Source organism: Cannabis sativa, chromosome 6 (genome assembly GCF_029168945.1).
Source record: "Cannabis sativa cultivar Pink pepper isolate KNU-18-1 chromosome 6, ASM2916894v1, whole genome shotgun sequence".
NCBI classification, from domain to species: domain Eukaryota; kingdom Viridiplantae; phylum Streptophyta; class Magnoliopsida; order Rosales; family Cannabaceae; genus Cannabis; species Cannabis sativa.
The window spans coordinates 27,912,596-27,984,684 of NC_083606.1; the positions used below are offsets into that span (position 1 = coordinate 27,912,596).

The 72,089-nt window shown below is 33.9% G+C and overlaps 3 protein-coding genes and 1 long non-coding RNA gene across 4 annotated transcripts; 1 reads left to right on the plus strand and 3 right to left on the minus strand.

The window, feature by feature from the left end:
* The first annotated feature begins 18,262 nt into the window (after positions 1-18,262).
* On the plus strand, positions 18,263-23,091 carry LOC115725140 (indole-3-acetate O-methyltransferase 1). The gene is made up of 4 exons (XM_030654569.2): positions 18,263-18,552; positions 18,763-19,185; positions 21,054-21,329; positions 22,275-23,091. Exons 1-4 carry the CDS (start codon positions 18,439-18,441, stop codon positions 22,626-22,628), a joined length of 1,167 nt encoding a protein of 388 aa, XP_030510429.1. The 5' UTR covers positions 18,263-18,438; the 3' UTR covers positions 22,629-23,091.
* Positions 23,092-23,377: 286 nt separating this feature from the next.
* LOC115725141 (uncharacterized) lies at positions 23,378-24,807 on the minus strand. Its single transcript, XM_030654570.2, has 2 exons — positions 24,250-24,807; positions 23,378-24,123 (listed from the first exon to the last, which is right to left on the minus strand). Exons 1-2 carry the CDS (start codon positions 24,414-24,416, stop codon positions 23,607-23,609), a joined length of 684 nt encoding a protein of 227 aa, XP_030510430.1. The 5' UTR covers positions 24,417-24,807; the 3' UTR covers positions 23,378-23,606.
* Positions 24,808-24,938: 131 nt separating this feature from the next.
* LOC115725139 (protein HOMOLOG OF MAMMALIAN LYST-INTERACTING PROTEIN 5) lies at positions 24,939-28,227 on the minus strand. Its single transcript, XM_030654568.2, has 6 exons — positions 27,956-28,227; positions 27,736-27,836; positions 27,135-27,244; positions 26,603-26,678; positions 26,298-26,438; positions 24,939-25,980 (listed from the first exon to the last, which is right to left on the minus strand). The coding sequence occupies exons 1-6, from the start codon at positions 28,047-28,049 to the stop codon at positions 25,156-25,158; spliced, it is 1,347 nt and encodes a 448-aa protein (XP_030510428.1). The 5' UTR covers positions 28,050-28,227; the 3' UTR covers positions 24,939-25,155.
* Positions 28,228-61,243: 33,016 nt separating this feature from the next.
* On the minus strand, positions 61,244-64,445 carry LOC133038828 (uncharacterized). Its single transcript, XR_009688338.1, has 3 exons — positions 63,786-64,445; positions 63,610-63,670; positions 61,244-61,540 (listed from the first exon to the last, which is right to left on the minus strand). It is a non-coding gene; the product is annotated as an uncharacterized LOC133038828 (long non-coding RNA).
* Between the last annotated feature and the right edge of the window lie 7,644 nt (positions 64,446-72,089).

The window sequence follows — 72,089 nt, forward strand, 5'->3', positions numbered from 1 at the left end:
AATTAGTAGTGGTGGTCCAAGATAGAATTACTCATAATATTTGGTATAAATTTAAGTCTTTGACTTTAATTTTAGATTCCAAACAGAAATTTTCTTATATTTCTAATTCCAGAATACAATACAGTTACACTTTCTCAAGTGTTTAATGTCCATCTTCTATTAATGGATTCAAACTGTATGGAATATGAGTTTAGTATTCTGTGACCAGGATCCACTTGCAGTATTCTAAGAACTCTTTGATGTAACAAAACCTAAGTCATCAAAACGACACAACCACATTTTTTTAATCTATGGCATTTGTATCTTGTTCATAGTGGTTTTCACAAGATCAATCTCTGCAATGAGTTAATATGCCTATATCCACTGAAAGTAATTCATCTTATTCACAGATGGATGTACATTCAGGGGTGGATATGAGTTTTTCGTTGTATTCTTAAAACGATCACTCTAGATTACACCTTATGCAAAGAAATTTGAAATGTTTACAAAATTTCATTAATTTCTACCAATGGTTAAAACCATTAAGGTAAGTGGTTAAAGATCTTGCAAACTGATAGGGGTGGAGAAATAGTTAGTAGATATGCAGTTCAAAGATCATTAAATTGATTTTTGAATTATATCCAAACTTACCTCCCCAAAAATTTTGAGTTGTATATTGATGATTAGTTACTAGTCGTTGCCTAAATCCTTCTATGGTAATACAATTTCAGAATGATGTAATGGTTGTATACTTAAAGTAAATCATTACTAGATTCATGGATGGCCTAATCAAAATCTTAAGAAAAGCTAGAACTGTTAACCATGTTTTGTTAGCTATTCTAAGTGATTAGGGGTGGACCATCCCATAGTCAATAGATAAGAAAGTGTTTGTTCAAACAAATACTACTTTTCTAAGATAATGACTAAGTCTGAAAATAAAGTACCAAATAACGGAGATATTTATTTCTTGATTCCAAAAGTGTTCTATCATCTTATTTGACATATGATGATCCCACTGCCTCTGTTGTCTTGTCACAACCGAAGAGATCAATACCATTTAGTTTTCTTAGACATAATTCATGGTACCTTGTCGTAGTGGTAGAGTTTCTAGGAACTTACCTTCTTATGACTTGGGAGACACTAGTGATTTAAAATCCATTGTGAGTTTAAACAAGTAATGGATTTTCAAGATAAGAAACTAAGAAGAAAATGTTGGAATTTATTTTACCAGGATCTTAGATCTACTCACAAGTATGTTTATTAACATCCTAAATAAGAACTTTCTAAAACGATAAATTAAACACATATAAAGTTTAAGAAACCTTACATTGGGTGCAGCGGAATTATAATGACTCCTTCCGTTCAGATATCTAGCCCTTGATTCCTTTCTGTAGCAGAGCATTATCAATATCTGAACCTGGATCTCTTTCTCTGAATCTTTGATGCTGAATCTCCTTTGCTGATGATCTTTCTTCACGATCTTCCTCACTATGATTGAGGTATCACTTGATGTGTGTGGGCACTACTCATACACTAAGGATTTCGAAATTATCAAGGAAGAAGAGAGAGAGTGGTCAGCTAAAGATAGGGAGAGAGAAGGCTCAGTTTTTTCTGAATAGAAAAAGTCAGAAGAAAAGTGTGTTATTTTCCTGAAGCCTTCACTATCTATTTATAGCATTCCACTAGGGTTTGATTTGAATTATATGGCATTAAAATAATGAAAAAATCATTTAAAAAAGATGACATAAGTGGCCGGCCCTAGGCTAGGTGGACTGGGCCTTGATTTTTGCAATTTTGCAATTTTACCACTTTTTGTATCTGATTTTCTCAAAAATGCCAATTTCCTAATTCAATCATTTAAATGCCAATTCTAACTATTTAATAACTATAAATAATTATTAAATAATATTGTCATTTATCATATTTATTAATTGCACCATACAAAGTATCATAATTAACAAATATGCCCCTGTTAACTCTTTCTTTACAATTTCGCCCTTACTTAGTGAAAATTTCACAAATAGACATAGTCTAATTCGTGAATTATAATTGATTAATCAAAACCAATTACATGAGTCTTACAAGCAATATTATCTCAACTAGTGGGGGGACCATGGGTCTATATAACCGAGCTTCCAATAAGTAGATCAAGAATTTAGCACTAAAATTCACTAACTTATTAATTCTTCGTTGAATCCACGCATAGAACTCAGAATTGCACTCTCAGTATATAGAATGCTCTATATGTTCCACCATATAGACACATCATTAGTTATCCATTGTTATAATCCTAATGTGATCAATGATCCTCTATATGAATGATCTACACTGTAAAGGGATTAAATTACCGTTACACCCTACAATGTATTTATTCCTTAAAACACTTGACCCCGTATAAATGATATTTCAGCTAATGTGAAATGAGTACTCCACCATTTATGTTCGTTTGGTCAAGCTCGAAGGAGATCATCCTTTGCTTACTATTCGCCAGATAGAAGCTATAGATTCCATGTTTATGCTAGCGCTCCCACTCAATTGCACTACCGTGTTCCCAAAATGTACGTATCACCCTGACCTAAAAGTAGGCTTAACTAACAAATCAAAGAACACGAATAGCCTCTCGAGATTGAGCCTAATCATATTAGGATTAAGATCATTTGATCTAGGATCAACTAGGCGATATTAACTTGAATAGATATTACGGTAGGTTTAATAAATCTAAGTCAAAGTTCAATATCGGTCCCTTCCGATGCATACTCCATGCATCCAACCTGAGCTTTACTTTAACCAATGTTCTGGAAAGAACATAGTATTTCTCCAAATACAAGTAAACTCTTGTTGTAGATTATCATATCAGTAAAACCCTATGTCTGATAAATCTAGGAAACTTTATTCACATAGTCATGTTTACTTTCCAATGTGTTGACGACACAATAAACAGGATCAAGCATGTGAAAAGGGTTTCAGATGAATTTATACATTATGTACATATAATCATGAAATAAATCATGTGAACCATGCAACATTAAATGTTATTTCTGATCTATATTAATAAGTAAATCTGATTATATTGAAATGAGTTTTATTTAGGGCATAAAACCCAACAAACTCCCACTTGCACTAATATAAAACAAAAAGTGCGTTTCAAATAATCTCAACACCTTGATATACAAATCAAGTGTAGTAGTAGTAAACTCCTCGTAATAGGATCTGAAAGGCTGAATTAAACACAACCTTTTCTCCACCATTACTCTTCCTTAATCACAAAATCATTGATAATGTGAAATTCCTCTCTATATGTCTACTCTCTTGGGATACTGGATTCTATACCTTTGGCAACTACTTTTGGTTAATCAGGAAATTAACACTAGTAGTTTAAGGCAATTTGGAATGGTGCCAAAGATGTATAGAACTTTCCTTAGACTGAATAAGTAACTTTCCTGCAGCTTTAACATTCAGTCCCTTTCTGGTAGACCTAGAGACTTTAGATAGGTTTTTACACTTCTCCAAAATCACTATTCCACCCCCAGAGTAACCACCATCTTATCAGAAAGATTTACTAGCACATAGGCAAATTTCGAAATCTGATATGGTGTAGTCTAAGAGTTTTAAACACACCCTTATAGACTAACATATAGTTCCTCTTCTTTATCTTAAGATTTACTTGATTGTCTTCCAATGTTCTTCTCCTGGATTAATCTGATACCTACTCATTACTCCCACTCAACAGCAGGTGTCTGGTCTAAGGCATACAAAAGCATATCTAAGACCTCTCACTGTTGATATAAGAAATTTTTCCATGGCTTTATCTTTTCTGGAATAGTTGAGACTTTTCCTTAGATAAATAAAATCTATGCCTAAGAAGTTGTGAAGCTTCTATAGATTGCCATTAGAAAGAAAATGCTTCAGCATCTTACTAAAGTAAGTTGCTTGCATTAGAGTAAGTAATTACCAGGTATACCACAAGCCATAGGTTTAGATAAACTCAAATCTATAATACTAGGAACAGGAAGTTTTGTTAAGTCAATTGAATAGACTTATAAACGAAAATTTCCTTTTATGTCCTTGTAATAGAAAACTTTAGGTTATTCCATGTGAATGGATTAAACCATAGTTCTATAGGCTTTCTTCTTAGTTTCTTATCTTGACAATCCATTACTTGTTTAAACTCACAATGGATTTTAATCACTAGTGTCTCCCAAGTCATAAGAAGGTGAGTTCCTAGAAACTCTCCCACTACGACAAGGTACCGCGAATTATGTCGAAGAAAAATAAATGGTATTAACCTCTTTGGTTGTGACAAGACAACAGAGGCAGTGGGATCATCATATGTCATATAAGATGATAGAACACTTTTGGAATCAAGAATTAAATATCTCCTTTATTTGCTACTTGTTTTCAGACTTAGTCATTTTCTTAGAAAAGTAGTATTTGTTTGAACAAACACTTTCTTATCTATTGACAATGGGATGGTCCACCCCTAATCACTTAGAAAAGCTAACAAACCATGGTTAACAGTTCTAGCCTTTCTTAAGATTTTGATTAGGTCATCCATGAATCTAGTAATGATTTACATTAAGTATACAACCATTACATCATTCTGAAATTGTATTACCATAGAAGGACTTAGGCAACGACTAGTAACTAATCATCAATATGCAAATCGAAATTTCTGGGGAGGTAAGTTTGGATATAATTCAAAAATCAATGTAATGATCTTTGAACTGCATATCTACTAACTATTTCTCCACCCCTATCAGTTCGCAAGATCTTTAACCACATACCTTAATGGTGTTTAACCATTGCTAGAAATTGATGAAATTTTTCAAACATTTCAAATTTCTTTGCATAAGGTATAATCTAGAGTTATCGTTTTAAGAATACAACGAAAAACTCATATCCACCCCTGAATGTACATCCATCTGCGAATGAGATGAACTACTTTCAGTGGATATAGGCATATTAACTCTTTGCAGAGATTGATCTTGTCAAAACCACTATGAACAAGATACAAATGCCATAGATTAAGAAAATGTGGTAGTGTCTATGATGACATAGGTTTAGTTACATCAAAGAGTTCTTAGAATACTTCAAGTGGATCCTGGTCACAGAATACCTAACTCACATTCCATACGCTTTAATCCATTAATAAAAGATGGATATTAAACACTTGAGAAAGTGTAACTGTATTGTATTCTGGAATTAGAAATTTAAGAAAATTTCTATTTGGAATCTAAAATTAAAGTCAAAGACTTAAATTTATACCAAATATAATGAGTAATTCTATCTTGGACCAGCACTACTAATACAAACTCTAAGTAGATTTGCCCATACAAGTAGGAAATTTCTAAGATTGAGGATTTATATCAATTGGGAATAGAATTTCGGGATTATAATCATATGCGTCATATAAAATGACATGAAATGATTTATAGACCATTCATCCAATGATATGTTTTTAAAGCTAATTCGAAATGAATAAGCTAAGAGGAATTAGGATAATTTCGTTTAAAATAAGAATCCAACGATGCTTCGATTAGCGAAAGTCAAAGTAATCTTATTTATATAATCTTCTTGTTTTATATCGTAAAAATACTAGTCTAAGGTGTCATCAATTGATGAACAGCTAGATGTCGCATATACAATATTTATCTTTCGAGATCTAACACTATTATGTATGTCTAATGGTGAAAATCCACTAGGGATTTATCTCATTAGATAAACAAGCCAAGTTAGACCAACAATGAAGATTCGAAATTAAACTACAACTTAATAACAGAAAATAACATGGTTCAATATAAATTCATACACAATTCAGAAATTATAAACATATAGTAAGTAGGAATGACAAGTGAAAATACTAAAACTTACAATCCTAAATAATTTCCAAGGTTTTCAACAAACTGATATCAGTGTCCCGTTTAGGCGAGAGTCAAAGCTACCATTCATTGAATAGAGTTGTCAGCTCGTCTAAAATGTTAAACATTCTAGCAACCTTTTATTCGATCAAGATTGGAATTCAGCGTTGTCCCGTTTAGGCGAGAGTCAAGGCAATTCTATCTTATGAGCTTCCACCATTGTTTCATAATTTGCAAGTCAAGTATGGTCGCCACCATTAGGGTGATCCATACCATACAAAACACTTACAAACTACTTATCATGCGAGGTTAAACGGTGCGAAATTGCTAATGAACGTTCCTCCATTAGGGAGGATTACTCACTAAAACAAACGCGGTGTAAAACCCACAATGGAGATCGAATGTCTCTTGATAATAAAGCTCATTATTTAAAAAGAGTTGTATTTTCTTTTATTCTCTTTATTTATTCTATTTATTTTAAATATATATTTATTTATTTAAAATTTCCAATTTAGAATGAAAAATTCTAAATATAAATTTTAATTTAATATTTATAAATTTTACTTAGATGGATATGAAAATAACATGAATTATTTCCATCTTAGTAATAATTTCCAATAAATATTTAGAAAAAAATATTTAAGTTGTTACAAAATTAATTTAAATTAATTTACAACTCAAATTTAATTTTCTATAAATATATATTGCATTTCGAAAAATTAAAGTATATAAGAATACAATTTTCGAAAAATGCATATTAAAATAAAAAATAAATCCTGGAAAAATTTTTCTAATTTAATGTTGGCCCAAAATTAATTAATAAAATTAATTTACAACAAAAAAATATAATTTTCCTATTTAATTAAATATATAAGAAAAATTACAAATATTTAAGTATGATGATGAAAATCAACTTAAATATTAATTTTCTATTTAATTAAATACACTAGAAAAATACTTCAAGCAAAAATATCACCTATCTAGATTTTCCTTTGACTAATTAATTCTATTTCTAATAATATACTTTAATTCAATTTATTTTAAATTAATCAATAAATGAAAAAATCATTGATTTAAGTTGATCCAAGAATTAATTAAAATAATTAATTTACAACTTAATCTATTTTTCAAGATAAAATTCGAAATTCTAGCATTTAAGAAATGCAATTTCGAAAATTGATTAATAAAATAAAGAAAAAATATATTTTGAAAATTATTTAAATTTAGTTGAAAAATTAAATTTCAACTAAAAATAATTTTCTATTTAATTAAATGTCATGAAAAAGAAATATTTAAGTATGATGATAAAAATCAACTTAGATATTTAATTTTCAAATTAATTAAATGTATTAAATTCAAGAAATAAATAATTAAGTGTAGAGAAGGCTTAATTATTAATTTCTAGTTTAATACTAGGAAAAAATATACTTAAAATAAATTGTACCAAAATTAATTATTTAAATAATTAATTTCACAATGTATAATATTTTCCTATTTTACTATTAGAAATAATAAGTAGTCTAGAAATAACTATCTAGAAAATATCTTATTTGACTAAGTATCTTTTCCACAAAATTTGAAAAAATATCTAATTTAGGTTGTATTAGAAAAAATCTAGAACCTAAATAGTTTTCAAATTTAAATTTAATTAAATATCAAAAATTAAGTTATAACCACTTAATTTGAAAATATTCCATTTTAAGTTAATATTTGAAAAGATATTAACTTAAAAAATATCTAAAGAATCTTAATAACCAATGCCTAAAATTCCTCAACTTAATTTTGAAATTTGAAATTCAAAAGATATTCAGATTTAAGTTGGTTAGTTGTAGATAACTAAATATCAACTTAAATAAGAATATTTAATGAAAAATTTAAATTAAGTTCCAGAAAGAATCTAGATGGTTATAATTCTATATTTAATTAAATACAAGAAAATACATATAGTTTAGCTTAGAATAAAAAAAATTCTTTAAACTATAATTTTCTTAAATTAATTTCAAAATAAATGAAATTAATTATGTTGCTAATCAATTTTATTAGGTTAAACTAGTTTAATTAACCTAGTACAGTCATTCAAATCAGGCAAATGGGCCTTCACAATTGGGGTGGTTTGTGTGAGGGGTCGGGTTCAGTATGTCGTACCCACTTCTATGGCTCCCAACTCTCACACAAGGCCCAAAAGAGAGGAATTTAACCTTAATAAGAACAACTGTTATTAATTGAATAAGCCCAAAACTAAATGGGCCTAAATAAAATCTATCAATGACTATGACATTTTATTTAGCAACATTAACCTATATGCATCTATAATAAAATTAAACACATAGGCTCACACAGGCACACTTTGGATGGGTCCTATCATGTTGCTAGGTCATACACAGATGAAAGAAGATTGTAAATATACCTGTTACAAATTATTATCTTGACCAAGGGAGCCATCAGATCATTAGATCTGGCAAAAAGTAACCATGGCTATTTGCAATCAAGTAATAATAGGTTTTAAAAACTTACACATAAGCTAAAACACATACTCCTGCAACAAGGTTAGTTGGATAGTTGGATGTAGGATTTATTTAATTTTAAATTAAATATTTAATTTCGAAAATAATTAATTAAATAAAAAAATAATTTTTCGAAAAATTTAAAAAAAATTTGAAAAATTCGAAATTTTTAAAAAATTTAAATTTAAAATTAAACCTACAATTTTTGAAAAATTAGGTTTCAACCAACCTAAATATCATTTCAAAAAAAAAATTGCTAACTACTTTTAAATTTTAAATGTTATTTTATAAATAAAAATTAAATAAAAAATTAGAAAAGATAAATAAATATCTTTTTCAAATTTTAAATGTAATTTAAATAAATAAAATAACAAAATTTAAAAAAAAAATTAGCAAAATATCTTATATCATTTAAAAATTACATGATTATTAATATCTTATTTTTAAATTTAAAATAAGATAAGATATAATCAAATTTTAAAATAAGATAGATTTTTAAGCAAAAAGATAAATACTAATTCTATTCAAATTCAAATTACACTAATATCTTGAATTAAATTAAAAAAAATTAAATTAATTCAAAATGATAATTAGAATTGAATTAGGAATAGTAATAGTATATATACAAAACCATACAAAAAATTGGAAGTTAATTCCATGAAAAAGTATGAAAAATTGAAGAAAAAGGAAAAAATCCGAAACTGTACGGACAGTTCTGCGATCGTGAAACTATCAAGACAAATTTCCGATTTTGTCAAATCTTCAAAAAATCATAACTAATTCAAATAAAATCCAAATTGAGTTCTGTAAAAGGCTAACTTGCTTAATTTTTTCCATACTATCCAATAAAAATAATTCCAGAAACGAAATCACAATTATTTTTCACGAAAATTTCACAAACATCAATCAATCATCAAATAACACTCAATACAACATGATACCATCCAAAAAACATACAATCAATCGTTTTAAAGTCCAAATTACATGTAAGTAAATCAATTACCATGGCTCTGAGGCCAGTTGTTGGAATTTATTTTACCAGGATCTTAGATCTACTCACAAGTATGTTTATTAACATCCTAAATAAGAACTTTCTAAAACGATAAATTAAACACATATAAAGTTTAAGAAACCTTACATTGGGTGCAGCGGAATTATAATGACTCCTTCCGTTCAGATATCTAGCCCTTGATTCCTTTCTGTAGCAGAGCATTATCAATATCTGAACCTGGATCTCTTTCTCTGAATCTTTGATGCTGAATCTCCTTTGCTGATGATCTTTCTTCACGATCTTCCTCACTATGATTGAGGTATCACTTGATGTGTGTGGGCACTACTCATACACTAAGGATTTCGAAATTATCAAGGAAGAAGAGAGAGAGTGGTCAGCTAAAGATAGGGAGAGAGAAGGCTCAGTTTTTTCTGAATAGAAAAAGTCAGAAGAAAAGTGTGTTATTTTCCTGAAGCCTTCACTATCTATTTATAGCATTCCACTAGGGTTTGATTTGAATTATATGGCATTAAAATAATGAAAAAATCATTTAAAAAAGATGACATAAGTGGCCGGCCCTAGGCTAGGTGGACTGGGCCTTGATTTTTGCAATTTTGCAATTTTACCACTTTTTGTATCTGATTTTCTCAAAAATGCCAATTTCCTAATTCAATCATTTAAATGCCAATTCTAACTATTTAATAACTATAAATAATTATTAAATAATATTGTCATTTATCATATTTATTAATTGCACCATACAAAGTATCATAATTAACAAATATGCCCCTGTTAACTCTTTCTTTACAATTTCGCCCTTACTTAGTGAAAATTTCACAAATAGACATAGTCTAATTCGTGAATTATAATTGATTAATCAAAACCAATTACATGAGTCTTACAAGCAATATTATCTCAACTAGTGGGGGGACCATGGGTCTATATAACCGAGCTTCCAATAAGTAGATCAAGAATTTAGCACTAAAATTCACTAACTTATTAATTCTTCGTTGAATCCACGCATAGAACTCAGAATTGCACTCTCAGTATATAGAATGCTCTATATGTTCCACCATATAGACACATCATTAGTTATCCATTGTTATAATCCTAATGTGATCAATGATCCTCTATATGAATGATCTACACTGTAAAGGGATTAAATTACCGTTACACCCTACAATGTATTTATTCCTTAAAACACTTGACCCCGTATAAATGATATTTCAGCTAATGTGAAATGAGTACTCCACCATTTATGTTCGTTTGGTCAAGCTCGAAGGAGATCATCCTTTGCTTACTATTCGCCAGATAGAAGCTATAGATTCCATGTTTATGCTAGCGCTCCCACTCAATTGCACTACCGTGTTCCCAAAATGTACGTATCACCCTGACCTAAAAGTAGGCTTAACTAACAAATCAAAGAACACGAATAGCCTCTCGAGATTGAGCCTAATCATATTAGGATTAAGATCATTTGATCTAGGATCAACTAGGCGATATTAACTTGAATAGATATTACGGTAGGTTTAATAAATCTAAGTCAAAGTTCAATATCGGTCCCTTCCGATGCATACTCCATGCATCCAACCTGAGCTTTACTTTAACCAATGTTCTGGAAAGAACATAGTATTTCTCCAAATACAAGTAAACTCTTGTTGTAGATTATCATATCAGTAAAACCCTATGTCTGATAAATCTAGGAAACTTTATTCACATAGTCATGTTTACTTTCCAATGTGTTGACGACACAATAAACAGGATCAAGCATGTGAAAAGGGTTTCAGATGAATTTATACATTATGTACATATAATCATGAAATAAATCATGTGAACCATGCAACATTAAATGTTATTTCTGATCTATATTAATAAGTAAATCTGATTATATTGAAATGAGTTTTATTTAGGGCATAAAACCCAACAGAAAAGCCAATAGAACTATGGTTTAATCCATTCACATGGAGTAACCTAAATTTTTATATTACAAGGACATAAAAGGAAATTTTGTTAATATGTCTATTCAATGGACTTAACAAAACTTCCTGTTCCTAGTATTATAGGTTTGAGTTTATCTAAACCTATGGCTTGTGGTATACCTAGTAATTACTTACTCTAATGCAAGCAACTTACTTTAGTAAGATGCTGAAGCATTTTCTTTCTAATGGCAATCTATAGAAGCTTCTCGACTTCTAGGCATAGATTTTATTTATCTAAGGAAAAGTCTCAACTATTCCAGAAAAGATAAAGCCATGAAAGAATTTCTTAAATCAATAGTGAGAGGTCTTAGATATGCTTTTGTATGCCTTAGACCAGACACCTGCTGTTGAGTGGGAGTAATGAGTAGGTATCAGATTAATCCAGGAGAAGAACATTGGAAGACAATCAAGTAAATCTTAAGATAAAGAAGAGGAACTATATGTTAGTCTATAAGGGTGTGTTTAAAACTCTTAGACTACACCACATCAGATTTCTAAATTTGCCTTTGTGCTAGAAAATCTTTCTGATAAGATGGTGATTACTCTTGGGGTGGAATAGTGATTTTGGAGAAGTATAAAAACCAATCTGAAGTCTCTAGGTCTACTAGAAGGGGACTGAATGTTAAAGTTACAGGAAAGGTACTTATTCAGTCTAAGGAAAGTTCTATACATTTTTAGCACCATTCCAAATTGCCTTAACTACTAATGTTACTTCCTGAATAACCAAGAAGTAGTTGCCAAAGGTATAGAATCTAGTATCCCAAGAGAGTAGACATATAGAGAGGAATTTCACATTATTAATGATTTTGTGATTAAAGGAAGAGTAATAGTGGAGAAAAAGTTGTGGTTAAATTCAACCTTTCAGATCCTATTACGAGGAGTTTACTACTACTACACTTGATTTGTATATTAAGGTGTTGAGATTATTTGAAATGCACATTTTGTTTTATATTAGTGCAAGTGGGAGTTTGTTGGGTTTTATGCCCTAAATAAAACTCATTTCAATATAATCAGATTTACTTATTAACATAGATCAGAAATAACATTTAATGTTGCATGGTTCACATGATTTATTTCATGATTATATGTGCATAATGTATAAATTCATCTGAAACCCTTTTCACATACTTGATCCTGTTTATTGTGCTGTCAACACATTGGAAAGTAAACATGACTATGTGAATAAAGTTTCCTAGATTTAGCAGACATAGGATTTTACTGATATGATAATCTACAGCAGAGTTTACTTGCATTTGGAGAAATGCTATGTTCTTTCCAGAGCATTGGTTAAAGTAAAGCTCAGGTTGGATGCATGGAGTATGCATCGGAAGGGACCGATATTGAACTTTGACTTAGATTTATTAAACTTACCGTAATATCTATTCAAGTCAATATCGCCTAGTTGATCCTAGATCAAATGATCTTAATCCTGTTATGATTAGGCTCAATCTCAGGAGGCTATTCGTGTTCTTTGATTTGTTAGTTAAGCCTACTTTTAGGTTAGGGTGATACGTACATTTTGGGAACACGGTAGTGCAATTGAGAGGGAGCGCTAACATAAACATGGAATCTATAGCTTCTATCTGGCGAATAGTAAGTAAAGGATGATCTCCTTCGAGCTTGACCAAACGAAAATAAATGGTGGAGATCTCATTTCACATAAGCTGAAATATCATTTATACGGGGTTAAGCGTTTTAAGGATTAAATACATTGTAGGGTGTAACGGTAATTTAATCCCTTTACAGTGTAGATCATTCATATAGAGGATTATTGATCAAATTAGGATTATAACAATGGATAACTAATGATGTGTCTATATGGTGGAACATATAGAGCATTCTATATACCGAGAGTGCAATTCTAAGTTCTATGCGTGGATTCAACAAAGAATTAATAAGTCAGTGAATTTAGGTGATAAATTCTTTATCTGCTTATTGGAAGCTCGGTTATATAGACCCATGGTCCCCGCACTAGTTGAGATAATATTGCTTGTAAGACTCATATAATTGGTTTTGATTAATCAATTATAATTCTCAAATTAGACTATGTCTATTTGTGAATTTTTCAATAAGTAAGGGCGAAATTGTAAAGAAAGAGCTTTAGGGGCATATTTCTTAATTATGATACTTTGTATGGTTCAATTAATAAATATGATAAATGACAATGTTATTTAACAATTATTTATAGTTATTAAATAGTTAGAATTGGCATTTAAATGGTTGAATTAGAAAATTGGCGTTTTTGAGAAAATCAGATGCAGAAAAGATAAAACTGCAAAATTGCAAAAAGTGAGGCCCAAATCCACATGTATAGGGCCGGCCACTTTTATAGGAATTTACCTCTGATATTTTCATTATGTTAATGCCAAATAATTCAAACCTAACCCTAGTGGAATGCTATAAATAGATAGTGAAGGCTTCAGGAAAAAAACACTTTTCTTCTGACTTTTCATTCAGAAAAAACTGAGCCTCTCTCTCTCCCTATCTTTGGCCGACCCCACTCTCTCTCTCTTCTTCCTTGAATTTCGAAATTCTTAGTGTTAGAGTAGTGCCCACACTATACCTCAACCATAGTGAGGAAGATCGTGAAGAAAGACTTTCAGCAAGAAGGAGTTTCAGCACAAAAGAATCAGAGAAAGAGATCCAGGTTCAGATATTGATAATGCTCTGCTACAGAAAGGAATCAAGGGCTAGATATCTGAACGGAAGGAGTCATATTATTCCGCTGCACCCAATGTAAGGTTTACTAAACTTTATATGTGTTTATTTCATCGTTTTAGAAAGTTCATATTTAGGGTGTTAATCAACATACGTGTGGGTAAATCTGTTAAAATAATTTCCAACAGTTCTTCCTTATTAGGAATTTGATCTCCCTCTTAAAATTTTGATACTCATTGGTGTCATGGCCGAAGTCAGTATGAAACTGATAAAACTTTGACATATCCCTCTTGCTCAACTCCCTTTTGATGGGAGGGGCCTTATTCAGGACTGGTCCTAACGTATATGGGGCCTAAGGGGAAATCAAATTTTGGGGCCCCTATATATAATTTAACTATTATAAAAATGATAGTTCTAGTGCTTAGTGTAATGGTAAATTTTTAAAAATTCTTAAGAAGTCAAAGGTTCAATCCCTCATAACCACACATTAAATATTTTTTAAAAAAATTAAAAAGTAGAGGTTAGGAATTGATCCCATGACCTCTTACTTTACAATAAGACCTTTTACCACTACACCAAATAATTTTTTATTATATTTTCTTCTAATTTAACACTTTATCTATATATTAATATTTTTTTTCACAAATTCGAGGCCCTGGGCGTTCGGGGGCCCGAGGCGCACGCCTAGTCTGCCTACCCTCAAGGCCGGCCTTGGCCTTATTGTATGGGACTGTTCCCTGAGTGACCATGAAGATGGCCTCAGGTTTCTCCATTAAGAGGGTGAAGCAAGTGTACTTCTCCTCCTTGTCTTTCTGGTTTTGTGGCGTGGGAGAAGTGTTTCACTTCCCCTTTTTGCCACTATTTCTTCTAGAGCTATTATTATTGCGCTTGTCCCTAGTGTTTTTGCCACTAGAGGTTTAGGCAAAGTTTCTAGTGCCAGCCTCTACACTTGACAAGTCGTGGGGTGGCAAGATGCTCGCGACTGCCTATTGTCGACTTGCCCTGTCTAGGCTTATCGGACAGCTTCCTCCAGCATGATAAAGCCATCATCTCTGTCGAGTAACTCCTTCATGTTGTTGGTCGAGATCCTCCAAATATGTTTCCAAAAGTCACTCAATGGAAGGATGCCCCCTAGTATGTTCATTGTCTTTCTTCTGTTAGGCCTTTGACCTTGGTGGCCTCGACCATGAATCTTTGGATGTAATCCTTTAAAGGTTTTCCTTATCATTATTTGACTTTGACAAGATCTTTCAGCGGTAATGGTATCATCCTCGAGAATGAGAACTATGTGTAGAACTCTCGGAAAAACTCTTTCCATGAATTGAATCTTCTTGGGGCCAGCTTGAAGTACTATTGTGGAGTTTTTTTTGACAAAGTTATCGAGAATATGCGACACCGCACATCACCAGTAATTTTTTTGAGATCAAGTTGCATCTCGAAATACTTGATGTGTGCTAGTGGGTCTTCTCGTCCGGTATACATCTTTCATACTCACATCTTGAACTTTGGCAAGGATAAGGTATTTATGTATGCTGAGAATGGTGATGCCCTTGACCTGTCTAGTTCAAGGTCCGAAGGTTTTGGACCCGCTAGGCCCTTGATCATATCCCTTATTTGGTCCAACTGTGCTTGCATAAAAGGATCCATTGCTGCAGGGACTTGGCTGACTGGCCCTTCTTGAATAGGCTACAACCCTGAATGTGTCAAGGTCTGGTTGGTCATACTCTGGGAGAGGGTATGGTGGAGGCCAGCAAGCTTTTAGCTCTATTTCTCTCCTTGGCCGGCCGCTCTTAGATAGGGTGACTGGCCTTGGCTAGCCAATTCTATGCTAGGTAGGGCCTAGCCACTCGTATCCCTCGATTGCTGGTACATCTGGTGTATTAAGAGTGGGTAGATCGCATAAGTTGTTGGACTTAGCTGGATCTAGATATCAGAAGTGACTAGACTCACTTCTCAAGTTGTTGTTTTGGGTGTTTCCACCCATTCCTGGACCCAGACAGTTGAAGATCAGCCTTTGGGCTACTTTCTCCCAAAGGCCCCGGATCAGGAGTTCACCCTGCTGGCCAACCAGGGGTGTACCACCAAAAGGCTGGCCGGCCAGAGGTTGTCCAAGTGGGGGTGTTGTAGAGCCTGAGATCCCTGGTCGGGCCCCTAGATTGTTGGTTGCCGAGATCTAGCTATTCTCACCATCAGGCCTTCATGGCAAGGCTTTTCCTCCTTTGGGTAGGGGAAGGTCTATCCTAGTTCCTTAGGAACCTGGTTGGACAGTCTATTGGTAGACCCTCCCCGATTTGTTGACTAGTATCCCTAAGAGTGGATCTTTGATTAGATCCTGACCTCTCCAAACAGTTCTTTCATTTAACCGCCTTATCAAGTCGCTAGCTTATGGATTGCGACGGTCTAGCTTCGCCTAGTGAGATTGAAGGATGTACTTCTAGTCATCCATCCATCCTAGAAATTCAAGTCTCTATTGTGCACATACATCATAGTTAATAGCGCGTGGTTCTTCAGTCTAGCTGACTTGGCAGACAGCCTCTCTAAGTCTAGCTAACTTGAGATCTTTTCCCAAGTATATATGGGGCTCGCCGATTCCTAGCCCCGTCTCTCCAGCATAATACTGGGGACAAGGTCTGGTTGTTTTGTTTGGGGGCCGCTCCACGTGGGTCCTTCCTTCAATGGGAGGCACCAATGAAGGGTCCTCCATAGGAGGCATGGACCGATTATTTAGATCCACTAGAATAGTTGTGTCAACCTAGCCAGGTGTGGTGGCCAGATTGGTGGTGCCTGCTGAGATGGCAAGAGTGGCCATATGTGGTGTTCGTGGAGATTCCAGTTGTAACTGAAATACAAATATCAGGATATGTAATCATAGGGTCTTAAGAAACCTGATGAGGTAGATGTTGTAGCCAAAGTTCTCCTCGTGTTAACCATGACGTTTGATCAGATAAATTATCAATTTCCTCTCAATGAAAGCACCAAACTGTTGACCTCAAATTTGGCCAACTGACAGCAGAGTCGAATTTAATGTTGATGCTTGCCACGTGTTACACAATTAGAAGAATAAAGTAGATAGACATAGAATTTTATAGAGCTTTGACCCTCTTAGTTAGCGGGTAAATACCTACTTCCCTTTTAGCTGTATTGATACCGAGAGATAATACTACTCAGATCACTATAGTGATGGGATCTGAAGTAGCTCTCTAAAGGTTACAATGTAGGAATCAGAGTTGAGAAATCTCAAGTTAGAGAAGAGCAATGGGCGTGTGAGAGAAAGATATGAGTTATAAGACTTATAGCTTTGAGTTTGAGACTTAATGACTTACGGTTTTAGGGTTTGACTAAGGCTCTTTATATAAGAGAGCTTACACCTTTCAAATCCTTTTAGAAATAGGTAAAATAAACTATTATTTACATATTAAATTAATAAAATACAAATGACTAAAATGCCCCTCAAAAATAAATATTTTCCCTGTATTTTTGTGGGTAGTTAAGGCCCAATTTGTGATCTTGTTTGTTGTCCACGTATGAAAGCTGCGCACCGAAATCCTGTCAGGCCAAAGGCTGGCCGGCCATGGGATGTTCAGAAGTTGGGCAGCCTATGCTGGCAATAGGGTCGGCTAGGGGTGGCCGCCCAGCCCCCTTGAGGTGGCTGGTTCGTCACTCTGTCGTCCTGCTTGAGTACTCGGACCCCTATCGTTGGTTAAAGTGTTGAGTAGATGACTTGACTTTCTTATTAGCGAGATGTATTGGCACGTGACATTGATGTTGGCCACCTAAACATGTCACGTTAGGTGGACAAAAATAAAAATACAATAAAATAATCTATGAATAAATAAAAAAAACTCAATTTCTAGTGTAATAAGCTCTTTTGTTATATAGTTAGATTTAGTATAACATACAAACACCTCAAAATAATATAAATGGGGTCACTTTTGATCGGTTTGTCATTTGTGTCTTTGAGATATAGGCTAATTAATTCTACATTAATTCCTTGATTTAGATATATCATAATAATTTATATAAAAAAGCGAGTCGAAAAAGATGGAGCAAATTAGAAGACTTTAGTTTTGTGTCCACTTTTTGTTTATTTTTTATTTTTTTCGAAAAAAAGAAAAGAGATAGAAATAGTAGCACCACATGGCTGACCCTAGCCTAAAGAAATTTGAGAAAAGGAAGCACCCCTAACTAGCTAGTCCCCCACCACTCCAAGAGATGCAATTTATAATAATTCATGTCCTCAATATTGAATACACAGTATATAACTTCTTTCAACCCACTGCCTGCAAACAATAAATAATTAAAATAAAAATCTCTCTTTCGTACACACTCTCTCTCTCACTCTATATCTCTATAAATATTCAGCATTGGCTAGTCATTTTTTCAAACTGCTCAGTCACATAACTCTCTTTCTCTCTATAAAATACATCTTATAATTTTTTTAAAAAAAAGAAAGAAAAAGAAAAACAAGGATGGCTCCCAATAAGGGTGATAATGTTGTTGTTTCTAATATGAAGCTTGAGAGAATGTTAAGCATGAAAGGTGGCAAAGGAGAAGCCAGCTACGCCAACAATTCCCAAGCCCAGGTATATATATATATAAATAGTTATATAGTTATTATTAATGGTGTGATTCTCTCATGGTATGTTTTCTTCAAGCTAACCGCGGGTTGAGAAGTTTTAGAGAGTTTAATTTGTTTGAATTCTAGAAGGAGATAATAATTTTTCAAAAATATAATAAAAAATGAAGAAAATATCAATAACAAGAAGAAATTAAATATGTATGTATGTATGCAGGCACTGCATGCTAAATCAATGCTCCACCTGCTTGAAGAAACCCTAGATGGAGTTCAACTAAACTCAGCAGAGGTACCATTTGTGGTGGCAGACCTAGGATGCTCGTGTGGGAACAACACCATCTACATCGTTGATGTGATCATAAAGCACATGATCAAACGTTATGAGGCGTTGGATCATCATCATCCACCACCAGAGTTTTCGGCTTTCTTCTCTGATCTTCCAAGCAACGATTTCAACACCCTCTTTCAGCTTCTTCCTCCTTTAGCCAACGACGGTGGTAGCATGGAGGAGTGCCTCGCCGCTGATACCCACCGCTCCTACTTCGCAGCCGGTGTTCCTGGCTCTTTTTACAAAAGACTCTTTCCAGCCAAATCCATTGACGTTTTCTACTCGGCTTTTTCCTTGCATTGGCTCTCACAGGTATATATGTACCTAATTAATATTTAATTATTTCTTCTTTTAATTTTTATGTGTCCTTAGTTATACTACAAATTAATTAATAATATTACTTGTTTGTTTATATATATTATATATACAGTATATACATAGACGTTTGTTGCCAATGACCATATAAATATTAGGCCACCTCATAAAAAAAAAAATATGCTAGGTTATAGTAGTGTTAAAAATAAAATGTTAATATGCAACAAAAATGAAATGTTAAAAATTAATAAATTTTTCATTACTTGCCGGTTACGCGAGGGTCAAAATGTTAATGCAAGAAAATATTGTTGGTCGTCAGTCTTAAGAGGAAACAATTTATATAAGACAAAACATATATAGGCTATGACTATATTAAATAACATTAATTTCTTGTTAATTTTACTATGGCTCGTATCATCTACGTGTGTCTCTAATTTTAAACTAGCTGACGTGTATATCATAATTATGTATGTGCGTGGCCATATATAACATATACCTATATTCTGTTAAGAAAATAACATATAGCTATTTTGTTTGTTTTTGTTTGTTTTTTTTTTTTTTTTCTGTTGTTTAATAAAGAAATATATATTTATTGTTTTTTTTTAAAGTTGAATGAAGTGGTTAATGTGTATTGTTCATCATCAATACTTATCCCAAAGCTAATACAAAACTAATAAGTTTGATTATCTATTCATTAACATATTTTGTGTTTTAGTCTTACGTACTTCACCTTAATAGGTGGCTTTTGTATTAATAATATATGTATACTTAATTAATAATACTTAGTAATAATAATTTAATAATAGTCGAATTAATTTGATCTAGTGATGGTAGGTAGATAAAAAGTAGAGAACAATTATGATATAGTGTCTTAAACAAAAGTATGCTGTAGAGAGAAGAGTCTTAATTTTATATAAGAGTTAGAAAGCTATAGATTACAAATGATCAATGATTCCATATAATATATGTAATATAATTAAGTAGCTCAATCGTATTTTGAAAGGTGATGATCATCAATTAAGCTTTCTAATTAATTTCTATTTGTTAAAGCCCCCAGCTTGACATTTTTTTCCCTTTTTTTCTTTTCTTTTTTTTTTTAAAGGTTACTATAGTATTAAAAGTCCAAAAAGTTATTTAAACTTTCTCATTGATCACCTTTATTTTATAAGTTGGAATCGGTAATAAATAATCATATATATAAGCCATTCTTTCAACTAAATCAACTACTTGATAGTTACATTGTATATATATAATCTCCGCCAAAGAATCCACAAAAAAACTAAAAAATTTATAGAGCATAATCTGCACGAGGATTCCTCTTAGTAACATCTTTTTATATATTAATTTTTATATACTTAATTTTTTTTTTTTTAATTTCTTTAAATTTAATCTTTTTGCAAATTTAAAATATTACTTAAATATTATCTAATTCTAACTAAATTAATCAATTTACTTTGAAATTTTACTATTATATATATGGTATATATAATGATTATATAATTAATATTTAACAGTAATATTTAATTAGTGTATTAAATTTAAAAAAAAAATAAACTTCAAACAAATTTTACCACAAAAGGAAATAAAAAAATTAAATATATAAAATTAAAACATACAAAAATTTCGCTCAATCTGCACCGCCCAACTTTTTGGTCAAAAGACATTGAAATTTGATACTCATTTTAAAGCAGTACTTGCTTATATATACATAAACAAAATAAAAGCTATCATGACCAAAAACACTTTTTTTTAATTGTTCATGGGAAAATCAAAATTAAATTCCCAAATTTGTGAGTCCAATGTTTTCTTTTTGTCATAATAAGATTCAATGCTGAAAACGTGATGAGAGTTTGGGTTGGGTGTAGGTGCCAGAATGTGTGTTAGACAAGAGATCAGCAGCCTATAACAAAGGCAGAGTGTTCATCCATGGAGCTAATGAGATCACAGCAAAAGCATATAAAAAACAGTTTCAAATGGACTTGGCTGGGTTCCTCACATCAAGATCAAAGGAGATGAAGAGAGGTGGGTCCATGTTCCTTGTCTGCTTAGGGAGGACCTCACTGGACCCCACAGACCAAGGTGGGGCTGGCCTACTTTTTGGGACCCACTTTCAGGATGCTTGGGATGATCTTATCCAAGAGGTAATTATTATATCGAAAACATTCTGATTGTATCATTGTGTGTCAACAGTGTCTTATTACCATTTTCTCTTCTGGCAGACCAAAAACCTATAATATGTATAACAAAACTGATGAAAAAATAAAAGCAAGAGAAAAAAGGGGAGGGGGAGGGGGGGAAAATGATTAGGTGTTGTTGGTTTTACAAAAACTTATTATGAAATTCTACTGGTCATGATTGAACTTGATTAATTCTAGCCATTAGATACACTCTCCAAAATGAATCTAGCCCTTCATTTGTTCCTCACTGTGTCGGCAAAATAATGACTATGGCAGCTGGTGGGTGGTCCATATGTATGTGTTCCTTCCTGACCATAGTAATGGAATTTCATATATACAATGTGATTTGATTATAGGCACAACACCATCATGTCTTGTGTTTCAAGACAAGGAGAACATTTTTGATCAAACTGATCATTGTTTTGATCAGATTATGATAAAAAAAAAACAGAAACGACTTTTATTTGTATAATGTGTGAGTACATATATAAAGCTATAATCCGTCTACTGATCAATCAATAAATAGCTTATTCTTATCCTTGTGGTACATGGATTATCATTAGCTTTTCATGGTTTTGGTGAGAGTCTCAGTGAGTTCACATTACTATTAGTTTCTCTCAATTCAAAGAATAGGCTATAGAGATATACTGTAATCAAAGTACTTGAGAACTACATGCCTTTTCAATTTTCCATATGTAAAGAAGAATACAAAAATGAATTCTTCAGCAGTAACTTTAACTTCATCTTGTTATATACCCTGCTAGATTGTCAGTGTCATCATATCATAATCCACCAATGTTAAACTCCTGAGTAATTTTTTAGTAATTTAATCTTTTATCAATTTCAATCCCACTAATATGTTACTTTATTAGCTTATCATCATATTAAGAAACATGTTAATAATGACAGGGACTAATTAGCAGTGAAAAAAGGGACAATTTTAACATTCCAGTGTATGCACCAAGTTTACAAGACTTCAAGGAAGTAGTAGAAGCAGTTGGGTCATTTTCCATCAACAAGCTTGAGGTTTTCAAAGGAGGAAGCCCACTCGTGGTGAACCAGCCTGATGATCAAGCTGAAGTGGGAAGAGCCCTTGCCAATAGCTGCCGCAGTGTGGCTGGTGTCCTAGTTGACGCCCATCTCGGCGACCAGCTTAGCGAAGAGCTCTTTTCAAGAATAGAAAGCAGAGCCACAAGCCAAGCCAAAGAACTACTTGAGAAGCTACAATTCTTTCACATAGTGGCCTCTCTTTCTTTTGCGTAGAAAAAATAAAGTTAAAGAAAAGAAAAGGTGTATTCAGGAAAGAGGGAGATTTCCTTCTTTTCTTTTCTTTTTTTTTTTTTTACTGTCCTTTTATTTTATTTTTCAGTTTTGGTCACTTTCTCCTATCTTTAGTTTGTTACTTGATTGCGTAGTGAATCAAAAGAGTTCAACACACAAAAAGAGAGGAGACACTTGTTGTAAGGCTTTTTCGGTCATATTTCCTATTTACTTTTTCTGTGTGTTGTTGTGGGTGTTATTACTGACTGTAGTTACCTTTGTTCTTTATGAGCTTTGTGACTTTGTGCTCCCTTGAAATGTAAACTAGGTAAATAAAGCTAGCTATAGTAAAGTCCAATTACAATTTTCTTCCTTGGTAGCCTATTATGATTTTTTATATGTGAAATTAAGTTGTATGAGTGGGGGGTTTGCTTTTTGTCCACCTGCTAACGAGTTGTGTCATGACTATTGCTTTTTTGTACCCTTTATTTTATTTTTTAGTTTCAAATTTCCTATTTTGTTGACTATAACTGGTAGTTATTTCAGTTGATGCATAACATTTGCAATCTCCTTTTCTTCTCAGAAGTTTGTTCTCTTCTTTATAGTGTCTCTTCATGTCTTTATTCAAACTTAACAAGCCAATAACATTTTCCCTTCTGACCAGGGTTTACCTTAATGTGTGTGTACTAATACATACACAAATTAACACACACACACACACATAAATATATTCAATCATCTTAGGCCCCTAATTGACTGATAAAATAAAATTCATGATATAAAAAACAGAAGACAGGTGATGTTAGCAAACCAATGGCTATGTTCAGCTAACAGCAAAGGCCATTACATTTAGAAACATAAAGTTGTTCCATTAATTATTCCTCCCATTTACACCTCTTTTTATATAGATGTCACTCTCACACATTAAGAAACGTCACAGCACAAACCAAAATGAGTGTTAAGACTTAGTGGTTAAAATTCTCAATTCTCTGATTCCTCATTAGAATCATAAAATATTATTATATCATCCTCAGATGGCACCCTAAAGCTCACCTTTTTGTTTATATTTCTACTCTTACATCTGCTCAATGGAGCATCATTTGTTCTTCCAATGTGATCAACTACTTTAACATTCACAACACTCTCCATCGAACCATTGTGAACATTGAATCTAGAGACATTAGTAACTCCATAGTCATCAGTGAAGGGGGGACAGATTCTCTTGAAGAATCTTATGACAAAGCTGCGTTGTATAGTAGCAGCATCGGTTCTAACACATTTTTCTTTCCTGGTTGGTGAGGCTAAGATCAAATCCTCTAGAGTTTCTCTCTTCACCATCTTCACCTTCTGGTGGTACTGAATCTCATTCTGCTGTATTTTTTGCTTTTTCATTCCATATACAGTTCTTGAGTCTGTAGGCTTCACATAGTCCGTAGCCAACTCTATTGAACCACCATTTTCTTGAGGAACATGGTTTTCTTTAGACCATGCTTCAGAACTTGAAAAACAGAGTTTCATTTCTTGTAAAGGTAAAACAAGGAAACAATATGTAGCATAATATATAGCTTAATATGATAGTTTAAAGCAAGTGGAAACTAAAGACAATATTTACGAATGGTTTTACTTGGCGGAATCTTCAAGAAAAGGTAGCTCCTTCAGCTTCAGCCTAGTTATTTCCAATGTACTGTTGTACCATTTTATTTTTTGTATAGGCGCTTGTAGCTTCTGTTTCTTCCATAAAACCAAATCACAGACAACATTTGGAGTCATTAAAATTGTTCCAGCAATCATTGCCTATAATTATTGCTCTAGATTTTGTCATGTGTGAACAAATGCCAGCCCTGCAGTAACAAACAAAAGCTATCGATACAAATGAAGAAAAAGATATATGATGATATTATTTAAGAACAGAGAAGGCGCGTAGGAAAATTGTTCATGGAATCTTAGAAACCAGGATCCCATTTCCCAAAATGAGTTTTGAAATAAGCTGGAAGCTCTCTCTTTCTCGTAAACGTCCAAGAGACAGTAACAGCTGAAAGATAAAAGCTGGACAAAGTAGCTTTCGGATGTTGTCTGAAAGATTTGTCTTATTCAGTGTAACATTTATTTGGTTAAACATGAAACTTTAACCTGTTCCTTTTAAGGATCATGTCTAGCTTTAAACATATGCTTATTGTTGTTGGGTATGTTATTTTATTTACTATCTTTTGATGAGCCAAACTGCTTTTAATTAAAACAGCTCTACTCTTCCACTTGTTTTGTTTCCATTAGCTCTACCTAACAAATGTTTCTTAATATTCTTATTGTTCCAAATTGGTAGAAAGAATAAACAATTTCTTTTTTTCATTCATCATAATAGTATCGTGGAAACTCAGGCAAAAACCAAAAAAAAATGATTCACACAGGTCACAAGTGTATCAATATTAAATAGACCTCACGGTATATATATCCTTTTGACATTTACAAACCACCCTGTCCAACAAAACCAGAGTTGAAGGACAATCAACCTTATCACCTAACTGAAAGAAGCTCATTGACCAGCGGATGGATTCGTCAATAGTTCAAGTGATTTTCTCAAAAAGTCGACAGCAATCGACACATCGTCAAATGCCAATGCACCAACTGCAAATCTGGCTGCCTTTTGTGCCTCTGCAACTTTATCAGGTGGTGGCTGGTAGTTACAGTCATACTCATATGACTTTGCTGGAGCAGGGGGAGGGGGAGGGACAGGAGCGGGTTCTTTAAAAGAACCATTCCGGCTAGCTGACTTGGGTTGAGCAGCTGGTTGATAGCTTGTCGTTGGAGGAGCTGACTGGGGATAAGAAGCATCCAAGCCTTGATGGTAAGAAGCATAGTGGGAAGACACTGCTGGGATACTACTCTCGGAGAAACTTGGATAAGATTGGAAATGAGGATAGGGGTTAGAAGTAGTATCTTGTGGATAATTATGAGGCAAATGATGATGGGGTTCTTCGGGAAAGGGCTGTTGTTGGTGGTATGTCTGCGGATAATCAGAAGTGTCAGATCTATTTGCTGGAGGTGGGTGGATATCATGTGAAGGGTAACCAGAGGTGGGGTAAGTTTGAGGAGCGGACGGGATGTTAGCCGAATGCTGACTGTTGACTTCATCATGGAATTGTCTTGGCGTAGGCAGTGGTGGTGGTTGAGTGTTTATAGAATGATACTGGTTGTTGACGTTATCATGATATTGAAATGGTGGTGGGGTGTGAGTTGAATGTTGATCCGATGGTGGAACAACTGTAGAATGCTGCCGGTCATTACCGGAATCATAAAACTCAGATGAATCAGATCCCTGTCTGGGAATAGTGGGTACCAAATCACTAGGTCCAATGTCCTACAAAGACAAGTGCATTAGAAGACCATTTACGCAACATTTAACAGTAGGATTAATAAACAGAAATTGCAATGCTTAGAAATTAAAAAATATATGTATAATAGAATTCGATATTATACTCTTGGAGTGATGACAGACCTTTCTTCAAGATATTCTAAAGTTCTCATCAATACCATCAAATTATAAATAGAGTTTACTAGTATTATACTTTTTTCTTTGCGTTCTCTCAACTATGAAATATAATGATAGAGAGATGATATACACACACACACTTTTATACTCAAAAGGACACATATAATGAAACTTACGACACTTACATATGTTCTGCCACTTGTACTTGGAGGAATTGACAGATCATCTTCACCAGAAGGGGGTCCTGCAATAGGCTTCCTTCCTTCTTTTAAAGCTTTTCTAATATCAGCTGCTTTCCAAACTGCGTACTTCTGTTTCTGTTCAAGCTGTAAAATGTAGACCGTGTATTAGTAAACACTTAAAACACCAACTACTTATCTCCTTGTTTTTAATAAGGAATAAATCAAGGTATCTGCGTGAGACAATCTACATCCTAGTGGCTGATGCATAAGTAATACAACTAATAGGTTATGATGTGACAAAAACTCACATCAGGCTGAAGAGGCCCAAACTGGTTAAGAATCTCAAAGAAAATGCTTGCAGCATAGAATGTTTTCGCTGTACCCCTGTAAACAAATGAAAATAAAATCAAGATCAAAGAAATGAAAACTTTTAAGAAAACTATAGCAAAGACATCTACGTAGAGATTCATAACTGAAGGCATTGACAGATGACTACAAGTACAATCCAATACATCCCATATATTTATAATTCAGAATCAATATGATCACCATAAACAATTCTGTAAGGTTAAGCCTGTCAAGAGGAAGGGTGTAATATGTGTGCCTACATATAAAGGAAAAGAATTTCACAATACATTAATCACAATTCCGATCACAAACTATATTCATAGATATCGGTTGACCATGATTACACATAAATGATGGTACTAAGCTACTTATGCAAACACCTACAACTGATGAAGCACCATAAATTGGTTATTCTAAGCTTAATGAATTAAAGCAGCTAGTATTTAATAACTTTTCATAAATAGGCATGAATAACAAAAGTAGTGGACATACAAATCTGCTCGACCAGCACGATCTTGCTTGTCTGCTCTTGCAAAGACGTTTGAGGCAAATCCCTCCAGATATAGACTGTCATCAGACCCCAACTTCAGAGACTTCTTATCCTGTAAGGAAACAACTTTCTATAAACATTAACAAAAAACAGGAAGGAACCAACAAAAGAGAAAAAAAAACACACTGAACATAAATGAATGTGGGCATTACAAGCAGAAAAGCCATATTATAGTAATACAAAGTACTAGTGCATTTCAAACTTACTATTAACTAAAGTTCACTAATCAGTTGATTAAATTAGCTGAAACCCAAGTGAAATTAGAACTTTTATTATTATTATTATTATTATTATTATTATTATTATTATTATTATTATTTGATAAAAGTGAATTTAGAACTTAATCATGCATTGGTAAGAAAAAATGCAAAAACGGATGCAATTTAACGGTCCTGTCCTTTTATAACAGCATTTTGAGCAGGGGAAAAAAAACCTAGAAGATCAAACGAATTAAAACCAAAAACCCATCTTCCAAATTATAAGAAATTAAAAAAATATATCACCCAAAAATTTATATAATAGATTACATGTATAAATAATGACCTTCTCAAGCTGTTTCATGAGGGAAATAAGGAGGGCATTAGTGGTCTTGGTACGTTCGCTCTGAGGGATTTTTAATCCTCTTTCCATTGCATACAAGCGACCTACACGATAATCAAATAATTCAATAAGAAAATTAAAGATCAAATAAGCATACTAGGGTTTTAGAGATTGAAGAATATCAATCCGAACATTAAGGTTTTTGATTGCAAGAAAGAATTACAGTAATAAGATACGAGAGGTTCGTGCTTCTGTAACTCATCAGCTCGCTGCAGATACGGTAAAAGGAGCTTCGCGGGTTCGTTTTCGCCAGCCATCTATGGCTTTCTCTGTGATTGTAGAGAGAGAAAGAAGAGAGAGGATTCAATTTTCAAAATTGATTAGTGTGCAAGGCAAAACTTTGGAAAGCAAGGCGAGCTTCAGTCATATGTATGTTTTTTCCTACAATGTAACGGCGTCGTTTTTCGCGAAGCATACCCTTTCTCTTAGTCAAAAGCCCGTTTGGTACCCAAGACTGGATTGGATTAGACAGGCTAATTTGTCCAATCTAGTGTTTGGGCATATTAGAAGTATGGATAACTAATCCAGTGAACCTCATCTGTCTCGGATAATTTATCCCATCCAGCAGGGTGGGATAAATAATCCCATACAAGTGAGATTTTTATTTTTTATCGTTTTTTTAATTTTAATTTTATTAATATACTTTAAATTTAATAAGAATTTAAAGGAAACAATTATCACATATTTATTTATACATTTTTTTTTATTAAAAACTTATTCATTAAAATTAGTGACAATGTATAATTTTGAATTATTATACATAAGTTTTTAAAATTTAGAATATTATTAATTAAATAATAGTTACTTAAATTGATTCTAAGAAAAAAAAAATATGACAATAAAATTATATATTATTTTTAAATTACTAAGAAATTTATATAAATATTTTAAAAAATTAATATTTATATATATTTTTTTAAAATGAATTAATATTTATATTAAATTAGTGTTTAAGGTAAATAATTTTATATTATCCAACTATTTTTATTTTACTATTTTAATTATTTATTAAATAAAAAATATGATAAAATATTTTATTATATATTTATGATATGTTCTTAATTATATATGATATTTTTTTTTTTTTGCTACGAATTATTTATTTATTTTTATTTATTATTATTATATATTTTAATTTTAATTTATTATTATATATTTTTATTAAGTTCTTCTTTTTCTAAAAGGAAATAAATAAAATAGTCCAGTCCATTCTTAAACTTACTTTCAGCATATTCCAATCTTGTCCAGTCCAGTCCAATTATTTTCAGTCCAATCCAGTCCAATCCTGCGTACCAAACGGGTCCTAATTATATGAGAATCTATATAGATATCCTAGCGGTGAATAATTAAAAAAAATTAACATTATTAGTTTTCATATAATTTTTCTTTCAATAATATGAGAAATTAAGGTGGCGTTTGGTAATACTTTTTTAATCAGTGTTTTGTTTTTAAAATTAGAAAAGTGAAAATATTTTTTAAAAACATGTTCTATAAAACTGTTTTTGCTTTTCAATTTTTTAATTGAGAATCAAAATTTTAAAAAAAAAAAATCACTTTCAATATTTTCTTAAACAGTTTTTTTTAATCAATATTTTGGACTCCGACAAAACCCGAACCCAAATCCTCTCTCACGGACCTTGTGCTAAACCCGACCTCTGACCCGGATCCGAATTCGACCCCGGACCTAGACCCGACTTAAATAAAATCAAAAAAATGAACTTTACAGAACACACTTTTGTTTTCTGTTTTTAAAATTGAAAAACAAAAGTGGTTACAGAACGCATTTTTGTTTTTCAAAAATAAAATTTTTACTTTCATTTTGTGATTAAAAAATTAGAAAATAAAAGTGTTACCAAACGGCACATAAATGTACAAAACAGATTAAATTGACATATAATTACAAAATCTATTTTTTATAATAGAAACTTAATATGGTTCATATAATATTTTTCCGTATATTTTAATCATTTAAAATTGTTCTCATCGTTGTATATCACATGTTGTCATTACTAGAGCTATACATGGTTTGGGCAGTTTATTCTATATATTTTCTAACTTAATCTAAAGTTTGGGTTGCTAGAATTTAAGTGCAACCCGCTCAATTTAAAAAAAAAAAAAAAATCTGTAAACCAACTAACGGTTTGGTCGAGTTAACAGGCTAAACTTTTTTTTTTTTGTTTCAAAGTCAAAGTCAATAAAAATTAAAAAGATAAATTAAAAATATCAAATTTCACCAAAGCACAACACAATATATATGACTTTGAAACTAACAATTAAGTATATAACTTTATATTATTATATATTTAATCATTTATATTATATATAATAAAAAGTAAAAAGTAAAAAAAAAAAAATCAAAGTCGGGTTGGTCGGGTTATTCGGTTTAATTGGGCGGGTTGAACTTATTTTCAACCCGCCCAATTAACAGATTAGGCGGTTTGTAATTTTTTTCGGATTATTTCGATTTGTAATTGTTGACCGAGGTTTTCGGCAACCAATAAAATATTATAAGATTATAGAGTTGTAAGAAAATTAGAGAAGGATTTTTACGTGGTTGGGGCGTTAATGAGCCTTAGTCCACGAGTCTATCTTATTTATGGATGTATTTAATACAGAGAATGAATTTGGTGAGTGTTTCACTCTTATAAATACAGAGAATGTTCTTGGTGAGTGTTTACTCTTCTTGCTCTTGTGCAAACCAAGATTCTCGACCCCATTTAATGAGCTTTGAGGGGGTATTTATAGTGTTTTTGGTGGGGTGATCCCCAGAATTATTGTACAAGTGTATCTGTAAGTATCCATAAAGTTGGGCATTCCCAATGAATATACCATGAGTAATGCATGGTCAAATCCCTAGGTGCTGTAGGGGTTTTATGTGGAATGTCCTTATTGTCTTTTGACTAATGTGACTCTTTACAGTGTAGCCGTCGATAGACTTAAATGATCATTACTTTGTAGCTGCAGGTTGGGGGTTGTGCCGTCAGACTTTATTGCGTGTAGTAGTCCCAACACGCTTCCTCCCATGCAGCATTAAATGCGACTTGATTGCTCAGGGGAAGCCTGACACCTCGCGGAGATGCCTTAGCGTTACTTGGGCTTCCGGGAGCATATGGGGCTCCCTATGCCTTCTCCGGGAGGCATGTCCCGGATGCTGCCTTATTACATAAAGACTTAGCAAATAGTTTGAATGCTAAGTTGTTTGATCCACGCGTCCTTGTGTGGTTGGTCCACATATATTGGGCAAAATCAGGGGCAACATTTACCCCCCAAGCCTTGTTTATTTGAAAAATAAAACAAGGCTTGTTCAAGTGCCTCCGGTCGACTCCTCAGTTTCCTGGCACGAGCTCTGAGCGCGTGAGGGTGCATTTAATGATGGCTTTTAATGCAGCGATTCACTTTTTGCAGAGATCGATTCGTTTCACGCCCATTGATTGATACGGCGCATTAATGGTGTCAGACGGATACTCAAACGTTTCCACCGCCTTAATTACAAATCAATCTGATCCGTTGATCTTTGGGAAATCGAATCGTGCGTTTCCCCAACCGTTTGATTGGTAGGTGATAGTGCCTGTTCCTCATGCATTTTTGCCTATAAAATCCACCACCTTTCCTTCATTTCGGTTACTTCCCATTTTCTGCCAACTTTGCTCAAGTTTCCTAGAGAGAAAAAATCCTCTGACCAAGAGAATACCTTCGAACACTCTGCAAATTTCCCAGTCCACCTTCGTTCACTACTGTCAATCCCTCTTATCTTTGTTTTGATCTACAGCAGAACCCCCAGTCTCAACACTCCACTGTAAGTTTCTTGCACCCCTTGTTTTACTGTTAATGTACATGGCATGCTTTACTTATCTGTTCGTTTTTTCTGGGTTTGGTATTTGAAGTTTCTGGGAATGCACTCTTTTGGATTTTTCACGTAACAGGTCTAGATTCACCATTTCTGGTGTTAGGACTACTCTTGTCACGTATTTGTTATTATTTTTTGCAAAGGACCATACGTTCTTCGTATACTGGTCGTCTAGGGCATAGAGGAGACTGCTTTTTCTCGATTTTCTGCCCTTTCTTTTTCTTTTATGCGCAATGTCGTCTTCTGTGAATTTTTTGCACCCGACTTTTGTCCAGGAAATCCTTCTAGGGTTTTCTGTTTGACAGATGTCCGGAGGGGGCCTCTTTCCAGCGGTTAGGGGGACCCCCATTCCCTTTTTCTTGGTTTAGGGTTTGGTATGGGGCCAAACTGCTTGAATCTTAACTCTTTTTTCAGAATCAAAACATGTCTGCATCTGGTTCAAAGTCGTCCAAGAAGAGTGGTAAGCGTCTGGCTACCCTTGAAGATGTCTCACTGGGTCCCGTTGCCCAGGAGGGGTATAAGTCTCGGGCAACCGGATGGGAGGCAGCAGAACTTCACTCCACCCTAACCTGCCCTCACCAGCTGGAGAACATCGTGGAGGTGGCTGGAATCAAACCCTCAACATTCGGGACGTATCACCGGCCGCCCCGTGATGCGGAGACGCCCAACCATAACTATGGCGGCTTCGGGGCTTGGAGCCAGACGCACCTGATGGCTGGGGCCATGCTTCCTCTTCAAGACTACTTTGTTAATTTTTTAGTTTTTGTCGGCCTTGCGCCATACCAACTGATTCCTCAAGCATACCGCCTGCTCTCAGGCTTATTTATTTTTTACTCTGCCCAGGGATGGGGCTCTCCCAGTTCGGCGGAGATTTTGTATTTTTATGAACTTGTTTCTGTCCCCAGAAAGGGGGACAAATTTAAAGATGGTTTTTATGAATTCCGGGCCCACCCTGCCAATGATGGGGTGGTCCCTTATAATAGGCAAACTCATGTTAAGGAGTATCGCCACCGTTTCTTCTTCTCCTCCGGGTTCCGAGCAGTGGAGCACCCGAAGCTTCTCACGGAGTGGGTCCGGATTCCTCCCTATGAGCGAACCGCGCCTACTCAGGTTTTTCTCTGGAGGGTCGAGGTCTTTGCAACTTATGACCGGGCGAAACTTGACGTCGGGGGCCTAGTCACGACGGAGAATTGCCGGAAGGCCAATCTCATCTTGTCGCACCAATCAGTGGAGGACTCTAACCTTTCTAAGGTTATTTGCCCGAATGTGAGGGTGCCTGCCGCGGAGAAGACCTTCCGGGATGAAATCATCGCCACTGCCGAGAAGACGTACCGGGAATATCTCTACCGAAAGGTTCAGGAGAAAGCTTACTCCAAGGCTCAAGCAGCTTCCAGGAGGCCACTTCGCCTGGGGAGCCCAGTCGAGAGGAGAAGCCAGGCGATCGCTGGGAAGCCCCTTCGCATTAGGGACTCAGCTGAGAGAAGGGCTTCCAGGCCAAAGCCTTCGGCTCAGGAGCCGAACACTGGGGCTCCTGGTGCCAGCACTTCCGGCTCCGGTAAGTCTCCTTTAGCAGTACATTACGTTCCTTCTGTTGGCGAATATGCCAGTCTTAGGCCTGTAGGGTTCGATGAGCGTCTCCATAGGTTTAGGATGCCCTCGACTCGGTGGGGAGACCATATGAAGGAATATTATTTTTCCAACTTAGGAGATTTCGTAGGTCGGTCCCGGATGGGTTCTGGTCCTCCGGAGCCCGTTCCCTTAGACCCTTCGGCTTACATTTCTTCCAGCTGGTTCCAGCCTTCGGAAAGCTATCTCGGAGACGATGCTGCCAGCGTTAAGATTTGGAACTTTGCTAGGGCCGAATTAGAGAGTTAGGGTAGGACTAGCTTGATTGCTATATCTGAGTGTTTGTTGTTTTCCATGGATGTTCTAACACTTGCCTTTTTTCTTTTGTTGTAGCAGGTATTTCCATGGATGCCATTCTGGCCGAACTTGTCGGGGCTCACACTCCCGATGCTCCCCTTCCTTTAACTTCCTCCCAGATGGCCACCCCCTTGAAAGCTTCTTCCAGTGCCCCTCCAGACACTATTAACTTAGTGGATGAGGAGGAGGTGCTTCCGGGAGAAGGTCAAGAAAAGCAATGGGGCTTTTCTGAGGAAGTTGAAGAAGGTAAAAAAGAGCAACGGACTCTTCCTGAGGAAGTTGAAGAAAGTGAAGAAGAGCAAGAAGTTGCTCTGACTCGCAAGCGCAAGGGCAAGATGGTTGCCCAGGAAGAGCCCAAACGGCAACGGAGAGCTGATACTCTGGCCCATGGTCTTGATGGCGGGATCTCTCCCGAGATGGAGGAACACACAGCCCTTCCCAACATTGTGCTGACTCCGGTTCCTGGAGATGAGGCGAGACAGGAGCTCCGGATAGCTAAACACAACTACGCCGTGGATGAATACTCCCGGGGATATGCTGACGTGGAGGCTCTGAAGAGATTTTTGTGAGTTGAGATGCAAAATACTCTCAACGACCCGAACTACCAGAATCCGTGGGATCTAAATTTAGATCCCTTGTCGGATTGGTTCGGTCGTTTCCTTGGGCCCACACTAGCTCCCTTTTCCGCAGAGATGACCGGCGAGTTTGCGTCCCAGCTTACCCGGTGTGCACCCAGGCGGTTTGCTGCTTGTGCATCCTTGAATTCCATCTTCCAAGTCCAGGATCTCAGCTACTTCCTCACCGTGGTAAGTATTTTGTAGTTTACTTTTCTCCTTATTTTTTTCCCTTAAAGATTCTTACTCATACTTGTATCCTTTCCCAACTTGCTGCTGAGGCCGGTCGCCTTTCCAAGAACATAATTAATCATGGCTTCGTCCTGTCCGACTTTGGGGGCATGGACGAAGTTAAGAAGATCCTTCAGGACCTGACTGCTGAAAGGCGGCTTTATCAGGAGGATGCCGAGCGCCGGGAGGCCCTTGCCAAGGCCAGTGAGGAAGAGGCCAGGCGGAGGGAGGCACAAGCGGAGGCAATGATCTGGGAGGAGGCCCTTCGGAGGGATAGGCTGGAGGTCAGGCACTAGGAGGAGCTAAGAGCGGAGGGCGAAGCTGCTGCTAAGGCCAGGCGTGAGCTTCGGGAGGCTAGGGAAGCCTTGGCTGAAATGGCTGCCAAGGTGAAGTCCTTAGAGGAAGTTCACCAGGAAAACTTGGAGTCTAGGGCCAGCCTGGTCGTGGAGTTGAAGGAGCTCAAGGACTTCAAAGACCAAGCCTTGAAGAAGGCAAAGAAGGATGAGCTCCTTTCTCCCACTTCCTGCAGCCGGTGCGTCAAGCGTTTCGACGATGGTGTTTACATGGCCTGGTCTACAAATGACCAGAATATCAAGCTTAACTTCTATCCCAAACCCGCGGAGATGATTGCAAAATTCCGGGAGAAGAAGAAGAAGCTTGATGCCATGCTGGAGGCGCGCATTGGTCCTCGCCTTCCTCCTCGTATCGACTAGGCCACCCTGAGTTCCACCCAGTACAACCAAGATTTTACTTTCTTTCTTCTCTTTTTTTTTTTATTTACAGCTAATTATCTTGTACTTAAGACAATTTCTATTTACATAGCTGCTTTTATTTTTTTTTAAAGGGGGAGACAATATTTAAGGCCTGTCCCAGGGCCCTTTGTATATATTTTGACCTGCCCTTAGGGCTAGAATTTTTATATATTTATATATGATCTTTTTTGATGCACATATCTTTCTTTTGGATCTGCCCTTTGGGTCAGGATGTTTATACATATGCTTTTCATTTTTCATTTTTGTGCATACACTTTTTTTTTACCTGCCCTTTGGATCGGGATATTTTGACCTGCCCTTTGGGTCAGGGTGACCTGCCCTTTGGGTCAGGATATTTTACTTAGTTTGTTTTTTGTCTGTCCGTGTGGTATACCTTAGTACCCCCCTGAGTGGCATAAAAACTTTGTTTTTAAGGCACTCAGTTTTTTTTAACATGCAGAGGCTGTATACATTTAGACGGTACAAACTCTTTAAAAAAATCTAAGTAACACTTTTGGCTATTGGTAATATTTTCTGAGGTGATCGGCGTTCCAGGCCCTTGGCACGATAGTTCCGTCCATCCTTTTTAGCTTGTAAGTGCCTGCACCGATTTCGTCCTCGATTTCATATGGTCCTTCCCAATTTGGCCCAAGTACCCCCACTCTGGGTTCTTGGGTGGCTGGGAAGACTCTTCTTAAGACCATATCCCCAATAGCAAACTTTCTGTTTTTAACTTTGGAGTTAAAATATTTGGTCACCTTCTTTTGATAAGCTGCCATCCGTATTTGAGACTCGTCCCGGAGTTCTTCAACTTGATCCAGAGCTTCTTGAAGCAAAGCCTGATTCGTGGCTGGATCGTAAGTCGTTCTCCTATGGGACGGGAATAACGTTTCTACCGGGACCATCGCTTCGAAACCGTACGCCATTGAAAAAGGCGAGTGGCCGATCGTGGTTCTTGGGGTCGTCCGGTAGGCCCATAACATTCTTGGCAACTCTTCGGGCCAGTTGTTTTTGCAGGCCAGCAGCTTTTTCTTCAGGGTGACCTTTAGGATTTTATTGACTGCTTCTGCTTGACCGTTTGTTTGCGGTCTTGCCACCGCGGAGAAGCTTTTCACTACTCCATGTTGGTTGCAGAAGTCAGTAAATTCTTCGCAATCAAATTGCTTTCCATTGTCAGAGACTATTTTGTGAGGCAGGCCATATCGACACACTATGTTTTTGATAACAAAGTCTAGTGCTTTTTTAGCAGTTATAGTCTTCATGGGCTCAGCCTCCGTCCATTTGGTGAAGTATTCTACTGCTACTATTGCATACTTTACTCCTCCCTTTCCTGTTGGCAGGGACACAATTAGATCTATTCCCCAAACCGCGAAGGGCCAGGGACTGGTCATCAGTGTAATTTCATTGGGAGGAGCTCTCGGTATGTTCGCGAACCTTTGGCACGAATCACACTTTTGGACGTAGTCTATACAATCTTTTTTCATTGTTGGCCAGAAGTATCCCTGTCTCAATATTTTCTTTGAGAGACTGGGTCCTCCTGTATGATCTCCACAGAACCCTTCGTGGACCTCTAGCATGATTTGTCTAGCTTCAGGGTCCGATACACACCTTAAATAAGGCATGCTGAGTCCTCTTCGGTAGAGAATTTGATTCATCATTACATAACGATGAGCCTGATATTGAATCTTTCGAGACAGTGCCCTTTCTTGGGGCAACTCACCTTTTGTTATGTATTCTATGATGGGGACCATCCAGCTGGGTTCTTGCCCAACCGTTATTATGGCCTCTTTTACTTTGATGCTTGGCTCTGCCAAGCGTTCCACTGGTACTACCCCCAGCCCTTCGATTTCACTATCTGAAGCTAACTTAGCCAGACAGTCCGCGTGAGCGTTCTTTTCTCGAGGGATTCTTTCTACTTTGTAGTCCGTGAACTCGTGGAGCAGCTCCCGGACTATTGTTACATATGCGGCCATTCGCTCGCCGCGTGTTTGGTACTCTCCTGATATCTGATTTACGACCAGCTGGGAGTCGCTATAGACTTCCACTCTTTTGGCCCCTACGGCTTTTGCTAACCTCAGCCCTACTATCAAGGCCTCGTATTCTGCCTCATTGTTCGAAGCTAGGAAGTCGAACCGTAGGGCTGCCTGGAGTTGCAGTCCGGTCGGGGATATCATTGCCACTCCTGCTCCGGATCCATTTTCATTGGAGGCTCCGTCCACAAACACTCTCCATGTGGGGACCGATGGTGTTGGTGCGTTTGCAGTTGCCTCAGATTCATTGCATTCGGTAATAAAGTCTGCCAAGGCTTGGCCTTTTATGGAGATTCGGGGAACGTAGTGTAAATCGAACTGACTTAACTCCATTGCCCACTTGAGGAGCCTTCCGGAGGCTTCAGGTTTTTGGAGGACTTGCCGGAGCGGGTGGTTGGTCAGTACCTTGATCGGATGTGCTTGGAAATATGGCCTTAATTTTCTTGAGCCCATCAGGAGGCAGAAAACTAGTTTCTCGATGATGGGATACCTTGTTTCTGCTCCTATCATGCGCTTGCTAACATAGTACACGGGATGTTGAGTTTTCTCTTCTTCCCGGACTAAGGCAGCGCTTGCTGGGTTTTATGCCTTAAATAAAACTCATTTCAATATAATCAGATTTACTTATTAATATAGATCAGAAATAACATTTAATGTTGCATGGTTCACATGATTTATTTCATGATTATATGTACATAATGTATAAATTCATCTGAAACCCTTTTCACATACTTGATCCTGTTTATTGTGCCGTCAACACATTGGAAAGTAAACATGACTATGTGAATAAAGTTTTCCTAGATTTATTAGACATAGGGTTTTACTGATATGATAATCTACAACAGAGTTTACTTGCATTTGGAGAAATACTATGTTCTTTCCAGAGCATTGGTTAAAGTAAAGCTCAGGTTGGATGCATGGAGTATGCATCGGAAGGGACCGATATTGAACTTTGACTTAGATTTATTAAACTTACCGTAATATCTATTCAAGTCAATATCGCCTAGTTGATCCTAGATCAAATGTTCTTAATCCTGTTATGATTAGGCTCAATCTCGAGAGGCTCTTCGTGTTCTTTGATTTGTTAGTTAAGCCTACTTTTAGGTCAGGGTGATATGTACATTTTGGGAACACGGTAGTGCAATTGAGTGGGAGCGCTAGCATAAACATGGAATCTATAGCTTCTATCTGGCGAATAGTAAGCAAAGGATGATCTCCTTCGAGCTTGACCAAACGAACATAAATGGTGGAGTACTCATTTCACATAAGCTGAAATATCATTTATACGGGGTCAAGTGTTTTAAGGATAAAATACATAGTAGGGTGTTACGGTAATTTAATCCATTTACTGTGTAGATCATTCATACAGAGGATAATTGATCACATTAGGATTATAACAATGGATAACTTATGATGTGTCTATATGGTGGAACATATAGAGCATTCTATATACTGAGAGTGCAATTCTAAGTTCTATGCGTGGATTCAACGAAGAATTAATGAGTTAGTGAATTTTAGTGCTAAATTCTTGATCTACTTATTGGAAGCTCGGTTATATAGACCCATGGTCCCCCCACTAGTTGAGATAATATTGCTTGTAAGACTCATGTAATTGGTTTTGATTAATCAATTATAATTCTCAAATTAGACTATGTCTATTTGTGAATTTTTCACTAAGTAAGGGCGAAATTGTAAAGAAAGAGTTTATAGGGGCATATTTGTTAATTATGATACTTTGTATGGTTCAATTAATAAATATGATAAATGACAATATTATTTAATAATTATTTATAGTTATTAAATAGTTAGAATTGGCATTTAAATGGTTGAATTAGGAAATTGGCATTTTTGAGAAAATCAGATACAAAAGGTGTTAAAATTGCAAAATTGCAAAATTGCAAAGCCCAAGGCTCAATCCACTAAGGCATGGCCGGCCACCTATTGTGTGTGTTTTAAATTGATTTTTTCATTATTTTAATGCCATATAATTCAAACCTAACCCTAGTGGAATGCTATAAATAGATAGTGAAGGCTTCAGAAAAATAAGACTTTTCTTCTGACACTTTCTGAATCAGAAAAACTGAGCCTTCTCTCTCTCCCTATCTTTAGCTACCACTTCTTCTTTCTTCTTCCTTTGATAATTTCGAAATCCTTAGTGATTAGAGTAGTGCCCACACACATCAAGTGATACCTCAATCATAGTGAGGAAGATCGTGAAGAAAGATCATCAGCAAAGGAGTTTCAACATCAAAGATTCAGAGAAAGAGATCCAGGTTCAGATATTGATAATGCTCTGCTACAGAAAGGAATCAAGGGCTAGATATCTGAACGGAAGGAGTCATATTATTCCGCTGCACCCAATGTAAGGTTTCTTAAACTTTATATGTGTTTATTTTATCGTTTTAGAAAGTTCATATTTAGGATGTTAATAAACATACTTGTGAGTAGATCTAAAATCCTGGTAAAATAATTTCCAACAACTGGCTTCAGAGCCATGGTAATTGATTTACTTGCAAGAAATTTGGACTTTAAAACGATTGTTTGTATGTTCTTTGGATGGTATCATGTTGTATTGAGTGTTATTTGATGATTGATTGATGTTTGTGAAATTTTCCTGAAAAATAATTGTGATTTCGTTTCTGGAATTATTTTTATTGGATAGTATGGAAAAAATTAAGCAAGTTAGCCTTTTACAGAACTCAATTTGGATTTTATTTGAATTAGTTATGATTTTTTGAAGATTTGACAAAATCGGAAATTTTGTCTTGATATTTTCACTCAACGATCGCAGAACTGTCCGTACAGTTTCGAAATTTTTTGTTTTTCTTCAATTTTTCATGCTTTTTCATGGAATTAACTTCCAATTTTTTGTATGATTTTGTATATATACTATTACTATTCCTAATTCAATTCTAATTATCATTTTGAATTAATTTAAATTTTTTTAATTTAATTCAAGATATTAGTGTAATTTGAATTTGAATAGAATTTGTATTTATCTTTTTGCTTAAAAATCTATCTTATTTTTAAATTTGATTATATTTTTTTTAAATTTAAGGTCAGATTTTATAAGATATTTATAATATCTTTTAAGATATTTTAAAAATATCTTATGTTTTAAGATATTTTAAAAATATCTTATCTTTTAAGATTTTTTAATTAAATCTTTTTAGATATTTTGACCATATTTAAATTTAAAATAAGATATTTATAATCATGTAATTTTAAATAGATATAAGATATTTTGCTAACTTTTAAATTTTGTTATTTTATTTATTTGAATTAAATTTAAAAATCTGAAAAGATATTTCATTTATCTTTTCTAATTTTTATAAAATAACATTTAATTTTTAAAATTAGTTAGCAAATTTTGAAATGATATTTAGGTTGGTTGAAACCCAATTTTTCAAAAATTGTAGGTTTAATTTTAAATTTAATTTTTTTAAAAAAATTTCGAATTTTTTCAATTTTTTTTTTAAATTTTCGAATTTTTTTTATTATTATTTAATTAATTATTTTTCGAAATTAAATATTTAATTTAAAATTAAATAAATCCTACTTCCAACTATCTAGCTAACCTTGTTGCAGGAGTATGTGGTTTTAGCTTGTATGTAAGTTTTTAAAACCTATTATTACTTGATTGCAAATAGCCATGGTTACCTTTTGCCATATCTTATGATCTGATGGCTCCCTTGGTCAAGTTAATAATTTGTAACAGGTATATTTACAATCTTCTTTCATCTGTGTATGACCTAACAACATGATAGGACCCATCCAAAGTGTGCCTGTGTGAGCCTATGTGTTTAATTTTATTATAGATGCATATAGGTTAATGTTGCTAAAATAAATTATCATAGTTATTGATAGAATTTATTTAGGCCCATTTAGTTTTTGGGCCTATTCAATTAATAACAGTTGTTCTTATTAAGGTTAAATTCCTCTCTTTTGGGCCTTGTGTGAGAGTTGGGAGCCATAGAAGTGAGTACGACATACTGAACCCAGCACTCCCTCACACAAACTACCCCAATTGTGAAGGCCCATTTGCCTGATTTGAACAACTGTACTAGGTTAATTACACTAGTTTAACCTAATAAAATTGATTAGCAACATAATTAATTTCATTTATTATGAAATTAATTTAAGAAAATTATAGTTTAAAGAATTCTTTATTCTAAGCTAAACTATATGTATTTTCTTGTATTTAATTAAATATAGAATTATAACCATCTAGATTCTTTCTGGAACTTAATTTAAATTATTCATTAAATATTCTTATTTAAGTTGATATTTAGTTATCTACAACTAACCAACTTAAATCTGAATATCTTTTGAATTTCAAATTTCAAAATTAAGTTGAGGAATTTCAGGCATTGGTTATTAAGATTCTTTAGATATTTTTAAGTTAATATCTTTTCAAATATTAACTTAAAATGGAATATTTTCAAATTAAGTGGTTACAACTTAATTTTTGATATTTAATTAAATTTAAATTTGAAAAATATTCAAGTTCTAGATTTTCTCTAATACAACTTAAATTAGATATTTTTTTTTCAAATTTTGTGGAAAAGATACTTAGTCAAATAAGATATTTTCTAGATAGTTATTTCTAGACTACTTATTATTTCTAATATTAAATAGGAAAATATTATACATTGTGAAATTAATTATTTAAATAATTAATTTTGGTACAATTTATTTTAAGTATATTTTTCCTAGTATTAAACTAGAGATTAATAATTAAGCCTTCTCTACACTTAATTATTTATTTCTTGAATTTAATACATTTAATTAATTTGAAAAATTAAATATCTAAGTTGATTTTTATCATGATCCTTAAATATTTCTTTTTCATGACATTTAATTAAATAGAAAATTATTTTTAGTTGAAATTTATTTTTTCAACTAAATTTAAATAATTTTCAAAATATATTTTTTTTTCTTTATTTTATTAATCAATTTTCGAAATTGCATTTATTAAATGCTAGAATTTCGAATTTTATCTTGAAAAATAGATTAAGTTGTAAATTAATTATTTATTTTAATTAATTCTTGGATCAACTTAAATCAATGATTTTTTCATTTATTGATTAATTTAAAATAAATTGAATTAAAGTATATTATTAGAAATTGAATTAATTAGTCAAAGAAAAATCTAGATAGGTGATATTTTTGCTTGAAGTATTTTTCTAGTGTATTTAATTAAATAGAAAATTAATATTTAAGTTGATTTTTATCATCATACTTAAATATTTGAAATTTTTCTTATATATTTAATTAAATAGGAAAATTATATTTTTTGTTGTAAATTAATTTTATTAATTAATTTTGGGCCAACATTAAATTAGAATAATTTTTCCAGGATTTATTTTTTATTTTAATATGCATTTTTCGAAAATTGTATTCTTATATACTTTAATTTTTCGAAATGCAATATATATTTATAGAAAATAAATTTGAGTTGTAAATTAATTTAAATTAATTTTGTAACAACTTAAATTGAATATTTTTCTAAATATTTATTGGAAATTATTACTAAGATGGAAATAATTCATGTTATTTTCATATCCATCTAAGTAAAATTTATAAATATTAAATTAAAATTTATATTTAGAATTTTTCATTCTAAATTGGAAATTTTAAATAAATATATATTTAAAATAAATAAATTAAATAAAGAGAATCAAAGAAAATACAACTCACTTTAAATAATGAGCTTGATTATTATTAAGATATTCGATCTCCATTATTGGTCTTACAAAAGTTAAATGTTTTCAATATAACCTCGAGACGCTAGACTTCGTCCCCCTATGGATGGTTATTCGTTGAACGCATTTAACACCGTAAGATTTCATTTGATAAGTGTTTTGTAAGTTTTCGTCTCTATTAGACTCTCCCCTACGGTGACTACTTAGAGATAAACTTATGAAACATGAAACAATGGTAGAGGCTCATAAAATGAGAATAACCTTGACTCTCGCCTACCGGGACAACGTTGGATTCTTATTTTGATCGAATAAAAGGTTGCTAGAATGGTTTCTATTTTAGATGAGCTGACAACTCTATTCAATAAATGATGCTTTGACTCTCGCCTACCGGGACACTGTATCAGTTTGTTGAAAACCTTGGAAATTATTTAGGATTGTATGTTTTAGTATTTTCACTAGTCATTCCTACTTGCTATATGTTTATAATTTCTGAATTGTGTATGAATTTATATTAAACCATGTTATTTTCTGTTATTAAGTTGTAGTTTAATTTCGAATCTTCATTGTTGGTCTAACATGTTTGTTTTTCTAATGAGATAAATCCCTAATGGATTTTCACCATTAGACATACATAATAGTGTAAGATCTCGAAAGATAAGTATTGTATATGCGACATCTAACTGTTCATCAATTGATGACACCTTAGACTAGTATTTTTACAATATGAAACAAGAAGATTACATAAATAAGATTACTTTGTCTTTCGCTAATCGAAGCATCGTTGGATTCTTATTTTAAACGAAATTATCCTAATTCCTCTTAGCTTATTCATTTCGAATTAGCTTCAAAACATATCATTGGATGAATGGTCTATAAATCATTTCATGTCATTCTATATATTTTCTCTTAAGAAATTAAATGACGCATATGATTATAATCCCGAAATTCTATTCCCAATTGATATAAATCCTCAATCTTAGAAATCTCCTACTTGTATGGGCAAATCTGACTTAGAGTTTGTATTAGTAGTGTTGGTCCAAGATAGAATTACTCATTATATTTGGTATAAATTTAAGTCTTTGACTTTAATTTTAGATTCCAAATAGAAATTTTCTTATATTTCTAATTCCAGAATACAATACAGTTACACTTTCTCAAGTGTTTAATATCCATCTTCTATTAATGGATTAAAACTGTATGGAATATGAGTTAGGTATTCTGTGACCAGGATCCACTTGCAGTATTCTAAGAACTCTTTGATGTAACTAAACCTATGTCATCAATAGACACTACCACATTTTTTTTAATCTATGGCATTTGTATCTTGTTCATAGTGGATTTGACAAGATCAATCTCTGCAAAGAGTTAATATGCCTATATCCACTGAAAGTAGTTCATCTCATTCGCAGATGGATGTACATTCAGGGGTGGATATGAGTTTTTCGTTGTATTCTTAAAACGTAACTCTAGATTATACCTTTTAGCAAGAAATTTGAAATGTTTAAATATTTCATTAATTTCTAGCAATGGTTAAAACCATTAAGGTAAGTGGTTGAAGATCTTGCGAACTGATAGGGGTGGAGAAATAGTTAGTAGATATGCAGTTCAAAGATCATTAAATTGATTTTTGAATTATATCCAAACTTACTTCCCCAGAAATTTCGAGTTGCATGTTGATGATTAGTTACTAGTCGTTGCCTAAATCCTTCTATGGTAATACAATTTCAGAATGATGTAATGGTTGGGTACTTAATGTAAATCATTACTAGATTCATGGATGACCTAATCAAAATCTTAAGAAAAGCTAGAACTGTTAACCATGGTTTGTTAGCTATTCTAAGTGATTAGGGGTGGACCATCCCATTGTCAATATATAAGAAAGTGTTTGTTCAAACAAATACTACTTTTCTAAGATAATGACTAAGTCTGAAAACAAGTAGTAAATAAAGGAGATATTTAATTCTTGATTCCAAAAGTGTTCTATCATCTTATTTGACATATGATGATCCCACTGCCTCTGTTGTCTTGTCACAACCGAAGAGATCAATACCATTTAGTTTTCTTCGACATAATTCACGGTACCTTGTCGTAGTGGGAGAGTTTCTAGGAACTCACCTTCTTATGACTTGGGAGACACTAGTGATTAAAATCCATTGTGAGTTTAAACAAGTAATGGATTGTCAAGATAAGAAACTAAGAAGAAAGCCAATAGAACTATGGTTTAATCCATTCACATGGAGTAACCTAAATTTTTCTATTACAAGGACATAAAAGGAAATTTTCGTTTATAAGTCTATTCAATGAACTTAACAAAACTTCCTGTTCCTAGTATTATAGGTTTGAGTTTATCTAAACCTATGGCTTGTGGTATACCTGGTAATTACTTACTCTAATGCAAGCAACTTACTTTAGTAAGATGCTGAAGCATTTTCTTTCTAATGGCAATCTATAGAAGCTTCACAACTTCTTAGACATAGATTTTATTTTATCTAAGGAAAAGTCTCAACTATTCCAGAAAAGATAAAGCCATGAAAGAATTTTTTAAATCAACAGTGAGAGGTCTTAGATATGCTTTTGTATGCCTTAGACCAGACACCTGCTGTTGAGTGGGAGTAATGAGTAGGTATCAGATTAATCCAGGAGAAGAACATTGGAATACAATCAAGTAAATCCTAAGATTAAGAAGAGGAACTATATGTTAGTCTATAAGGGTGTGTTTAAAACTCTTAGACTACACCATATCAGATTTCGATATTTGCCTTTGTGCTAGTAAATCTTTCTGATAAGATGGTGGTTACTCTGGGGGTGGAATAGTGATTTTGGAGAAGTGTAAAAACCTATCTGAAGTCTCTAGGTCTACCAGAGAGAGACTGAATGTTAAAGTTGCAGGAAAGGTACTTATTCAGTCTAAGGAAAGTTCTATACATTTTTGGCACCATTCCAAATTGCCTAAACTACTAGTGTTAATTTCATGATTAACCAAAAGTAGTTGCCAAAGGTATGTATAGAATTCAGTATCCCAAGAGAGTAGACATATAGAGAGGAATTTCACATTATCAATGATTTTGTGATTTAAGGAAGAGTAATGGTGGAGAAAAGGTTGTGTTTAATTCAACCTTTCAGATCCTATTACGAGGAGTTTACTACTACTACACTTGATTTGTATATCAAGGTGTTGAGATTATTTGAAACGCACGTTTTGTTTTATATTAGTGCAAGTGGGAGTTTGTTGGGTTTTATGCCCTAAATAAAACTCATTTCAATATAATCAGATTTACTTATTAATATAGATCAGAAATAACATTTAATGTTGCATGGTTCACATGATTTATTTCATGATTATATGTACATAATGTATAAATTCATCTGAAACCCTTTTCACATACTTGATCCTTTTTATTGTGCCGTCAACACATTGGAAAGTAAACATGACTATGTGAATAAAGTTTTCCTAGATTTATCAGACATAGGGTTTTACTGATATGATAATCTACAACAGAGTTTACTTGTATTTGGAGAAATACTATGTTCTTTCCAGAGCATTGGTTAAAGTAAAGCTCAGGTTGGATGCATGGAGTATGCATCGGAAGGGACCGATATTGAACTTTGACTTAGATTTATTAAACTTACCGTAATATCTATTCAAGTCAATATCGCCTAGTTGATCCTAGATCAAATGTTCTTAATCCTGTTATGATTAGGCTCAATCTCGAGAGGCTATTCGTGTTCTTTGATTTGTTAGTTAAGCCTACTTTTAGGTCAGGGTGATACGTACATTTTGGGAACACGGTAGTGCAATTGAGTGGGAGCGCTAGCATAAACATGGAATCTATAGCTTCTATCTGGCGAATAGTAAGCAAAGGATGATCTCCTTCGAGCTTGACCAAACGAACATAAATGGTAGAGTACTCATTTCACATAAGCTGAAATATCATTTATATGAGGTCAAGTGTTTTAAGGATAAAATACATAGTAGGGTGTTACGGTAATTTAATCCCTTTACTGTGTAGATCATTCATATAGAGGATAATTGATCACATTAGGATTATAACAATGGATAACTTATGATGTGTCTATATGGTGGAACATATAGAGCATTCTATATACTGAGAGTGCAATTCTAAGTTCTATGCGTGGATTCAACGAAGAATTAATAAGTTAGTGAATTTTAGTACTAAATTCTTGATCTACTTATTGGAAGCTCGGTTATATAGACCCATGGTCCCCCCACTAGTTGAGATAATATTGCTTGTAAGACTCATGTAATTGGTTTTGATTAATGAATTATAATTCTCAAATTAGACTATGTCTATTTGTGAATTTTTCACTAAGTAAGGGCGAAATTGTAAAGAAAGAGTTTATAGGGGCATATTTGTTAATTATGATACTTTGTATGGTTCAATTAATAAATATGATAAATGACAATATTATTTAATAATTATTTATAGTTATTAAATAGTTAGAATTGGCATTTAAATGGTTGAATTAGGAAATTGGCATTTTTGAGAAAATCAGATACAAAAGGTGTTAAAATTGCAAAATTGCAAAGCCCAAGGCCCAATCCACTAAGGCATGGCCGGCCACCAATTGTGTGTGTTTTAAATTGATTTTTTCATTATTTTAATGCCATATAATTCAAACCTAACCCTAGTGGAATGCTATAAATAGATAGTGAAGGCTTCAGAAAAATAAGACTTTTCTTCTCACACTTTCTGAATCAGAAAAACTGAGCCTTCTCTCTCTCCCTATCTTTAGCTACCACTTCTTCTTTCTTCTTCCTTTGATAATTTTGAAATCCTTAGTGATTAGAGTAGTGCCCACACACATCAAGTGATACCTCAATCATAGTGAGGAAGATCGTGAAGAAAGATCATCAGCAAAGGAGTTTCAGCATCAAAGATTCAGAGAAAGAGATCCAGGTTCAGATATTGATAATGCTCTGCTACAGAAAGGAATCAAGGGCTAGATATCTGAACGGAAGGAGTCATATTATTCCGCTGCACCCAATGTAAGGTTTCTTAAACTTTATATGTGTTTATTTTATCGTTTTAGAAAGTTCATATTTAGGATGTTAATAAACATACTTGTGAGTAGATCTAAGATCCTGGTAAAATAATTTCCAAGAGCGCTTACCGCGTGCTCGGAGACAGCCAAATATAGAAATAGGTCCTCTCCGAGAACAAGTTTTGACAGGATAGGAGGCTTGGCCATATGTTCTTTCAGCTTCTTGAATGCCTCCTAGCATTCGTCCGACCACTCAAACTTTTGACACTTCTTCAGTATGTTGAAGAAGGGGATGCACTTGTCTGTAGACCGTGAGACGAAATGGCTCAGGGCAGCAACTTTTCTGGTTAGGCTCTGCACATCTTTATGCTTTTTGGGGGATGGCATGCTCAGGAGGGCTTGGATTTTCTCTGGGTTTGCCTCAATCCCCCTTTGGCTGACGATGAAGCCCAGGAACTTCCCTGACTTGACCCCAAAAGTGCATTTCTTTGGGTTGAGCTTCATGCCGTATCTCCGGACTACCTCAAAACACTCCTCTAAGTCGTCTGCATGGCTATTGCATGCTTTGGACTTGACGAGCATATCATCTACATATACCTCCATGTTTCGTCCGAAGAGGCCTTTGAACATCCGGTTGACCATTCTTTGGTAGGTCGCTCCGGCGTTCTTCAGTCCGAAAGGCATGACTAGGTAGCAGTATACCCCCTTATCGGTCCTGAAGCTAGTGCATTCTTGGTCTGCCGTGTGCATCTTTATTTGGTTATACCCGGCGTAGGCGTCCATGAAGGATAGTAATTTGAATCCAGAAGTGGCGTTTACCATCTGGGCGATCCTGGGTAGCGGGAAGCAGTCCTTCGGACAAGCTTTGTTTAGATCAGTGAAATCTATACAAACTTGCCAAGTTTCGTTCGGCTTGGGCACCAGGACCAGATTGGCTAGCCATTTCGGATAGTATACGTCGCAGATCATGCCGTTGGTCAGAAGCTTATCCACCTCTTTCTCTAGAGCCTCGGCTTTCAGTGAGTCGAGAGGGCGTCGCTTTTGTTGGACTGGTGGCATGTCCGGATTAACGTTGAGGACGTGGGTGATGACGTGGGGACTTATGCCAGTCATGTCCTCTTGGCGCCATGCAAAAATGTTGATAGCGCCCTTAAGTGTTTTTATTATTTTTTCTTTTTCCTCCGGATCTAGGCTCTTTCCCAGCCGGAGTACTTTGGTGGAGTCGAGGTCGCACACTGATATTTCCTCGACATCCTCCATTGGTTCCACAATTTTTTCGGACCCCACCCGGGGATCCAACTCATCTTCTTCAGCCTTTTCTGACTCAATGGTTTCCCGGACCATCAGCACGGGCAGGTGGGTTGCAACATTGTAACATTGCCTTGCTTCCCCCTGGTTTCCTCTCACCGTCCTGATTCTAGCTTCCCGGGTAGGGAACTTTAAGCACAGGTGCCGAATGGACGTGACTGCGCCAAAATATACCAAGGCCGGTCGGTCGAGGATCGCGTTGTAAGCGGTCGAGCAGTCCACCACCACAAAAGTGCAGTACTTGAATGTGCTCTGAGGGGTGTCCGGACACAAGGTGACTGGGAGTCTTACTTTTTCCATTGGGATAAGCGTCGTTCCATTAAACCCTATGAGTTGGGAACCACTGGGTGAGAGGTCTCGGTCCGTCAGGCCTATTGCGGTGAAGGCCTCCTTGAAGAGTAGATTCACGGAACTTCCGTTGTCAATTAAGACTTTGGCCACCACTTTATTAGCGATCGGGGTCTCTATGACCAACGGGTCATGGTGAGGGAAGCGCACTGTCCTGGCGTCTTCTTCCGTGAACGTGATGGGTTGATCCATCAGCCGAGGCCTTTGAGCTGGGAGTTGAGTGACCTCCCAAACCTCATTGTGTTTTACGGCCCTAGCATACCGCTTTAGCTCTTTGCGGGTAGTTTTTCCAATATGAGGACCTCCGGAGATCATGGCTACCCTCCCGTTGGGTCTGGGCGGCAGACCGGGGATGTGCTGGGCATCGCCCGCGGGAGCAGCTGGAGCCAATACTCCTGCTGCACCCCCCGGTGTTCCCTGGGGCACAACCCCTGTCGCCTGGCCCGGATTGAGGTGAGGCAGCCTATTCTTGATCCACTCATAGAGGTGGCCCAATCAGATCAGGTTTTCAATCTCGTCTTTGAGATTCTTGCATTCGTCGGTGCTATGACCAATGTCGTTGTGGTACTCGCATCTTTTGCTTGGATCCCTCCGGGAGCTATCTTTGTACAAGGGATGTGGTCTCCGGTAGTGCGTATTTTGCCTAGTAGCAAAGTACACACGCTCTTGGGAGTTCGTCAGCTCCGTGTACTAGGTGTACTGGGGAGTGTACCCCCTTTTTTGACGCTTCTTGTTGGGAATTATTTTACCAGGATCTTAGATCTACTCACAAGTATGTTGTTTAAACACCCTAAATATGAACTTTCTAAAACGATAAATTAAACACATATAAAGTTAAGAAAACCTTACATTGATGCAGCGGAATTAATGTCTCCTTCCACTCAGATCTCTAACCCTTGATTCCTTTCTGTAGCAGAGTATAATCAAGATCTGAGCCCGAATGTCCTTCTTCTTCAAGTTTTGATCCTTCACAGTCTTCCAATCTATGATTGAGTTACTGCTTGCTGTGTGTGGGCACTTAGTCTTTCACTAGGGTCACGAAAAAGATGAAGGGAAAAGAGAGAGAGGTATTTCGGCCAAGGTAGAGAGTGAGGAAGGCTCAGTTTTCTGAAGAGAGAAATTTCTGTCAGAAAAGGTTATTAAAAACTTGTTATTTGACTGAGCCATCACTTTCTATTTATAGGACACTACTAGGTTTAGGTTAGGATTTATTTGGCATTAAAATAATGAAAATATTAATTTGAAAAATCTATTTAAGTGGCCGGCCATATGGTGTTATTGGGCCTCACTTAATTTTGCAATTTTATCAAATTTTATCTTTATTTTCTCAAAAACGCCAATTTTCCAATTCTAACCTTTTAAATGCCAAAACTAATTATTTAATAACTAAAATAGATTATTAAATAATATTTTCATTTAATTTAATTATTAATTAGACATATAAAGTCCATTAATAAATAAATAAACCTAGAAAAGTCTTTTCCTTACAATTTCACCCCTGAATAGTGAAAATTCATAAAATTAGACATAGTCTAACTTTAGAATTATAATTGATCAATCACGAATCAATTAATTAGTCTTACAAGCAGAATGTTCTCAACTAGAATGGGGACCATGGATCTATATGCTGAGCTTCCAATAAGTGAACCAAATTTACCAAGTAAATTCCTACTTATTAATTCTTCGTTGAATCCACTCTTAGAACTTAGAATTGCACTCTCAGACTTATATAGAGCATATTGTATGTTTCACGATACCAATATACTATCTCATTTAGCCATTGTTATAATCTTATTGTGATTTAAAGATCCTCTATATAGATGATTTACATCGAGATGGGATTTCTTTACTGTTCTCACCCCTCAATGTATTTTGCCCCTTAAAACACTTAGCTACCTGTAAATGGTGTTTAGTGATCTAATAATTAGTCAGTTAAACAAGAGCTCATCCATTTACTTCTATTTGCTAAGCTCGAAGGAAATCATCACTTAACTTCTATACACCAGTAGAAGCTATAGATTCCATATTTATGTTCAGCACTCCCACTCAATCATACTATCATGTTCCCAAAATATACGTATCACCCTGACCCAAAAGTAGGCTTAACTAATAAATCAAAGAACATGAATAGCACTCCTGAGTTGAGCCCAAGCATATCAGGATTTAGATTCTTTTAATCTTAAGATCAACTACTGATATTGACTTGGAAAGATATGTATAACGGTAAGTTTGTAATATCTTAACTTAGTTGCAATATCGGTCCAGTCCAATGTATACTCCATACATTCGAAACTAGTATACTTTACTAATGTCCTGGAAAGAACATAACACTTACTCCAAGTGTAAGTACACATCATCGCTGATTATCACATTAGTGTAAATCCAATAACACTGATGAAACAGGGACCAAAACTTTTGATTCATATGATCACAATCACATTCCACTGTGTTGACGATACTGTAATTGTGAATAAACATATGATCTGGATTTAACTGATTTTGTGTGTATGAATGTAATAAACATATCAAACATATTAAACCATCAGCATGTAAAATTCATGCAAACATCAATCACTTCAAATTTCTTATATTGATAACTAATCAGATTGTAAAGAGTTTTATTTAGGGCATAAAACCCAACAAACTCCCACTTGCACTAATATAAAACAAACTGCGCAAATAGGTCAATTTGATGTCTTGATCTTCGCATCAAGTGTAGTATATTTGAATCCACCCAAACTTCGGAAACTAGTTCATAAATACTCTTATGAAACATCCTTTACTATATGCTTTACTCATCAAGGGATACCGAAATCTTTCTTGTTTTAAATGTACATCCGAATTAACAAGACATATCTCTCACATTTTAAAATATGTAATTGAGATAATACAGTGTAGACTTTTCTTCAGTGATATAACTTTCTGGTATTTTCGAATAGACCAAGTTATAGTTCTTCTCTGGTAGAGCTTGAATTGTTATACAATAATTCCTCCACCCCCAAAGTAAGCACCGTCTTATAGAATTTCGAAATTAGATGGTGAGATACAAAGACAACTGATACACAGTTCCTTAATATCTGACATATAGATCACTTTCATAAATCCTTCTTGAATATCTTCTAATGTTCCCTATTTGATTACATCTCGTATAGCTCCCACTCAATAGCGTATGTCCGGTTAAATAATACTTTTAACCTCTCGATTGTTTAGAGAGTTACCTAGTTGTGACTTTTGTATTAGTCTGAAACTTTAAGTTTAAGACTAAGTCATCAACATAGCAGACTAGTATTTGAAGTGAAAAATACATGCCAGAGATAAAGTAATCAAAATTAAGATACCATCAAATTTTATGAGGATTAAGAATTCTTGGTTCAAGTCATTCGAATGGACTGAACTAGAGTTCTTTATCTTATTCCCATAATTCTGATAAGCTATACCTATCCATGTGAATGGTTAGATTTGCTTTTCAGTGGTGTTCTTAAGTATCTATCACAAGTATCAACCTAATGAAGATGGGTATAGAACTTTAAAATTCTCCCACTCAATTAAGGTAGTGTGAAACTTTAACAAAGAACTTTCAAAGGTATCAAACTTTTACTTACAACAAAAAAAAAAAACGAAATGGAACATACAATCAAGATCAAGAATTTATATTGACAATAGCTGACTCATTATATTACTTCTATGTTTAAACAAGATATGTGTTTCATAGGGAATTGTGGAATAGACTCCACCCCTAAGAATATACATATAGGGTACTATGGATAACCTCCACCCCTAAGTATATAGAGATTATGATCTACCCCTAAAGGTTGTAAAGATCATGATTCTCTTAGTGTGATAGAGTTTATGTGGAGTTGAATACTATCCAGAGTTCATTAGATATAAAAGATCGTTGAACTGCATAGTTTTCTTAACTTTTCTCCACCCCTATCAGATCATAAGATCCTTTTATTAAACAAATTCTTAATAATTGTATGAGAATTAACAATTATTGATAAACATAGAAATAATTTCTAGTGTTTATATAATATAACTCTATGAAGAGTTGTAAATATTATAGAATTTGCATCAATATTAAAAACACTTACACATACAAACATACAAATATAATGTGGTAATAATTGATGAAGATAAAATAAATGAAGCTCAATCTCATAATTTGCAATGGTGATTTCGAAAATTAGAAACTTTATTAATAAAAAAAATGTATTGCAACAATATGAGAGAAACAGGGATAAATATCCCTGACTAAAATTTGAAATCCAAATTGTCTTTAAACTAAAACAATTAATTCAAAAAAAATTGAAGAGCTTCATCTTCATCTGGACGATTTCACCCTTGGTCCAGCTTGCTGATCCAACTCATCTGAGTTCAAGTAGCTTGGCCTATAAGAAGAAGAGAAACAAATAAACAAAGTTAGTCCAGAATCATAAATCCAATTGGATAATAATTCACTAAAACTTTTAAAGTTTATAAATGGAAATACCTTGTTTCTTTGCAAGAAGTTTAGGACACTGGGGTTTCCAATGACCTTTCTCATTGCAGTAGAAACACTTTCCTTTAAGTGCAGCATCACCAGAAGGAGCAGCCTTTTTCATGGCTTTTGTTCGCTTCTTGGTGTTCTTCCACTTCTTCTTCGATTTGGGCTTTGAAGCAGAGGCAACATTTGCTTCAGGTTTCATCGTCCCATTACCATTACCAGGATTGTGAGGTTTACTCCCTTTCTTCTTTGGTCCTCCAATCAAATTTTCATAAGTTTGAAGGTCATTGACTAATTCATGAAAGTCAATTTCCTTCTTATTCATGACATAATTTGATGTATATGGTAGAAATGCTGGAGTTAGGCTATTCAAGATAAGACTTACTTGAGTAGCACTGTCCATTTCAGCACCATGATCCTGGGCTTCTTGGAAATAACTGGACATGAGGAGAACATGGTCACGCACGTTTTGATGACGTTCCATCCGTGCGTTAATGTACTTATTAGTCGCGTCAAAGCGTGACTGAAGCGATGCCTTACCGAATAGCTCATTTAACTTCGTCATAACTTCAGCAGCCTTCTCAGTTTTAGAAAACCGAGTTTTGAGGGTGTCAACCATGCTAGAAAGCATAAAGTATAGAGCTTTGTCATTTGCTTTCTGCCAACGCTCATACTTTTCTTTCACAGCTTTGGATGCATTATCCCCAGGCACTTCAGGTGACGGCTTAGTTAAAACAAACAAGGCACTTTCTCCTATGAGAGCAATATTAATGTTCTCATTCCATTTATTGAAGTTAGATCCATTCAGCTTATTTTCAGTCAACAGTGATAACATGGGATTCATTTTGATAATACAGGATACTACAAAATAATAAAAATCAACAAACAGAAATTAATAATGGTTTAACACAAAATCAATTCAGAAATTATAAGCACATAGCAAGTAGGAATGATATGAGAAAATACTTAAAAATTCAATCCTAAATAATTTCCAAGGTTTTCAACAAACTGATATCAGTGTCCCGTTTAGGCGAGAGTCAAAGCTACCATCCATTGAATAGAGTTGTCAGCTCATCTAAAATGTTAAACATTCTAGCAACCTTTTATTCGATCAAGATCAGAATCCAGCGTTGTCCCGTTTAGGCGAGAGTCAAGGCTATTCTATCTCATGAGCTTCTACCATTGTTTCGCAATTTGCAAGTCAAATATGGTCGCCACCATTAGGGTGATCTATACCATATAAAACACTTACAAACCACTTATCATGCGAGATTAAACGGTGCGAAATTGCTAATGAACGTTCCTCCATTAGGGAGGATTACTCACTAAAACAAACGCGGTGTAAAACCCACAATGGAGATCGAATATCTTAATAATAATAAAGCTCATTATTTAAAATGTATTTTCTTTATTATTCTAATAAATAAATCTCATTAAATTCTATTTAAGAATTAAAATTCAAAAATAAGAATTTAATATAATATTTATAAAATTAAACTTAGATGGTGATTGAAATAAAATTAATTATTTCCATCTTAGTAATAATCTTAAATATAAATATTAAGGAAATTAATTTAAGTTGAATTAAATAAAATAATTAGCAACTTAAAAATTTCCTTTGAGAATATATTTATTGGGTTCGAAAATTTAAAGTATATAAAAATACAATTTTCGAAAATAATAAAAATAGAAAAGAAATACTTCAAGCAAAAATATCACCTATCTAGATATTCTTTTGACTAGTTAATTCAATTTCTAATAATATATATATATATATTTTAAATTCATTTATTTTAAATTAATCAATTAGATGAAAAAATCATTGACTTGAGTTGGTCCAAGAATTAATTAAATAAATAAATAATTTACAACTTCAATCTATTTTTCAAAATAAAAATTCGAAAATATTGCATAATTAAAATGCAAATTTCGAAATTGATTAATAAAATAAAGAAAAATATATATTTTGAAAATTATTTAAATTTAAGTTGAAAAATTAAATTTCAACCTAAAAATAATTTTCTATTTAATTAAGTGTCATGAAAAAATCAATAAATATTCAAGTATCATGATGAAAATCAACTTAGATATTTAGATTTTTCAACTTAATTAAATGTATTAAATTCAAGAAATAATAATTAAGTGTAGAGAAGGCTTAATTATTTATTTCTAGTTTAATACTAGGAAAAATATACTTAATAAAATTGTACCAAAATTAATTATTTAAATAATTAATTTCACAAAGTATGATTTTCCTATTTAAATATTAGAAATAATAAGTAGTCTAGAAATTACTATCTAGAAAATATCTTATTTGACTAATTATCTTTTCAAAATTTGGAAAAATATCTAATTTAAGTTATATAGAAAAAATCTAAAACTTAAATAATTTCAAATCTAGATTTAATTAAATATCACAAATTAAGTTGTAACCACTTAATTTGAAGATATCTTGTAACGCCCGTACTTTTCATAAATTACTAATTTAGTTACAAGCGTTAAAATGCGGAAAATCTATAATGTCGCTTTTATTTATAAACATAAAATATTTCATATTTGAGCTCATTTTGGACTTAAAAGATATAATAATTAATAAATAAAAATAACTGCGACATTAATTTAATAACGCTAAATAAAATAAATGGAGCGTGCCCTAGACCACCCTCAGTTATATGGTCCTCAGCGAGTACACACACAAGCCTCCAAGGTCTCACTTGCCACCAGCTCTCTAAGTTTTAGAACCTTAATCTGCACATGGTAAGTTTGATAAGGGTGAGCTACTAAACTCAGTAAGGAAATGCTTGTCACGTAGTCAAATAAAATAAAAGAAAAACATATAACTAAAACTTAGATGCACATATTTAGACACATAACATTACATATAAGCTTAATCTTATCACTATTAACTATTCACTAGTTTCTAAGCTAAATCACATAATAATGGTTATGCCGGAGTTCGACTTTGGCAAATAAACTCGCACTATTAGACTAAATGGCGGAGGGCTGGGTTCAGTAAAATCGTACCCACTACTAGATGGCCCCCTATCTACCATATAGACCCAACAATCAAGTATTTAACCATTATCTTCTCAGTCAAACCATGTCACATAATGTACAATAAATTTAATTTAAATAATGTTTAACTACTATACATTATTTAAATAGCATATCATAAATCCTATCATAATTAAGTCATAATCATATCAGAACCATATCATAACTACATAATAATCATACCATAATCATATCATTGTTTAAATAATGTGAATCCATTGTACCGTCCATTATCCAAACAACATAACTAGTTTAAATAATGTGAATCTTATAAACACACTATTTACATACATACTTAAATAACATGAATCTTATAAACATATTATTTAAATATATATCTTTAGCAATGGCCATGCTCTAATACTGTAAACATACATAAATAACATGAATCTTATAAACATATTATTTAAATATATATCTTACAGTACATTAAATAACAAACAATAAAGAGTCAGGCAGAAGACCTTAGTTAACTTCTCTTTTACTATTCCCACTCTTCCTATGAATGTTATTACATACAGAAAACTTATGTTTTTCTACTTAATTTCCTTACCTCGAATGTGGAGTTCTAGCCTTGATTGCAATGATGGTGATCCTTGGAAACAATGATTATCCTAAGTTTCATACTTATTAATTAGAATATATTATAGTGATATATATATACACACATATATATACATATATAAAACTTAACCTTGAATTTATAAAGCAATAATAGTATAATTATAGTTGACCATACCGTAACTTTTAAGGGGAATCCTATTCTTCACTATGAAGAACTCTTTGAGCCCAAACCTACTGTTAAAGCTTTCCAAAACTTGAGGAGGAATAAATGAGAAAACAATTATGGTCTTGAGAATATTATGGCGGTGTAAGGGTGATGGTGATGGTGATGTTGAGATGATAAAAATGTTGAGAGGATATTTGTGGCGTGGTGTAGTGTAGTATCTTTCACTCTTGAGGAACCAAGTGAATAAATAGAAGAAGGTAACTACAACTTTGTAGTATATAAAGGACGAGAGATACAATGTTGAGAGTTTTTAGCTTCTAGTGAGTTGAGAGTGACTATGATAGAGCTTATTTGTGTCGTGATATTTTGTGTGTCTCAACCAAGATATTATGGTGATGGGTGCTATTTGAGAGGTGAAAATGAAAGAAATTAAACACTTTATGATAGCCTGACTTTGCAGGGTTTAAAATAAAGAGCTTAGTAAGGACGAGATAAAGAGAGTAAAGTGGGAGCTTGAATTCTTTAGGCTTTTTAAAATGAGTGAATAAATCTGAGACTAAAGTTCTATTTATATTGTTGAGATCTAACTACATTCCTAGCTAAATTAACTAAGCTAATAACCCTACACTAGCCAAGATTAATATTTGAATTTTGAATAACCCACCAAAATCTGCACCCTTTACTCCATTCCACTCCCCAAATACTATACGACCACTACTACTACTACTATTGCAATTACAACCCAATAATAATGTAATGGTGCCACCTAATCCTATTTATACCATTATTATAAATACTATAACATTAAATCTCTAATATATGCTTATATTCAATCTTTGAGCTAAATAATTGTTAATACTCAAATCTCTTTTATTTTAGAAAAATAACACAAGCCTATACTTAACCAAAAAAAAAACAATTTTCTAACAACTTATTCTATGAAATTACTATTTCCACATCGAGAATTCTAGACTAACATAAGAACTACATATATATTTTGGTTATTACAATCTACCCTCCTTAAAGGAATTTTGTCCTCAAAATTTACTTATCTACATGTAGTTGGGGTATCATTTCTTCATGTTCTTTCCCAACTCTCACGTTGCTCTACTAGAATTTTCACTCTACAGGACCATATATAGGGGTTTACTCTTATACTTTAGTTCCCCTTTTTATCACGTATACCAGCGTGTTATATAACTCTTGTCCTATTGTAGTTTGAAATTCTCGTACTTAAACATGTGTGTGGGATAGGATACCTACCTTCGCCACATTAAAATGTGAAATTCTGTTACACATATCTGCTATAGCAGGTGGACCTAAATATCTCAGGCTTTACGTACCCTGCATAATATTTCTATTTTAAAGTGAACTTTAAGAACATAAGGTCACCTCCTATCATTGTTACATCCTCATTTTTCTCCATCCGTTAGAGCGTCATGCATACTCTGTCGTACCTTGTCTACCATTCTTGAAACTTCTTACCCCCTTATAGGTGGTACCTCACTCCAAGTAAATTTAGCACTCATAAACATCTCATAGGGTGCCATACGTATTGTGGCCAACCAACTGTTTTCATAAGAGAACGTTATCAACTACAAGCATTTACTCTAACTTACCAGGAAGTATACCATTTGTAACATCCTTGCTTCAAGCCTCCATTAGGTCCTTACACCCACGGAATGATGGCTCTTATACACGAGTACGTCACTTTGGCTACTTCCTGGATGATACTTCTGCTAGTTTACATGACTTCCTCCAGTTCACTAAAGGTTCGTATCTGACCTAACACTTGAAAATATACTAAAACTCAGATCGAGGTCACCTTCTTTAGGAATACAAGGATCGTATCGTTTTCATTAGTTTTTAATGCTTCGCTCTTACGTGCTGGCATGTAGGACGTCAAATAACAAATCCAATTGCCACTTTCTGAATACTCATCCATCCTTTACCTAATCATTGTACTATTTTACAACTAACTCTGGATGCATCTAGTGTGGTGTAGGTGGTGCTTGCATCATTCTCTCGACCTTAAGTTTCCATTGCAGTACGTTTTCTCCTTGCCTTCGAGTAGCAACACTAACATAGATACTTTTCTGGTTACAAATTCTATCCATATCCTTTGTTTCATACTGTCCTTGAGGTTCGTCAATGTGTAGGCTACTACATATTAGGCCAAGGAAGCTTTCAGTCTCTCTTCGGTCTTTGTGCGCCGACAGCTCTTGAATACTATCACGCTTGTAGGATCAACCACAAGTTCTGTATTAAAAAAATAAGCATTTTTTTGAAAGCCAGCTCTTTGAACCAATAGCTTTGATCTTCTAATCCTCCAGTTCAGTCGAGTCTTCTAAACTCAGTTTGGGGTCGTATTTAAGTATCCTTAACATCCTTCCACATGTTGGAGTATGGAAAACATCATCAACAACAAATTCATCCACCTAATTTTTTGAACACTCACACCATCCCCTGGGCATTGAATAATTTAAGACCAAATTCCTAGTGCATCTGTGTTTGAGTGCTACTTCAGATGTCACACTCTTTTATACTTCTTGCTCTCGGTGTCTAGTTTAAGTATTTATTCTCAGTTTAAGAATCAACATTGCTTTATTAAAAAAAGTATATTCCTAAGTAGAGGCAACCGTCTTCCTTGTTAATTTTGTAGGGAGTTATTTTGGTCATAAAAGAAGAATTTGATTGAAGGAAAATAAATCTTTATTTATTTAAAAGCGTACTAAATCTCTAGTTACATAGTCACTAGATTATTGGAATAGGAACAAAAATATCTTCGTTGGACTAAATTTGACAGGTTGAAAGAGACTATTATTCGTCCTCCACGCATGACTCAGCTTCCGATCCTTCAGTGTCTTCTCCTAGGTCTTCTTCTGGGTGTTCTTCAAAGTTTATTTCCATTTCTACATCTGTTAGAATTGGTGCTGGCATGTTCTCGGATTCAGAGTCTGACTCATCAATTTCTACTTCAAAATGATAGTCAGGTATGTCATCCTCTAGTTCATCGATGTGGGCTGCTGTGGGTAGATCTGAGTTCTTGCTCTTCGGTATTGGGGGGTAATCTGGCTCATTGGGACCTTCTGGCATTTCCTCATCTTTGGATTCTTCATCTGAGGGAATCTCTAGTATTTCTACTATTTTTTCTGCTTCTATTTGAGGTGGGCTTTTTAGTTCAAGTTCCAACATTTCTGCTGTCACTTCAAAATAGTCTGGCATTTCTGATTCTTCCAAATCTCGTTCAGTTGTTACGTTCACAGATTCTGTTATGTCCTCCACACTGTCGTCACTTAGCTTATATCGTATGTTCTTGACGCGTTCTTCTTCCATGCCGTTTGTTTCCACAATATAAGTCTTTTCGAAAACGAAGTTGTGGAAGTCAAGCGTCAGCTCACATATGAATGCTGCATATCTAATTGCGTCGCCAAGATTTGAGACACGGTGCCAGACTTCATCGATATAGTAAAGAAGTTCGGGGACATGTGACAAAGCAGCCCTTAGCACTAGAAACTTTTCTCGTGATTTGATTAAGGCTCCCCTCACCTCTACTACTCTTTTAATTTCTTCATTAATTGCGATGACCTCTCGCAGAGCTCTAAGAATCTTATCCTCTTCGTGGCGGATATTTTTGATCTTAAGTGACAGAATGTTTTTTATTTCTGCAAGTACTGTATCGTTTGACGCCTTAATTCTAAGAGACATATCTCCTATATCTGCAAAAAATTTCTTTAACTATTCAGTAAGACTTAATATAAGTAGATATATATTTATATAAATCTTTATAAATAAAATAAAACCTCTTTATTTATTTATAAATTCCAAAAGATAACAAGCCAAAGGAGTTACACTAAAACTCCTAACTAAAGTGGAGCCATACTAACACTCCTTATTACATAAAAAAAAATAAAAAATAAACACATAGAATAAAATGCAACTTGACTTTTCTACTCTTCTATGTCTGACCCTTCCTCTAACATATCTTCTGACAAATCTACATAGTCGAGTTCTAAGTACACCAAGTTTGATGAAATTGGTAATTTTTGTAGGAATTCAGACCTAACAGCATTATTGGGTCGATGATATATTTCTTCTTTAGAGCCATCAGGGTGATAAATGGTGTCGGTAATTTGATATTGATCCACTAAGTTGATCATGAGTAGGTCATATCTTTCGGCCTCATCTACCCCGACATACCCTAGATGTTCCCAATTTGCTCTTAGACTATGTTGGACTTGTGGCATGTTGAGAGCGTGCATCAAGGCTATGTACTTCTCATGTGACTTCAATAAACAATTCCAACGATCTATTATCTTATCCATACCCTCATGTATTTTGTTAATTCTATCAAAGACCATGTTTTCTTCCAGCATGGGTGGGGTCTTGGGGACTCTCTTTAAGGCCTTAATATGCCTAACAATGTGCTCTACTTGCTCTGGTCTCATGATGTTGGTGCTTAATTGGTTCTAGGGTTCTGAAAATAAAAAGAACTTCTGAAATTACTAAAATGCACATAAAATACAATCATGCAAAAATAATACTTACTTGGTAGCCAGTGGAACCTTTTTAGCTGATATGTGTAACTCGTGAGAACGTTCGGGACCAATATAACTGTGGCTCTGATACCAAACTGTAACGCCCGTACTTTTCATAAATTACTAATTTAGTTACAAGCGTTAAAATGCGGAAAATCTATAATGTCTCTTTTATTTATAAACATAAAATATTTCATATTTGAGCTCATTTTGGACTTAAAAGATATAATAATTAATAAATAAAAATAACTGCGACATTAATTTAATAACACTAAATAAAATAAATGGAGCGTGCCCTAGACCACCCTCAGTTATATGGTCCTCAGCGAGTACACACACAAGACTCCAAGGTCTCACTTGCCACCAGCTCTCTAAGTTTTAGAACCTTAATCTGCACATGGTAAGTTTGATAAGGGTGAGCTACTAAACTCAGTAAGGAAATGCTTGTCACGTAGTCAAATAAAATAAAAGAAAAACATATAACTAAAACTTAGATGCACATATTTAGACACATAGCATTACATATAAGCTTAATCTTATCACTATTAACTATTCACTAGTTTCTAAGCTAAATCACATAATAATGGTTATGCCGGAGTTCGACTTTGGCAAATAAACTCGCACTATTAGACTAAATGGCGGAGGGCTGGGTTCAGTAAAATCGTACCCACTACTAGATGGCCCCCTATCTACCATATAGACCCAACAGTCAAGTATTTAACCATTATCTTCTCAGTCAAACCATGTCACATAATGTATAATAAATCTAATTTAAATAATGTTTAACTACTATACATTATTTAAATAGCATATCATAAATCCTATCATAATTAAGTCATAATCATATCAGAACCATATCATAACTACATAATAATCATACCATAATCATATCATTGTTTAAATAATGTGAATCCATTGTACCGTCCATTATCCAAACAACATAACTAGTTTAAATAATGTGAATCTTATAAACACACTATTTACATACATACTTAAATAACATGAATCTTATAAACATATTATTTAAATATATATCTTTAGCAATGGCCATGCTCTAATACTGTAAACATACATAAATAACATGAATCTTATAAACATATTATTTAAATATATATCTTACAGTACATTAAATAACAAACAATAAAGAGTCAGGCAGAAGACCTTAGTTAACTTCTCTTTTACTATTCCCACTCTTCCTATGAATGTTATTACATACAGAAAACTTATGTTTTTCTACTTAATTTTCTTACCTCGAATGTGGAGTCCTAGCCTTGATTGCAATGATGGTGATCCTTGGAAACAATGATTATCCTAAGTTTCATACTTATGAATTAGAATATATTATAGTGATATATATATATACACACATATATATACATATATAAAACTTAACCTTGAATAATAGTATAATTATAGTTGACCATACCGTAACTTTTAAGGGGAATCCTATTCTTCACTATGAAGAACTCTTTGAGCCCAAACCTACTGTTAAAGCTTTCCAAAACTTGAGGAGGAATAAATGAGAAAACAATTATGGTCTTGAGAATATTATGGCGGTGTAAGGGTGATGGTGATGGTGATGTTGAGATGATAAAAATGTTGAGAGGATATTTGTGGCGTGGTGTAGTGTAGTATCTTTCACTCTTGAGGAACCAAGTGAATAAATAGAAGAAGGTAACTACAACTTTGTAGTATATAAAGGACGAGAGATACAATGTTGAGAGTTTTTAGCTTCTAGTGAGTTGAGAGTGACTATGATAGAGCTTATTTGTGTGGTGATATTTTGTGTGTCTCAACCAAGATATTATGGTGATGGGTGCTATTTGAGAGGTGAAAATGAAAGAAATTAAACACTTTATGATAGCCTGACTTTGCAGGGTTTAAAATAAAGAGCTTAGTAAGGACGAGATAAAGGGAGTAAAGTGGGAGCTTGAATTCTTTAGGCTTTTTAAAATGAGTGAATAAATCTGAGACTAAGGTTCTATTTATATTGTTGAGATCTAACTACATTCCTAGCTAAATTAACTAAGCTAATAACCCTACACTAGCCAAGATTAATATTTGAATTTTTAATAACCCGCCAAAATCTGCACCCTTTACTCCATTCCACTCCCCAAATACTATACGACCACTACTACTACTACTATTGCAATTACAACCCAATAATAATGTAATGGTGCCACCTAATCCTATTTATACCATTATTATAAATACTATAACATTAAATCTCTAATATATGCTTATATTCAATCTTTGAGCTAAATAATTGTTAATACTAAAATCTCTTTTATTTTAGAAAAATAACACAAGCCTATACTTACTCATAAAAAAAAAATTTCTAACAACTTATTCTATGAAATTACTATTTCCACATCGAGAATTCTAGACTAACATAAGAACTACATATATATTTTGGTTATTACATATCTTTTTAAAGTTAATATTTGAAAAGATATTAACCAAAAAATATCTAAAATATTCCATTGTAAGTTAATATTTGAAAAGATATTAACTTAAAAATATCTTAAGAATCTTTAATAACTAATGCCTAGGATTCCTCAACTTGATTTAAAATTTAAATCAAATATTCAAATCTAAGTTAGTTAAGAAAAATCAGTTGATACAACTAATTTATAACTTAAATAGGAATATTTAATTAAATATGCTCCAGAAAGAATCTTAGTTAGTTAAAATTCTATATTTAATTAAATACAAGAAAAATATAAATAGTTTGTCTAGAAATAATATCTAAACTAAAAGTGTTTTTCTTAAAATTAACTTTAAAATATTAAAATGAAAATAAATTTCATATATTTTAAAAGTTAATTATGTTGCTAATTCAATTTTATTAGGTCAAACTAATATAATTAACCTAGTACAGTTATTCAAATCAGGCAAATGGGCCTTCACAATTGGGGTAGTTCATGTGAGGGGGTGCTGGGTTCAGTATGTCGTACCCACTTCTATGGCTCCCAACTCTCACACAAGGCCCAAAAGAGAGGAATTTAACCTTAAAATGAATAACTGTTATTAATTGAATAGGTCCAATAACTAAATGGACCTAAATAAAATCTATCATGGTGTGACATTTTATTTAGCAACAACCTATATGCATCTATATAGTAAAATAAACACATAGGTTCACACAGGCACACTTTGGATGGATCCTATCATGTTGCTAGGTCATACACAGATGAAAGAAGATTGTAAAATTTACCTGTTACAAATTATTAACTTGACCAAGGGAGCCATCAGATCATTAGATCTGGCAAAAAGTAACCATGGCTATTTGCAATCAAGTAATAATAGGTTTTTAAAAACTTACATACAAGCTAAAACCACATACTCCTGCAACAAGGTTAGCTGGATAGTTGGAAGTAGGATTTATTTAATTTTAAATAAATAATTTCAAAAAATAAATAATTAAAAAATTAAAAAAAAAAATAATTTTCGAAAAAATAAAATTTAAAAAAACAATATTTATTTCGGAAATAAAAAAAAATTAAATTTAAATTTCGAAATTAAAAAAAAATTTAAAAATTAAACCTACTTTTTGAAAAATTAGGTTTCAACCAACCTAAATATCATTTCAAAAAATTTGCTAACTACTTTTAAAAATTAAATGTTATTTTAAAAATAAAAATTAAATAAAAATTAGAAAAGATAAATGAAATATCTTTTTAGATTTTAAATTTAATTCAAATAAATAAAATAACAAAATTTAAAAGTTAGCAAAATATCTTACATCTATTTAAAATTACATGATTATAAATATCTTATTTTAAATTTAAATAAGGTCAAAATATCTAAAATGATTTAATTTAAAAAATCTTAAAAGATAAGATATAATTAAAAATATCTTAAAAGATAAGATATTTTAAAATATCTTAAAAGATTTTATAAATATCTTATAAAATCTGACCTTAAATTTAAAAAAAAAAAAGATATAATCAAATTTAAAAATAAGATAGATATTTAAGCAAGAAGATAAATACTAATTCTATTCGAATTCAAATTACACTAATATCTTGAATTAAAATTAAAAAAAAATTAATTCAAAATGATAATTAGAATTGAATTAGGAATAGTAATAGTATATATACAAAACCATACAAAAAATCGGAAGTTAATTCCATGAAAAAGTATGAAAAATCGAAGAAAAAAGAAAAAATTCGAAACTGTACGGACAGTTCTGCGATCGTTATGAAAATATCAAGACAAATTTCCGATTTTGTTAAATCTTCAAAAAATCATAACTAATTCAAATAAAATCCAAATTAAGTTCTGTAAAAGGCTAACTTGCTTAATTTTTTCCATACTATCCAATAAAAATAATTCCAGAAACAAAATCGCAATTATTTTTTACGAAAATTTACAAACATCAATCAATCATCAAATAACACTCAATACAACATGATACCATCCAAAAACATACAAACAATCGTTTTAAAGTCCAAATTTCTTGCAAGTAAATCAATTACCATGGCTCTGAGGCCAGTTGTTGGAAATTATTTTACCAGGATCTTAGATCTACTCACAAGTATGTTGTTTAAACACCCTAAATATGAACTTTCTAAAACGATAAATTAAACACATATAAAGTTAAGAAAACCTTACATTGATGCAGCGGAATTAATGTCTCCTTCCACTCAGATCTCTAACCCTTGATTCTTTTCTGTAGCAGAGTATAATCAAGATCTGAGCCCGAATGTCCTTCTTCTTCAAGTTTTGATCCTTCACAGTCTTCCAATCTATGATTGAGTTACTGCTTGCTGTGTGTGGGCACTTACTCTTTCACTAGGGTCACGAAAAAGATGAAGGGAAAAGAGAGAGAGGTATTTCGGCCAAGGTAGAGAGTGAGGAAGACTCAGTTTTCTGAAGAGAGAAATTTCTGTCAGAAAAGGTTATTAAAAACTTGTTATTTGACTGAGCCATCACTTTCTATTTATAGGCAACTACTAGGTTTATGTTAGAATTTATTTGGCATTAAAATAATGAAAATATTAATTTGAAAAATCTATTTAAGTGGCCGGCCATATGGTGTTATTGGGCCTCACTTAATTTTGCAATTTTATCAAATTTTATCTCTATTTTCTCAAAAACGCCAATTTTCCAATTCTAACCTTTTAAATGCCAAAACTAATTATTTAATAACTAAAATAGATTATTAAATAATATTGTCATTTAATTTAATTATTAATTAGACATATAAAGTCCATTAATAAATAAATAAACCTAGAAAACTCTTTTCCTTACAATTTCACCCCTGAATAGTGAAAATTCATAAAATTAGACATAGTCTAACTTTAGAATTATAATTGATCAATCACGAATCAATTAATGAATCTTACAAGCAGAATGTTCTCAACTAGAATGGGGACCATGGATCTATATGCTGAGCTTCCAATAAGTGAACCAAATTTACCAAGTAAATTCCTACTTATTAATTCTTCGTTGAATCCACTCTTAGAACTTAGAATTGCACTCTCAGACTTATATAGAGCATATTGTATGTTTCACGATACCAATATACTATCTCATTTAACCATTGTTATAATCTTATTGTGATTTAAAGATCCTCTATATAGATGATTTACATCGAGATGGGATTTCTTTACCGTTCTCACCCCTCAATGTATTTTGCCCCTTAAAACACTTAGCTACCTGTAAATGGTGTTTAGTGATCTAATAATTAGTCAGTGAAACAAGAGCTCATCCATTTACTTCTATTTGCTAAGCTCGAAGGGAATCATCACTTAACTTCTATACACCAGTAGAAGCTATAGATTCCATATTTATGTTCAGCACTCCCACTCAATCATACTATCATGTTCCCAAAATATACGTATCACCCTGACCCAAAAGTAGGCTTAACTAATAAATCAAAGAACATGAATAGCACTCCTGATTTGAGCCCAAGCATATCAGGATTTAGATTCTTTTAATCTTAAGATCAACTACTGATATTGACTTGGAAAGATATGTATAACGGTAAGTTTGTAATATCTTAACTTAGTTGCAATATCGGTCCAGTCCAATGTATACTCCATACATTCGAAACTAGTATACTTTACTAATGTCCTGGAAAGAACATAACACTTACTCCAAGTGTAAGTACACATCATCGCTGATTATCACATTAGTGTAAATCCAATAACACTGATGAAACAGGGACCAAAACTTTTGATTCATATGATCACAATCACATTCCACTGTGTTGACGATACTGTAATTGTGAATAAACATATGATCTGGATTTAACTGATTTTGTGTGTATGAATGTAATAAACATATTAAACATATTAAACCATCAGCATGTAAAATTCATGCAAACATCAATCACTTCAAATTTCTTATATTGATAACTAATCAGATTGTAAAGAGTTTTATTTAGGGCATAAAACCCAACACTTCTCCCCCATCCGGGTGCTTCCTTTGGAGGATCTTTTGCTCCTCGAGCCCTGGGAAAGGCCTGCCAGGCTAGCGGTTAAAGCGGAGTGCGAGGGAGCTTGTCCATTTATCCCCGAGGGATTTCCAAAATGAGATGATGCGGGTGCCAAGGGTTGGCCCTGACTATATCCGGGGGTGGCAGAGAACTGTATGCCGCTTATTGGTGGACCGTGGTCGGGACTGTACCCGAGGCCGGTGTTCCGGGCATGTACCCTGCTATCCTGGTGGGATAGTATCCTCCATAGGCCACTATCTAGGCCTCTTCAAGGTTGATATAATTTTGGACTCTCTTCTAGAAGTCCTGAAGGCTAGTAGCCCCCTCTTGTTGTAGTTCGTTCCAGAAGGGAGTTCCTGTACGGATGCCTGCCTGGAGAAGCGCAAGCTGTTCTCCGTCATCAACTTTCTTGGTCTTCGAGGCTTCCTCTCGGAACCTCTTTATATAATTTTTCAAGGTCTCGGTGGGCAGTTGCTTGATGTTAGTCAAGGCACTGACCTCCAGGTTGACCTTTCTTGCGGCGAAAAACTGTCTCCGGAAGTTGGTCTATAACTTGTTCCAACAGCCCACAGATCCTGGTTCCAGCTTCTTGATGTTGGAAATATTTTACCAGGACCTTAGATCTACTCACAAGTATGTTTATTAACATCCTAAATAAGAACTTTCTAAAACGATAAATTAAACACATATAAAGTTTAAGAAACCTTACATTGGGTGCAGCGGAATTAAATGACTCCTTCCGTTCAGATCTCTAACCCTTGTATCCTTTCTGTAGCAGAGTATTATCAAGATCTGAACCTGGATCTCTTTCTCTGAATCCTTGATGCTGAATCTCCTTTGCTGATGATCTTTCTTCACGATCTTCCTCACTATGATTGAGGTATTGCTTGCTGTGTGTGGGCACTACTCTAATCACTAAGGTAGGTTCGAAATATGAAGGAAGAAGAGAGAGAGAGAGTGGCGGCTAGGGAAGAGAGAGAGGATGCTTAGGTTTTTCTGATTCAGAAAGTGTAATTTTCCTGAAGCCTTCACTATCTATTTATAGCATTCCACTAGGGTTAGGTTTGAATTATTTGGCATTAAAATAATGAAAATATCAACTTAAAAAGCCTACAAAGGTGGGCGGCCATGGCTTAGTGGATTGGGCCTTGCTTTTTGCAATTTTGCAATTTTAACACCTTTTGTATCTGATTTTCTCAAAAATGCCAACTTCCTAATTCAACCATTTAAATGCCAATTCTAACTATTTAATAACTATAAATAATTATTAAATAATATTGTCATTTATCATATTTATTAATTGAACCATACAAAGTATCATAATTAACAAATATGCCCCTATTAACTCTTTCTCTACAATTTCGCCCTTACTTAGTGAAAATTTCACAAATAGACATAGTCTAATTTGTGAATTATAATTGATTAATCAAAACCAATTACATGAGTCTTACAAACAATATTATCTCAACTAGTGCGGGGACCATGGGTCTATATAACCGAGCTTCCAATAAGTAGATCAAGAATTTAGCACTAAAATTCACTAACTTATTAATTCTTCGTTGAATCCACGCATAGAACTTAGAATTGCACTCTCAGTATATAGAATGCTCTATATGTTCCACCATATAGACACATCATTAATTATCCATTGTTATAATCCTAATTTGATCAATGATCCTCTATATGAATGATCTACACAGTAAAGGGATTAGTTTACTGTAACACCCTACTATGTATTTTATCCTTAAAACATTTGACCCCGTATAAATGATATTTCAGCTTATGTGAAATGAGATCTCCACCATTTATTTTCGTTTGGTCAAGCTCGAAGGAGATCATCCTTTGCTTACTATTCGCCAGATAGAAGCTATAGATTCCATGTTTATGCTAGCGCTCCCACTCAATTGCACTACCATGTTCCCAAAAAGTACATATCACCCTGACCTAAAAGTAGGCTTAACTAACAATTTAAGGAACACGAATAGCCTCTTGAGATTGAGCCTAATCATAATAGGATTAAGATCATTTGATCTAGGATCAACTTGGCGATATTGACTTGAATAGATTTATGGTAAGTTTAATTAAATCTAAGTCAAAGTTCAACATCGGTCCCTTCCGATGCATACTCCATGCATCCAACCTGAGGTTTACTTTAACCAATGTTCTGGAAAGAACATAGTATTTCTCCAAATACAAGTAAACTCTTGTTGTAGATTATCATATCAGTAAAACCCTGTGTCTGATAAATCTAGGAAACTTTATTCACATAGTCATGTTTACTTTCCAATGTGATGACAGCACAATAAACATGATCAAGTATGTGAAAAGGGTTTAAGATGAATTTATAAATCAAATAGACAAGCAATTGATAAAGTGAACCAAAACATACACAAATGAATGAAAAATACTTCTGTTTCTTTATTGATGTTGAATAAAATAGATTACATTGAAATGGAGTTTTATTTAGGGCATAAAACCTAACAAACTCCCACTTGCACTAATATAAAACTAATTAGTACATATCAATTAATCCTGAATTCTGACGGTGCTTTTCAAAGGCTGTCACGGCCAAGACTTTGGTAAATGGATCAGCTAGGTTGTCCTCTGTGTCAACTTTCTCAACTAGTACATCCCCTCTTGCCACGTATTCTCTGATAATGTGATACTTCCTTTCAATGTGTTTGCTTCTCTTGTGGCTTCGAGGTTCTTTACTGTTTGCTATTGCTCCATTGTTATCACGCAGTAGTACCGCAGGCTTTTCCATTCCAGAACAACTCCTATGCCGGTGAAGAACTTTCTTAGCCGTACAAGTTCTTTAGCGCCTTCTACGTCGCTATGTATTCAGCTTCCATAGTTGAGTCCGATATCGCGGTTTGTTTAGCACTTCTCCAAACCACTGCTCCATCCCCAAGAGTAAACACCATCCCAGATGTAGATTTAATGTCTTCAAGACTTGCCTGGAAATCTGAATCAGTGTAGCCTATGGGATTTAAAGCACCACCCTTGTAGACTAACACAAGATTCCTTGTACTCTTTAAGTATTTCAGAATATACTTAACTGCATTCCAATGTTCTTGTCCTGGATTAGATCGATACCGCTCACGATTCCAACAAAGCATAACGTATGTCGTGTCTAGTGCATAACATTGCATACATTAGACTTCCAACTGCAGAGGCATAGGGAATATTCGCCATTTCCTCTATCTCTTGAGGATCAGTCGGTGACTGTTCCTTAGATAGACGAATACCATATCTAGAAGGCATGTTTGCCCCATTGGCATTGTT

Excerpts from the sequence above, each read along its gene's own strand:
- LOC115725140 (XM_030654569.2), top strand. The coding sequence starts at position 18,439 with ATGGCTCCCAATAAGGGTGATAATGTTGTTGTTTCTAATATGAAGCTT. Across the intron at positions 18,553-18,762 it reads CCAACAATTCCCAAGCCCAG|GCACTGCATGCTAAATCAAT; the intron begins GTATATATATAT and ends GTATGTATGCAG. Across the intron at positions 21,330-22,274 it reads GGGATGATCTTATCCAAGAG|GGACTAATTAGCAGTGAAAA; the intron begins GTAATTATTATA and ends TAATAATGACAG.
- LOC115725141 (XM_030654570.2), bottom strand. The coding sequence starts at position 24,416 with ATGATTGCTGGAACAATTTTAATGACTCCAAATGTTGTCTGTGATTTG. Across the intron at positions 24,124-24,249 it reads TTTCTTGAAGATTCCGCCAA|TTCTGAAGCATGGTCTAAAG; the intron begins GTAAAACCATTC and ends CTGTTTTTCAAG.
- LOC115725139 (XM_030654568.2), bottom strand. The coding sequence starts at position 28,049 with ATGGCTGGCGAAAACGAACCCGCGAAGCTCCTTTTACCGTATCTGCAG. Across the intron at positions 27,245-27,735 it reads TCATGAAACAGCTTGAGAAG|GATAAGAAGTCTCTGAAGTT; the intron begins GTCATTATTTAT and ends GTTTCCTTACAG. Across the intron at positions 26,439-26,602 it reads TTGGGCCTCTTCAGCCTGAT|CTTGAACAGAAACAGAAGTA; the intron begins GTGAGTTTTTGT and ends TACATTTTACAG.